Here is a 72,089-nt window from a genome sequence, read left to right as displayed (position 1 = left end):
TGATTGAAGGCTGCAACAACTTGCAGTGAAAGCAATCCCACATTCACAAAAAAGAGAAAAATACAATTAAAAAAACACAGCTAAATACAAAATTTTATCCCAAGTCTCATCCGTCCAGCCGTCTGTATTCACATACATATATACAATAAAAATAAGGCAAGCTAAATATCTGAGTCCAGTTGTGGAGAAACAAACAGGGATGGGTGATGAAGACAGGTCTTTTGTGCCCACACCCTCTTCCTTTCTTTTTCTACTCATGCTTTTGAGGGCCCCAACCAGGACAGTGGACTTTTGCATCCCCCCATTTGCAAATGATGGGGAAGATCACGTGATTCCACACAAAAAATGGTTCGTTACAATCCAGATTGCCTGACAATATATGAGGCCAAGAGTACTACTACCACTATTACCCACTACCCTTAGCCCCCTTTCTCCTTCACTGTATTCACACTCCAGCTCCCCCACCCCAACCCACGGTCTCTTCAAGGCCGGTTACCGCTGCATGACCACGGTTACCGACCCCCCCCAGGAATATTCTTATATTCCTTTGCGTTGGCCTTCGCCGCCTAAGAGGGTTTGAAGCCACCGCGAGCAATACTGAGAGCAATGAGTAGCATTGGTAATGATCGACATGGTAGGGTCCAACGTTGAGCGTGTAGATTGTGTCGCCTACTACGTAAAATGACAAAAGAAGCTTTAAGGCAGTTTGAATGTGTGTTCTCGGCGTTGCCTTATAAGTTTTTGTTTCGTGCAAATACCTGGCGTGTGTTTTTTCCTTCTTCTTCCTCTTTTGGTGGGACCAGGGGCTGTGGACAGCTCAGTTTCAACTTCCTCGCCGAAGTTTGGGGGGATTCTTCTTGAGTAATAAGTTCCGGGTTGTCAACGAACGTCGTGGCGAGACGCTGAAGGTTCCAGGTGCTGTTGGTGACGAGAGACGAGAGGTTCGGAAACCTGTTTTTATTTTTTTTGAGGATTTCGTCGGAGATGTGGTCCTGATCGAATATTAACTTAATGAAGGTTATATCCGCTGTATTCCGACCTTTTCTTCTTCTTCTTCTTCTTCTTCTTCTTCTTTTTTTTAAAAAAAATTTAAGAAAACTTCGTTCCAGTGAAATAAATCAGATATAATATCATCAAGCTTACCAACCCGTTCTATCCGAGAGGCAAGACGCTTGCGAAATTGAATGATGCTCATTTTGCGAATCATGAGGCGAGATTTGAAATGAAGTCTGTTGCGCCGAAGAGCTCGTGCTGTCTATTGTATTCATTTTGCCATCTGCAAAACTGACAACAAGTGTATCGTGTTAACTAAAATAAACAAGCTGCGATCCGTGTAAGAATTAAGAGGCGGAGAGGGTCGTATGGGTGGCAAGGCCGCCTTCACGAAGGGCAAGAAGGCATGTCATCTCGAGTGATGAGGTATGACCTAATTCGAGATCCTCCTTCGTTGCGACGACTGCCCTGCACCACCACCACCACCAATCTCACGAAATCTCACGGAATTCAGAACGAGCACGGAGCACAATCTCACGAGAGAATAGATCTAACAATTCTTAAAGAGTTAAGAAATAATTTGTGCCTGATTGTCAGACACTGCGAGAGCAACGCAAGCGCTAGGGACGTCCAGGGTTCCACATGCAACTTTCTCTCGCATGGACAACAAGACTCAATCAGGTAGACCTTGAAATCATACAGAAGCTTAACATTTAGAAACTGAACATTACCGTCCAGCATGCAAATTTAAAGGCTCAGAAATGAATTTGGATTTTGTGCAATGGTTTCAAGCTACCTATTCCTTGGTGTAGCCGATCGATGGATCGTGGATCTGGTGAGCCGATATCGAGTAAGAGGTTCGCGTGGAGCTTGGTCGGGCTTCATGGGAATTAGGTACTGCTTTGTTCCACCCCGGATGATCCAGCCCCTGAAATTGGCCGAATCCGCCATAGCCTTGTCCGTTGATGCCAAAGGCACGCTGATATATAAAGCTAGCCGATGCAATCGAAAACTCAGCCATGAAGGAAAGTATGACAGAGAGAAGCAGTGGATGGTCAAACTCGAACTCGAGGAATCTGCTCATGTCGATGGCGTCACAGAAGGAGGTTTCGCCATTGCTCTGGGATGTGGTGCATGTCTCTTGTGCTCAGATTGGAGCATTGAATGGGGACGATGGAGTAGAGCGCTCTCTCACGTTTGTCCCTCATGTCGAGCAGTTCTTTCGATGACGCAGTGCCAAATAGTGGGGCCGAGGAAAATAACGGCTGCAATGGACAAATGTGAGGATGTAAGGATTTCTATTCTAGGTTATGAACTAGCCTTTGAAAGAATGTGGACGACTGTGTTTGCACACATGCGAATTGTTATTCAGGCAAAGACCTGGAATGAGAAGAGGTTCAATCGAAGTCCCAAATTGAATCGCAGGTTTACCTTGAGTGTCATTCGCACAGATTGGCTCACTCAAGTTGTGAACCTGCCAATCGGAAACGCATAAATTAACAGTCGAAATTCAATGCTTTACGAGCTGTGGGCCAGTTCCAGACACTACGAAAGATAGGGATAGAATGGATTAAAGTAGTGGTGCGTTAGGATACGCCTGTCACAAAATTGCACAAAAAGGGGAGAAAGTATGGCAATACCAAGTCAAGGTTGAGGTTCTTCATGTCCTCAGCAATGTCGCAATTGAGGATATCTGCATGCAGCTCGCTTGCAGAGTCTTCACTCGGAAGACCCCCCGACAGCGTAGATCTCAAGGTGATATCTGCGACGAAGAGGCAAGGCTTCGCTCGCGCGGTCGCAGGTTGAAGACCGCTGTCACAACTACTCCGAAGGGATTTGATCAAAGCTATTCTCAACGAAACCAAAGTGGCATCAGGAGAATTGCATCCCTCCAAGCTTGCAATTCAAACCCCGCGATACTGAATCTATGTGCTGTCCATAGCAGAAACCATCCTTGCTAGCTCTCGGAACACGAGCCCACTGTACAACCAACCTGCGACCTGTAATTTAAGCCAAGAATCTTAGCGTGCAGCTGCCAGCCGCAAGCTTAACAAAATCAATCCCTCAAGAGACCCATATCCACTGTGAATGGGTGGATCAGCGGAGATGACAGCGAGTAAGCAATGTAAGCACTGCTCTCACAAGTCACACTGTATCTTCTCAATCTTTGTCAGCAATGAATGAATGAATGAATGAATGCTATGCAGAGGGAAGCATTGTGTTCTTCTATTCCCTGGGTTGGGTTGGGTTGTGAGGGGGATATGAGAGCCAGGACGCCATCGTTATCCTGTGTGGGCGTGGGCACGCAAGTCTTGTGTGAGCATGAGGGGTGCGTTGTCAGCCAGTGCACTAGTGTTGTGTTGGGTTGTGCCCACTGGGTTAGGTTTGGTTTGGTTGGCTTGGTCATTGGAACCTTTATTTGTTGCAGGTTGGTTCTCTCTGCACCTGCCTGTGTCATATGGATCACTCCCCTGCCTGCTGCTGTCTCTTTTTTTAGTAAATTGTTTGTGTTTTCTGCCTACTGACTGGTGATCCTTTATGATGATCTTCCAAGTTCTTACATGAAACCGTTTAAAGGGATTCCATGGAACGGTTTTGTGGGAAATTTGCCTGGAGTTTTTCCACCTTGCATGTGATGCTATTATGATTACTTTGATGGAAGCCCTGAGTTGATTTCTTTGCAATTATTGTTAAAGCTATCTGACATTGCTACTGTTACTCATATATTGATTTTATACAGTTAGTGTGTGTAAAATGACAAATACATAACATCAAAAAAATATTTATGCTTTTAATGTAACAAAAAATTATTATTTTTATTTATAAAATCCAAGGAATTTCAAAGTAAGACAAGAAAATAAGAGAGATGTTGACATAATTGAAACAACTTTAGTTGTTCTTACAAATAGTAAATATAAAAAATATCACTTTTTTTATAACAAGAAACCCTAAGAAACAAATATTAAATTATAAGTTTTTTTTATTTTTAAATTTAATATATTTTTTAAAGATATGTATATAGGTGATTGGCATATTGGAGGATTTATTTTTAGGTTAAGGATAGTTATAAAGTTTATTAGTCTATTAATGTTGTCTTATATTTTGATCAATAATCTACTATATCATGTTATTATTCTTGAATATTTTATAAATATCTTAAAATAAAAAAATAAATTTTCTTCAAATATAGTAGTAATTCTAAAAATATCACCAAATACCATAAATTTCTTTTAAGGTTATGTTGTGCACTTACAAATTCAAGAAATATAACATTTTTGTATCTAAAATTAAAACACAAAATGATTGATGCTAGTATAAACAATGTTAAAAGATAAATATAAATTCACATGCATAAATAAACAAATAGAGGACGTAGTTGCTATATAGAAATCTGAAACAACATACACACACAATTGCAATTTTGCTAAGTTAACTATTTGAGTTATTAAAATCTTTAAAAATTGTTTAGAAAATACCATAAAGACCCACCAAATAAGAAAAATATTAAGCTTCAAGAGGCAAGGCCTCTCATTCCTTACTAAGAAAAGATTACAAAGTTATTCTTACCCTCTTCTGTAGAACCTGCATGGGAGCAGCTTTAATTACATGAGAAGTAAGTCCACCACACTACATATTTTAATTTGGGAAAAATCCAATACATTTCTACAACAAGTTAGTAGTTAGAACACATCCACATACATAGCCACATTAGCATTGTGTGCTGAAATATAGAGTCCAAATCATTACTTAAATCATGCATAAAGCTAAAATTATACATAAAAATAAGATAGAACAAACATATATAGATACATCTACTAAAAAACAATTAACAACTTGTGATTGACATAGATACTTAACAAAGTTTTAGCCAATTACACCTCTTTTACTGTAAAATGTGTGCACGAAAACAAATAAAGAGTAAAATCACTCTTAAATTGTGTGTCAAATTTAATCCACAAATAAACCGTTATAAAGCACTTAAATATATAAAAATAATAAATCAATTAAGGTTATTATTTTACATTTAAATATGTCAACTGAGATTTAAATTTTTTAAAATAATAAAAGATTCAAGTGATTTGAAATTTAAAATTAATAATTAAAAAATAATTTAAAGGCTATTTCTTTTCATTGGCAATTGAGTATTTATTTAAACTTCATCTATCTAAACAATCCAAGTTCTAAGTAAAAATGTAGATTTTTTTTAAATAACTATAATAATTTATCTACTATATTGAGTAGTATTAAGAGATAAAATTTAAGTTATATTTTGAATTTATAATTTCAAAAGTACCTTAATATATTTATAATTATATAATTATATTCTAAATTAAATTTTTTATAAATTACCTTCTTAAATTTAAGAGTAGAAACAATGATAAATTATAACTCATAAAAGATAAAATTACTTTTTATAAAAAAAATCCAGATAAATTTTATAAATAAGTGTACTTTACTATCAAATTTTTGAAATTTCCAAAGCTATGGTATTTTTTATTTTTTTAGATTATTAATTTTAATTTAAATAGATAAATTAAAACTTTAAATAAAATTTTGTACTAGATATCATATAATTTACTAAAATTAAAAAATAAAATATATTTATAATTATTTATTTTAAAGCATTTTTATCAATTATAATTTAGAATTTGATTCAATGAAAAGGTTAATTTTAATGAATTCAAGATATCAAGCTTTAAACAAAAAAAAAGATTAATAATTTAAAAAAAATTAATCTTTGAATTACTACTTTATACACATAAATATAATATTTAAAATGATAGCTAAATATTTTTTAATAATATTAAGTTAAAAAAAAATTCAGATAATATTAAAATATTAAACATATATTTTATTTCAATTAAAAATAAAATATCTAAATATTATAATTATATATTTTTTATTTTAAAAAATTATTTAAATTTAAATAAAATTTAATTCTAAAAATAAAATTTTTAAAAAGAAAATAAAGAAAATTTTACTTATTTAAAAAAATATTTAATAAATAAATAAATTTTTATTATTTTTAAAATTATTTTTAAAATAAATAATTTTTATATTAAATAATATTAATTTTAAACTTCTAAAACTATGAGATAATTTTGGTTTAGAATTTTTATACACATCAATAAGATTTTTTTAGATTTATAGTATTAAATATTTTAAATATAGATTTTTTTTATCAAACTATTAAAATTATAAAAAAAATATTATTAAAATATTTTTATAGAATACCTAATTATAATAAGAATATAAATGACCTTTATTTGACATCTATAAATTGAGTAAATTATCTAAGGATGTTTGTATATTATAGGCTCTTGATCATCTCGAAGAAGCTTTATTTTCTATGAATCAATTTGAGAGGAATTTTAAACCCCTTGAACATGAGCCTTTGAAGTTTAACAAAATGTCATAGACATACACATGTAAGCCAATAATTACATATATAAATAAATAGAAGTAAGTAAAAGTAAATAAAAGTAAGTTAATTCTATAGTATTTGATATGGAAGCTTCTTAAAAGCTTCATAGATGTTGCTTTGACTTTGTAGGTGTCTTTAATTGACTTTTTGGATTAGAAACGTGGTCAACAAGTTGGCCATGTGCCACACGTGTTATTAGCTTGAAGACCAAGCTAACTTTGTGGCCCACACGTAAAAAAACTTGCGTTATAAGTCAAGGCATGTATCCTACAAAGTCAACACATATTGAAGGTCCTATAGAACATCGCCACATAGCCCCTAGTAAGATAGTATATATAAAGACAAGAGTGAAGCCTTCTTCAATCTTGTCAACTCCTTTCTTGCTTCTAGTCTAGTTTCAAGGATCTCTAATTTTCTTGTCTTTTGGCAATAGCCATTCCTGTTTCTTTTTTAATATACATATCAAATTATTTCTATTTTGTCATCTTTCTTTGAAAGAAGTGTCACTTGTTTATTTGTCTTTATTATGTTCTTCTCCTTGACAGATTGACAAGTGTACACTTACAATATCAGAGCTTTATCTAATCTTGATTAAGAGTAGATTACTTCTTTTTGTAGATAAGACATGAGCATAATAGAAGTTACGGATTACCCTCTTCTAAACTGATATTGTCGTTAGTATTTTCTTTGTTCTCAAGTCCTCTCTTCTATTTGTCTTAAGCGATATTAGACATCTCTTTTCTAAGTGTTATCATGGCAGAACTTGTTGAAATGAAGAGTGCACTGGCACAAATACAAGAGCAATTAAGGGAGTTAATGCTTGCGATGCATCAACTCATTTTACTACCACAAGGATCAATAAGATTGATAAGAAGTGAAGATATAGAAATGATTGGAGCTGCTTCAACATCTGCACCAAATTATATGCTTTCTCCTATGATAGAACGCCCTACCTGTGCTAAAGAACCAAGAATTGCCCTATCCAAGAGGTTTGATGGCACCATATCAAAGTTGAGAGGATCTATCAATGAAGTACAATTTGTGATTGAACTTCAACTCCAAAGTTATACAACTCTAGGATCGCAAGTTTGATTTATTGGTACGTTTCTTTCAGATTCAGGATTATCATGGTTTTTATCTTTTCTTGAACGACGAGATCTAATATTGGATAATCTAGAGGCTCTTCTAGCAGAGTTTCGATCCATGTATGAGGAACATGATGCAATTCGTGTTGCAACCAATAAGATCCATATTTTACGACAAGTCAATCGATCAGTAAAGTTGTATGCTTCACAATTTCGACAACTTCCAAGTGATATCAAGTGGGATGATGCTGCACTTATTAGCCAATTTTTCTACGGATTACAATATAAGGTAAAAAAATTAATGCTCAACTTATTTCATCCTCAAACATTTAGTCAAGCAATTGACTTTGATGTAAAGTGCAACAATTACCTTTTTGAATTCAGATCTAAGAACCGTACAAGTGGACTTAACGTAACTATAATTCAATAGAAACACCAACATCTCTTCGACACATACATTTGGAAGTAGAGGATATGCAAATTCATGCAGTACGTTTCAAACTTCTTACTCAACAAGAAAAGACTCGTCGACGTCAAGAAGGATTATGTTAATATTATGGAGAACCAAAATACATTGCTCAACATTGTCCAAAGAATAATGCAACCACAAAATAAAGAGTATGACTGTCAAAGAAGACAATATGTTAGAAAACGAGTTTGTCCTGCTATAATAGGGACCGTGAGGCTAGAACCTTACACAACATCTAATAAAGGTCATATTCTCTTCTTAGAACCCTCTCCTTGTTTTATATTAAATATTATTTTAGGACCTAAACATTACAAAGCCTATGCCTTGTTAGATTCAGAAGCCGCAATGTGTTTCTTAGATGAAGAATTTACTAAAAGATATAGCATATTTTTAGTAAAGAAAAATAAACATATTCATGTAGAAGTCATAGATAGTCGTCCATTGTCTTCTTGAGATATTATTCACAAAGCCCTTCGTATAGAAGCCATAATCAATAGTCATAATAGCTTTGTAGTATTTAATATCATTAGATCTCCTTCTAATCCAATTATTTTAGGTTTATCGTGGTTAGAAAAATACAACCCTCAAATAGATTGGATTTTTCGAACTCTTACTTTCTCTAAAAGTATAACTATCAGTGTAGTTAATCAAGTAGAGAGTCATAAGTCCAGTTCAATTAAAGCCATATTTATAGGTGCAAAAGCGTTCTTGCATGCTGCAATAAAAGAATCACCATATATTATTTATGCCACACCTGTTTCTAATGGTGCAAAGACTTCACGTGGCATTCCAAGCCAATATTAAGGATTTCAAGATGTATTTGAAAAAAAGAATGCGGATACACTCTCAAAATATCGTTCCTATGATTGCTCAATTGACCTTCAAGAAGAAGCACAACTGCCATTCGGACCAATCTACAGTTTATCACAAAATGAGTTGACTGAACTCAAGGAGTATATTGAAGAAAATCTAGCCAAGAATTTCATATGCCATTCTAAATCTTTGGCAAGAGCTCCAATTCTATTTGTGAAGAAAAAAGATGGATTATTGCGGATGTGTGTTGATTATCGAGGATTCAACAAGATTACCATCAAGAACGGGTATCCACTACCTTTAATATCTGAACTTTTTGATCAGCTGAATCAAACTAAGATCTATACAAAAATAGATCTACAGAGAGCATACAATCTAGTACGCATCAAAGAAGGAGATGAATGAAAAACTGCGTTTCGAATTAAGTATGGACATGTTGAATACAACATCATGCCTTTTGGACTTACAAATGTACCAACAGCCTTGCAACATCTTATGAATGATATTTTTCGAGAGTTTTTGGACGATTTTATAGTCTGTTATCTAGACTACATCTTGATCTATTCTAAGAATCTAGAAGTACATGAATTTCATGTTCGTCGTGTTACAAAAATTAAGAGATGCGGGACTTTATGCCAAGATAGAAAAGTATGTATTCCAGATTATTCTAGTCAAATTCTTAAGTTACATCATTTCAAATGATGGACTTATGATGGATCCTAAGAATGTTCAAACTATTATAGATTGAAAGATTCTAAAACGGTAAGAGATGTCTAATACTTTTTGGGATTTGCCAACTACTATCGGATCTTTATTAAGGACTTTTCTCGAGTTGCAACTCCATTTACATGTTTGACTTGTAAAGACAAACTCCAATGGAATCAGGAAGCGGAAGTTGCTTTTGAATCTTTAAAGGCAGCGTTTGTTTCTTCATCAAGCTTGTATAGTGTTGATTTTTCCAAAGCGTTCTTTATGGAAACAGATGCATCAAACTTTGCCCTAGTTGCGATTTTGTCACAAATAGGAACAGATGATAAACTTCATCTAGTAGCCTTTCATTTAAGAAAATTCTCAAATCAATTATGAGATCCATCACAAAGAACTTCTTACAATTGTGGATTCTTTTTAAGAATGGCATCATTATCTAGAAGGCACTTCTAGTCTAGTCATCATATATACGGATCACAAGAATCTCGAGTATTTCATGTCAACATGCGAATTAAATCGTCGCCAAGCTTGTTAGAGCATGTATATATCAAGATTCGAGTTCATCATTACTTATCAACCAAGAAAATAACAAGGTTTGTCCAATGCCTTGTCTAGACGTTCTTATCTTGCACCAAAAGAAAGAGATGCAGCTTTTGAGGAACAAAGAACAGTTCTCTTTAAGCCGAAGCAATTTCATCTTCGAGCAATAAAATCAACATTGACTGTTGATTTAACTTTTCTTAAGCAAGTCCAATTAAGTATGTCTTCAAACCCTCTTGTTCACGATATTAAGAATAATTTTTCTAAATCCCCTGATCCCTCTAAATTTGAATTCAAGAAGAACTTATTCTATTTTGAAAGATGCCTTTTTATTCCAGAAAAAGAAGCACGTCTACTTATTCTTCAAGCTCATCACGACTTTCCAGCAGCAGGATATTTTGGATATAATAAGACTTTGCAGCTGATATCTAGGGATTTTTGGTGGCCACAAATGTGGAAGGCAGTCAAAGATTTTGTACAATCTTGTGATATTTGCTCAAGATCAAAAACTCCTCATCATCGATCTTTTGGACTTCTTCAGCCATTATCCATTCCAGAACAACCATGGTCTTCTGTTTCTATGGACTTCATCACAGATCTTCCAATCTCATGTTCTTATGACTCTATATTCATGATAGTAGATCATTTTACCAAGATGGCACATTTTGCACCATGTACAAAATCTATCACAGGTGAAGAAACAGCGAAGCTCTTTCTTGACAATATCTATTGCTATCATGGATAACTGAAGTAAATTATATGAGATAGGAGAACTCAATTTGTATCAAGATTTTGGTGGACTCTTTTCAAGATTTTAAAAGTGGATATAAAACTATCTTCAACATTCCATTCTCAAACTGATGGACAAATAGAGCGTGTGAATCAAGTTTTGGACCAGTATTTAAGATGTATCATTAACTACTAACAAGATGATTGGACAACTCTTTTACCATTGGCAGACTTTGCTTATAATAACACAATACATTCTTCTATAAAATAACACCTTTCTTTGTCAATTATGGTTATCATCTATGACTTGATACTTTTGACTTTTCAAAAGTTGATAATTATGCTGCAAAAGATTTGGCAATTCATTTGTTAAAGCTACATGCAACGATGAAGGTGCAATTAAAAGAAGCTCAAGAACAACAAAAGGTCAATGTGGATGCCTATAAAAAGGAATAACCACCATTTCACTTAGATAATAAGATATGGCTACTTCGTTGCAATATCAAGACTACTCATCTTTGTGACAAGTTGGACTATCGAAGGCTTGGACCATTTTCTATTTCTATACAAATCAATCCAGTTGTATATCGTTTACATCTACCGGAGTCAATGAAAATCCATCTAGTATTCCACGTGTCTCTTCTTGAATCATACAAGATAGTGGACATACCAAGAAGAAGATAAGTTCCACCTCCTCCTGTAGAAGTGGACAATAATGAAGAGTTTGAAGTGGAAGAAGTCTTAGATTTAAGGCAACGCCAAAATAAATTGAAATATCTTGTCTATTGGCACGGATATGATATTAGTGAACGCACATGAAAGCCAGTAAAAAATCTTGCAAATGCATTAAAGGTGGTGGAGGCTTTTCATCGACAATATCTATCAAAATGAAGATGAAAACCTTCTTTATAAAAGAAACAACATCTAGGCAAGATATCATTCTACTTTCAATCCTTGTTTGTAGCTTCTTTGTAGTAATAATGCTCAGGAGATGGAAAACCAATAACCAGTGGATTCCACACAAGAGCCTTCATTTGTTGATCTACTAGACGAGACATTATGATTGTCTTAACCTTCAAGATGACACAATCGAGATGAAGAACTTCAATAACGACATATTCTTCTTTGAATAGATGGAGAAATACAATGCGTTTGGTATCATGACCTTGGAAGGGACTTCTGATGTTTGGTGATTTTACTAGAGATAGGAATAACTCCCGATAGTGTTTCAAATGTTTTACTCGAAGGAAGTTATGAAGGCCTCAACAATAATCAAATAATTGGATGGTCTTTCCCCCATGGTATAGGACACTACTTATGGTTGAGAGGCCCTATCAATCATCTTTGAAGAGAATAAAGATAAGAATATGTGGTGAATATAATTTGTCGCATCATAGATTTCCTCAACATATGATTACAGCTCCTCGTGGAACTCGTCCCTAGAAAGGGGGGTAATGTCACAAACATACACATGTAAGCCAATAATTATATATATAAGTAGGAAGAAGTAAGTAAAAGTAAGTAAAAATAAGTATTTGATATGGAACTTTCTAAAAGCTTCATAGATGTTGCTTTGACTTTGTAGGTGTCTTTAATTGACTTTTTGGATTAGAAACGTGGTCAACAAGTTGGCCATGTGCCACACATGTTATTAGCTTGAAGACCAAGCTGACTATGTAGACCACACGTAAAAAAACTTGTGTTATAAGTCAAGGCATGTGTCCTACAAAGTCAACACATATTGAAGGTCCTATAGAATGTTGCCACGTAGCCCCTAATAAGATAGTATATATAAAGATAAGAGTGAAGCCTTTTTCAATCTTGTCAACTCCTTTCTTGCTTCTAGTCTAGTTTCAAGGGTCTCTAATTTTCTTGTCTTTTGGCAATAGCCATTCCTGTTTCTTTTTTAATATACATATCAAATTATTTCTATTTTGTCATCTTTCTTTGAAAGAAATGTCATTTATTTATTTGTCTTTATTATGTTCTTGTCCTTGACACAAAATGCTAGAGCAAAAAAGCAACAATTGAAAAAAGCTTTGGAAATAGAAGAAATCATGAAGAGAACATAAAATGTGGCAAGAATGAATGTATATAGGAACAAATTTTTAGAATAGTTGAAAGATTGAGCTTCAGAAACTAGTACAACTTGAGACTGATAATGAAGAACTTTGAGTATTCAAAATAGCAATACCAAAGTCAACTCTTAGTAAATTAAAGAGTCTTCAGGCTTGATAAAGTATTAAATTTTTTATTTTATAATTTAATTTAGACTAATCTATCATTTATAATTTAATTTAACTAATCTTCTTAGAAAGAAGACTTAAAGATATATCTATTTTCTAAATTTTTCCTTAAAATTTAGTTGTATGATTCTAATATTGTTCCTTAAAGTTGATGCTTTAATTTGGTAAGGTAGCAGACTTCTTTCTGTTAAATTAAGCATCAAATCTTCATCTTTGATTGTCTTTTATTGACATAAGCTTAATAAAATTCTATCTCTAAAAAGAACATTTTTTCTAAAATTTAAGCCCTTGGGCTTCCTCCATTCTTTTGATGTTATCTTCAAAAATCATGCCTTGGTTACACCTTGACTTCAATATGATTGATTCTTAACTTTTTTAAAACTATACTTCATCAACTATTTTGTATACTAATTCTTGTTGATTTATAGCTTGTGAACAATGATGAAAAGTCTTCTAAAATGAAGCTATCAAATTGTAAAGGCAAAATACCACCTTTTACTAAATTAGAAATTTTTTCATCATAAAAATTTCAAATTCAAAGATTTTTATTTCTATAAAAATTCAAAAATAAGTACTACTTCTTTCTAAAATTTCAATATCTAATTTCTAAAATTAAAAGAAAAAAATTGGAACAACCCAGCCTCTTACAAAATCAAGTAAAAAATTAGCATGGCTTTGTCCATCAACAAAAAGAAGAAGATAGAGGGCTTGGCCGCCTAATTCTTTTATATACATATTTGAGGCCCTAAAAATAGAGGCTACATCTCCACCATTTAGATTTCATGAATCTAAATAAGATCTATAATTTACAAGGCCTTTTAAATCTAAATGTGACTTTAAAGTTAGAAGTTCTTATAATTATCCAATAAATATGTTTTTAGTAAAATCAATACTACTAATATATTCAAAATATATTTTATTCCAAAGTTGCCTCCTTATTTATCGAAATCTATGCTAAAATATAATATTTATTTAGTTTTAAAGAATTATGACCTAAAGCTAATTATTAGTTTAAAATCGGAAGTTAGTCATCAAATGGTATTAAGATTTTATTAAAATACTTATAAAAGTTGTACTACTAGAATAAACTTAAAATTTCCTAAAGAATCATGGATTATAAGAAATTATGATTCTATTGATTTTTAGAGATTTTAGCAATTCTATGAAGTTAAGAAAATGCTAAAAACTAATATTTATCTTTGAAAATATAAGCTTGAATCTATCAAATAGAAGAAGGAAGAAGAAAAAGAATTAATAGAAATATATAAAATAAATAAGAAATAAAAATTAGTACAAATTTAGTCATTCTCCCATGAAAGGAATTTAATTTTATGCCTTTAAGGATTACATATTGTCTATGTTATTATAATTGCCAATTTTTCATACTAATATTAATTTTTCTTCATTTAGAATCCTCTAAACTAACCTTCATCTAATAATTATAATTTGGCACTTTACATACATCAATTTGTTCTTAAAAAAACCAATGAATTAATTTAATGACTCACATTAAGCCTTATTTAGATCTCATTTAGGTAAGTACACATAGTTAGAATTTTGCAAAAAGACATTATTATAGCAAACAACATTATGATATTTTTTTCAATAAAAAACATATATATATGCAATTAAACTCTTAAAATTAATAGATTCTAATATAAAAGATCTAATTCTACTTAAATTTCATAGAGGTAAAAAAAAATACTTTTTCACTTTTATTGATGATTTTTTAAATTTATTTTGTATACTTTAAGAAGAAAAAGTTAGTTTTTTTTAAAAAAATACTTAAGATTTTAAAAGCTTTGGTTGAATAAAAAATATGCTTAGCAATTTAAAAATTACATAGTAAAAATAAAAGTAAATATACATTCAAGGCTTTGAAGTAGTTTTGTGTGGAATATGATATTGAACAAAAAATATCTTCATCTTATACATCTTATTAAAATGGAGTTGATAAATGCAAGAATTAGACATTATTTTAGAATATAAAGTGCATGTTTTAGTATAAGCAAGTTTTTACTGCATTATAGGCGTGTGAATTGGCAAATGAGCAAGAAATTAGTGAATAAAGATTGGATAAGATGCCTTCTAAATCATTCATATCTTAAGCTTGTATGACACATACTTTTCATATAAACAATAAAGAATAAATTACCATGGCTGAAATTATGAAAAGAGATGATACTTAGAAATAATAATATAAAAAATAAAAAAAATAAAAAATGGATTTAGAGTATCAAAGTCTTATTGACAATAAAACGTAGATTTTGATATTTCTATTAATATTTTAAAATCTTTTAGATGTAAATAGCTTCATAAGATTAAATACAATGTAAATAATATAGCAGAGTAGGATAAGGTAAGACTAATTGTCAAAGATTACGTGCAAAAAGAAAGCAATGACTACAATGAGGCTTTTATTCTAATAGAAATAATAATTCTAATATTTATACTTTTTGAACTTTTTGTAGTTCAAAAAGTTCAAAAAGATTTAGAAGTTCATTAAATAAATTTATAGACCACATTCTTAAATGAAAAATCTAAAGATGAGATATACATAGAGCAATCCAAAAGCTATATCTTAGAAAACAAATAGTCTTTAATTTGTGAAATTTTTAAAATTCTATATTTGCTTAAGCAATCTTCAAAAGTGTAAATAAGAAAATAGATGAGTACTTTTTTCTACAAAGTTTAAAGATGAGGCATGTGGGTGTTAGGGACATATTCCTTAGAACTTTCTAGAGAGAAGTTTCTAGAACCTTCTAGAAAACAAGCCTTTGGAACCTTCTAGAAAAGAAGCCTCTGGAACCTTTTAGAGAGAAGTTTCTAGAAGCTTCTAGAAAAGAAGTCTCTGGAACCTTCTAGAAGAGAAGTTTCTAGAAGCTTCTAGAAAGAAATCCCCTGGAACTTTTTAGAAGCTTCCTAGTTAATAGAAGTAGCTCGAGAAGTTTCTAGAACCTTCTAGAAAAGAAGCCTCTGGAACCTTCTAGAAGCTTCCTAGTTAATAGAAGTAGCTCGAGAAGCTTCCTAAGTAGGAGTATATATAGGGATCGAGGCTGAAGAGTTCCTCAGTCTCGGCAACACATCTCTTGGAGTTCTAGCTCATCTTTCTGGTGTTGTTCTTATACTCATCTGTTTAATCTAGTTCTGCCACTTCTTCTTGAACTTCTTGTTAGATTTCAAGTCTATATTTTGTGTCCGTGACAGTTTGTCGAGACTACACTAACTTGAGATATCAGAGCTAGTTCTTTCTTAGTAGAGTGTGGATTACTCCTCTACTTGAAGGTATACTAGCATTTTTTAGAGGTTGCGGATTACCCTCCTCTAAACTGATACTTCTTCTGTTACAATATTGGAGTCTTATTCTTCTTGGAGAGAGTGGATTACCCCTCTTCTTGAAATTCTTAAGGCATTTTATAGGTTGTGGATTACCCTCCTATAAACCAATATTGCCTCTTGTAGAGTCATTTTTGTCCTTCTTTTAGAATGGTCGGAGGTCAAGACATTAGTATGACAGAAAGTTCGGAGTCTAAGTTAGATGCTATTATGAATGCCCTCGCTACGTTATCACAAAGAACTGCAGAGATTGAAGGAGTGGTGGCAAGGCTTCATAATGATGGAGTATCTGGGATAGCACAATCTAAACTACACCAGCCTCAAATTTCGGTACTTGGAGAAACAACTTTACCTCAGGTTCGACAAGAACCACTAGTTCTACAACATAACGAGCCTCAAGTTAGCCTTCCAGATAAGTTTGATGGAACATGTTCCAAGTTTCGAGGATTCGTCAATCAAATCAGGTTGATAACAGTTTTACAACTCGAACGATATCCAACGGAGGAGTCACGTGTTGGGCTTGTTGGAACCTTACTTACGGGACAAGCTCTATTATGGTTTCCTCCTTTGTTTGAGAAATGATCATCCATATTAAACAACTTCGAAACCTTTTTGGAAGCATTTGGTGAACACGATAAGGTTCGATGGGCTACAACAAAGATCCGGTCGCTACGACAAGGGATGCGTTCTACATCAGTCTATGCTTCGGATTTCAAGCAATTAGTATGCAACATCAATTGGGATGAAGAAGCGTTGATGAGTCAATTCTATTGGGGTTTAAGAGATAATGTGAAGGATTTGCTGTTAACTCTTCCTCATCCACGAACACTCAATGAAGCCATTAGCCAAGCTGTGAAGTGCGATAATCGCCTATTCCAACGTCGCCAAGACCAACGCTTAAGACAACATACAATTCACCATGCTCCAACTATGTCGGCAAGCAGTGTGAATTCGCATTCAGAGGTGGAGGACATGCAAATTGATGCGTTACGTATCAAATCTCTTACTATAGAAGAAAAAAAGCGATGTATGGAGGAAAATTTAAGCTTGTATTGCGGTGGAGAAGGCCACAAAGTCGGAAACTGCCCCAAAAAGAAAAATCGAGGCATAGTCAAGACTAGGGGAGTATTTGTTCAGGAAAACGAGGATGCCCAGCCACAGTAGGAACCGTGCGGCTGGACAATGAAATATCCCAACAACAATCAGGTTCCTTTCTTTCTGCCCAACCTGCCCTTTGTTTTACAATCCCTCTATTTATCGGCCCTCAAAAACTGAGAACCTTAGCACTACTAGACTCAGGAGCATCTGCTTGTTTTTTAGACGAAGAATTTGTTAAGCGTCATAAGATCCCTTTAGTACAAAAATCAAAACTTGTTCATGTTGAGGTCATAGATGGGCGACCTTTATTGTCTGGTAGCATCACCCATGAATCAAAACCTATTGAAGTAACGTTTAAAGACCATAGTAGTCATTTTATTTTTAATATTATTAGAACCCCATTAAATCCTATTATTCTTGGTCTTTCTTGGTTGAAAAAATATAATGCATTGATAGATTAGAGGTTGCGGAAGATGACTTTTCCCACAAAACCACCCAAGAAAAAACCTAGTAAAAAACCTCGAAAAAAGAAATCCTTATTCATTGGAGCAAGAGCATTTATAAGATCATCTAAGGAAGGCACTCCATTTGTCATTTATGCGGCTACAACTACCGAGAAGAAGATCTCAACAGCAAGTATACCGGAGCAATATAAAGATTTTGAAGACGTCTTTCAAAAGAAGAACGCCAACATACTACCAGAACACCGACCATATGATTGTGCCATAGACTTGCAAGAAGGAGCACATCCACCTTTTGGCCCAATCTACAATCTATCCCAAACGGAGTTGGCAGAGTTACGAAAGTACATCGACGAGAATCTAGCCAAGAACTTCATTCGTCATTCAAAATCATCAACTGGAGCACCCATCTTATTTGTGAAGAAGAAAGATGGATCATTACGGTGTCGTATTACGTGCTTTCCTACTCGAAAACGCGCCGAGCATCAGGCAGTAGAAGGAAGTATGGAGATTCACTAATATTCAAGCAGTCTATTGATTTTTGACTATTGGAATATAAACGATTGCAAGAATATACCGTAAATCTATACGAATGTCCTTCAACTACTTGCTGAAATCCTTTTTGCCCAAGCCGGTAGGTCTCTAGACGTTACAGAGAACCCCGTACAACCCAAACTGTTAACCTTCAATACTGCTTTGTACTTACGATCTTGTATCCACTGACTGTCTTGTTAGATTAACCCAATAAATTTCATTCACTCCGCATACTCAATCCTATAGACACCCTTTTAATCCTTCAATCACAGATGTAACTCGATTTCACAAAACAGTCAAGAGTATTCAAACCCACTTCATTTAAAAATCCCGATTCACCATTACAATACTGACTTCAGCAGCGAGTGCCTCAGTCTTCCCAAAACTCCACGAAGAAGAAAAATCCAAATTCTCTGTCTTTCCTTCCCCGACCCGAAGCATGGAGCTCCTCTCTCTAATTCCCTTGATCTTCAAAAACCTCAAATAAAAAAAAACCGAACTGGTAACCTTGCAGAAACTTGAAAACTCGCCCCCCCCCCCCTTCGATTTCCCTCAAAAAAAAACCACCTCCAAAACTATATCCCCCCTAACCTTATCCTCTGAATTTCTTCAATCTTCCGTCTTAGATCCGGAATTGGCTCCCACCTCAAGCTTGGATCCCAAATTGGCTCTCACCTCAACTTGGATTCGAAATTGGCTCTCGCCGCCAAGCTTTCTCCTCCGTTTTTACCTTTAAGAAATCCATTTACCGAAAACAACGTTCCCTGAGACGGCTCAGAGAACAGGACAGCCTGAAACAGAATCGAACCCCGTAATCGGGACCACATTGAGTCGCCCGACCAATTCAGGTCCTATATTGGTAAAGATGCCCGTAGTAACCTGGATGTTCCCGTAATTGGGTCAAATTGGTCCTCGCGTCAGATTGGCTAAGACCCGTAGTAAGACCTAGATTTCCCATAACTAGACTGCACTGGGTTGACCGGCCAATTCAGGTCTCATATTAGGTAAGAGGATCCGGATTGGATTATCGAAATTGGATCCAATTGGCTCCTCGAACCCGTCGTGTGAATTGGTCCTTCTCTTCCTGCTGACTCCCGTTATTGGGATCGAATGGAGCATTTCAGTATGCCTCGGCTGACTGTAACGGAGTGACTGAACCTGACCACTCAGTATTTGTATTGGAGTTGGTCGATGCTCCCAATATTTGAGGTAACTGAATATTAATAAAATTCCTCTTTCTTTTTATTTTCACTGTATACTCGTGTTACAACACGACATCCACCCCCTCTGAACCTGTGCATCCTCCGATATGCACCAATTTACCCAATTGCTGTTTGATTCAAAATATATCCCCTACGTCTTTGTCCAGTTCGTCTTCGTTACCTTCATTATCCATATCACTTTCATCTTCTTGCTGCGGAATCTCTGTACCTTCATTAAGGTCTTCCATATTCATCTCCGCGTATCTTCGTTTAAATATTTTTACTCTCTTCCCTGCAATTGGTATTTTCAATTTTATACCATCTAACTCCCGTAATGAGTAAGTCGCATTATCATGAACAGTTGTTACAACATATGGTCCAAACCAACGTTTTGAAAATTTCCGCAAAGTACTATGTTGATTATCCAGACTATTGTCATAAACAAGTACCCAATCACCTTCCTCGATTGCTTTTGGTCTCAATCGATGTTGCTTATCGAATCGCGCCTTGTTTTGTAACCTTGCTCTTTTTAACCTTTCCAATGCTATCTGGACATCTTCCGTTCTTTGCTCCAATTGTCGAATCCTAATAGCCAGAAGTTCTTCTCTTGTCAATCCATCTTCCCATGGTAGCATACTCCAAGTAAGTACCTTTTCTTCAATCGGCATAATTGGTTTTTGACCTGTCATAAGTTCTACTGGCATATATCCTGTCACCGAACTATGTGTTGTTCGATCAGCCCATAATGCAAATGACAAAAGCCGTGGCCACTCTTTAACCTTTCCATTACAAGCTTTAACCAATGCTTTCACAATCGGCGGGTGACCGCGTTCGCTTTTCGCATTCCCTTCCGGATTATAAGCAGTAGTCAGTGATAGTTTAATTCCACATCTTTCAAAGAACTTACGAGCTTCTTGTGCATTTAATTCTCCAGGATCTTCAGTGATTTTTCCTACGCACCCGTAACGGCAAATAAAATCTTCAAGCAAAAACCTACAAATCCCCTCTGTAGATTTTGTCCTCAATGCTCTTCCTTCTACTTGATTTGATAAATCTTCATGAGCTAAAACCAAATATCTCATCTGCCATAACCCAACTGGCATAATAACCAAATCAACAACCCATTTAAAATGAATAGCCAGAGGATACGTAGGATGAAGACCATCTCGATGTCGGATATTAGAATACGATTGACAGATTTCACATGACTCTACAAATGAGAGCACATCTCGATACATATTTTTCCACCAATATCGTTCCTTGAGTTTAGCAAAAGTAGCCCAGATTCCTCTATGCCTTGTCCATAAACTATCATGAAACTCCTTTAATAATTTTAGTTTTTCTTCCCTTTTGCCTATCACTCGTTGAGACATCTCAATTCCTTTCTTCGGTCTCTTCCATAAGAATCCATCTCGAAGTAAAAATCCATATGCTTTTTTTCTTATTTGTTTGAATTTTTCTGTAGACCAATTCCCCTACTTAGTCAAGGCATTCAAATAATGACCAATATCCAATAATTCTCCTTCATAAGATTCTTCAAGAAATAGCTTGTCTTCTCTGTTGAGATTTGATATTGAATAGAATTTCAATCCGACATCATCAATGTCTTCAACCATTTCGTCCTCCCTCTCGTATCTTGCTCGAGATAGCATGTCTGCTACTAAATTGTCCTTTCCAGTGATATGCTTAAATTCTGGATTTAGTGACTTAATATAAGCAATCCATCTCAACATTGCAATATCTGGCATTGAACAGTTAATAATCATTCCAAGCAATGGCAAGCAATCTATTTCAATTACTACTACTGCCCCAATCAAATAGTCCTTTTTAGCTTTCATAGCCGAAACGACTCCCCAAAGTTCTCTTTTGACTTGCGAATATGCACACTGACGAATACTTAAAACTTTAGCTCCAAATCGAACTGCAAATCTACTCCCATTTGAATCATCTTGACCCACCGCCATCCAACGGTAATTGGACTAGCGTCTACAGTAAGAATCACTGGTCTATTGCACTTATAATCAACCTTCCTCAATATTGGAGGTGACATCAATAATTTCTTCAATCTTTGCATTGCCTGAATATGCCTTTCTTTCCATTCAAATCGGTAACCCTTGCGTAACAGTTCATATAATGGATCCACTATGTAAGCAAAATGAGGGATCCAGATTCGATAAAATACACATGCACCCAAAAATCTGCGAACCTCTGTTAAAGAACCACAATCCTCTTTCATCCTTCCAATTGCATCAACTTTAGTCGGATCTGGTTTTCTTCCGTAAGATCCGCATAAATGTCCAACAATTACAACCTCTCGCACTCCAAATACGGACTTCATACCCGATAATGTAAGATGAACTTATCCAAGCCGAGTTAAAACCTTTCACAATCTTGTATATGATCAACAACATATTTGCGACATCCCCTCGTATCTAAAGTTTCATCCTTGTCTCCTTCTCTGCACCTTTTTATAGGAACATCATCCAGAAAAGGCATAGTCTTTTCCGGAATAAAATCTCTCAATACCTTATTCATCCCATTCATCATATGCGCAACTGAGTTGGTCGCGCCTTGAGGAAGAGTGCACATTCTAACCAATCCAAGCGGTGTTCTCATCGTTGTCATATCTCTACTTCCTTCGGCAAGTTGAAATTGATCATAACCTGAATACAAATCACCTATTGAATAGATCGCCCTTCCTGCAAACGCCTCAGCAAATTCATCCACAATAGGTCCAATTCCTGCATTCCTGACAGTTAAAGCATTCACCGGCTGCATATCTTGAATAAACCGTAGTGACCCATTCTTCTTAGGTACCGTAAACCATCGACTAGAATACGGCGCAAATGAAGGTTCTAATATTTTCATCTTTATCTTTTCTTTCAATAGTTCCACCAATTTAGGTAAATGTGCCCTCGGTACTGGAATTGGTCTTAGATTCCAAGGTACATGCGGTACAATGAAGATAACCATAGGTGTTATAATATTTGGATCCACACACCCAATTTCATGAGATTCGAAGGCAAATGATCTACCTTGTTTAGCCAATATTTTTTTGAAGCAAGTAATTTCCTCCGACAATAAAGAACCATCAGAACCAATCTTCAATTCTTCAAAAGTCTCTTCAGTAAACTGATGTCCAATACTCATTGGATCTCTTAAACCTGCTTCTTTTGATGCTTCTCCCATTTGTTCTTTAGAATCCTCTGGTAATGGTCCGGCAACAGGCTTTACCTTCTTATCTGTCGTTTTATATCTCGTCTCTACTGTGACTTCTGGTGCTTGAAAAGATTCAAGTATGGTATAAACCTCTCTCAAATGAATCTCAACAATCTTATCATTATCCCCTAACCCAATAGATGTAATCAATTCCAATGAATCTTCCAGTCCATTTTCTTCATAAACATCTAAAATCCTCTCATCATCTTGTAATGTACCTAACTTGCGTAATTGTCCTTCAATATTATATAATCTTTTTCTTTCTTTTCTTTTAAAATCATCAACTTTCTTATACATAATATTTCCATTCTCCAATATACCAATAAAACTCGCATCAAAGGCACCTTCATCTCGCGAGAGTACCTCCTCTTTTGTACCTCCATAATCTCGCTTTACAGTGGTACCTCCCCAAAATCCTTAAATCCTTCAACAATCTTTGGCAATGGTTTCTCCCTCAACCTATCTCGATTCCGTTCATGGTTAGGAGGTACTGTTAGAAATTGTACAGCTTTCCTGCCATCTTCGCTCCGTACCCTTGCATAAGCAGAACCATCGTCAAGTACCTTTGTTTCCATCCGTGTTGCCGTGATATAAGGTTGTCCTAAAATCAACGGATAAGACGTTGTATCTTGAACGAAGAAATGTTGCTCCGTCGCAACATCCCTAATCCGAATTTTGACATCTGGACAAGCTCCATATAATTCGCCTCGTGTGTTATTAGCTTCTCGTATTGCCCATCCATGTTCCATATCAATTGGCCATTTTTTCTTCTTATAAAGATCTTTAGACATGAGATTTATTTCAGAACCATGGTCCACCAAAGCAACTATTGGTTCTTCTATATCTCCTACCTTCACCAATACCTCAATAGTTGCCCTTGCCCAATGCTTTCGAGTATAATGGCTCAAAGTTTCCATTCCCTTGTCACTAGAATCTTCGAAACGTACTCGCTGATTATATCCATTCTTTTCATTTGTTGGTTGCTTGTAACCAATATCAACCTTTTCTTCATCTCTACATATTCTTGCATCAATAGCATGACTCATTCCAGTTACGCTCATTAATTGCCTCTTTCGCTTAATGCTGTCAATGATAACATCATGAAACTCCTTCTTTGCAATTCCCAAGACTTCTTTCAATGTGAATTCCACCTTAGCATTTAATATACGTTCTTCCAACACCCCTTTCAAATTTGTTGCCGCTTCAATGTCAAAAAGTAGCTTATAAGCAATTGATTTGCCCTTATCTTTTGTCTTTGTTGTTTTTTCTCCCAATGATGCTGAGGTATCCTTTACAGGCAATTCTTGTGAAGCTGCCTCCCGAGCCTTGTCTCCTCGAGTTTGTCTCTTAAAAGAATTTCCTTCACTAGTATCATCAAAATTTCCTCGTCTTTTTTCTTCCATCAAAGCTTCATGTTGGCTCTTAGCAATATATGCATGAACTGAAAGAGACTCAACAGGATCCTCTCAACCTGTTCTTCCTCGTATTGTAGCTGCAGTTCTCAATAACGCTTCTCGAGATAATTTCCCTTCTTGCATTGTAGAAACGGCAGAAGCCCAAAACTCACTAGTTTCCGTACTTCCACCAATTGCATCATCTACTCTAGCACCATAACTTGCACTTTCTCGTACTATTGTTTCATGCTCTTTTAAGTAATCTTGAAGCAATGCTCTCATTCCTCCCTTGCCAAAATTGGTTTGAAGAAGATCCTCCCCATCTTTCAATGCTATCTTCCCATCTTTCCAGCAAATAATTCCCTGCCGTATCATATTATTAAATTCATTGCAATCTTTTCTAGTGTGTGAAGCATCATCACACCAAATGCATCTTTGTACATATTCTTGTTTTGAAACATTCTTCGAATTGTTTATAGAAGTATTCTCTTCAAGTCTTGCCAATTTGATTTGAAGATCTCGGATTCCTCGTATAATTTCTTCCATACCCATATCTGCTTTCTTTGACAAGGATGTCGAAGGTTGAACTGTAGGCATTGTCGGTGGTGTTGTATGTACTGGAGCTTTGGGTGCTTGTACTGTTTTCGGAATATTGCTCCTATCCTTCCTCCTTTCTTTTTTTGTAAGCAACCCCACCGCATCTTCAACGTTCTTCCACTTCGTTGTCAATCCTTCATCTTCTTCTTTGTCTTCAAGAAGGGGTTCTAATTTCTCTTGCAATTCTCCATCAGCAGCTTGAAGGAATAGATCAACTTTGTTCGGCTCCTATGTCAATTTTTCTACCTTCGATAATTGAGAGTACTGCCTCTCAAATTCCCTTAGTAGCTCTGTTGCTTGCAAATTCTTATTGGGCCGTTCAATCCATCCCAGAAACAGCTTCTTAGTAACGCGATCAGTATCTTCCAAGAAATATTCGTCTTTCAATGCATGTGAAAAATCCTCCCATGAATTCCCACAACGATCCGTAATCGATGTAATGTGGTCTCTTATCTCCGGTATCGTGGCAAGTCCAAACAGTGCAACCATTTTTCTATTAGAAACCCGATTTAATTCCATTTCACGAACATAATATTTTAAATACCTTGAAATATTCCTCCCATCAAATTGATCAATTTTATTGACCACTGCTTGTAATGCTTTGGTTGCCAAAGCTTCTTTTCGATCATTGCTTTGTTATTCCTATATTGATAAGGAGAAGGCTTGAAACATACTAGCAATAGACGGATCCATGTGCATACCTTGTCCTTTAGAAGAACTCCCACCAGAAACTCTTCCCAAAGATCCTTCAAAATTTTTATTTTCGTTTTCCATAAAAATAAAGATAAAATCAACCGAAATCCAATACCTTCCACCTCAAGCTTTCACGTCAGGTTCACCACTTATATCATATTACATGTTTTCCTACTTGAGAACGCATTGGACGTCTGGTTGTATGAGGTAGTGTGGAGATTCACTAATATTCAAGCAGTCTATTGGTTTTTGACTATTGGAATATAAACGATTGCAAGAATATACCATAAATCTATACGAATGTCCTTCAACTGCTTGCTGAAATCCTTTTTGCCCAAGCCGGTAGGTCTCTAGACGTTACAGAGAACCCCGTACAACCCAAACTGTTAACCTTCAATACTGCTTTGTACTTACGATCTTGTATCCACTGACTGTCTTGTTAGATTAACCCAATAAATTTCATTCACTCCGCATACTCAATCCTATAGACACCCTTTTAATCCTTCAATCACAGATGTAACTCGATTTCACAAAACAGTCAAGAGTATTCAAACCCACTTCATTTAAAAATCCCGATTCACCATTACAATACTGACTTCAGCAGCGAGTGCCTCAGTCTTCCCAAAACTCCACGAAGAAGAAAAATCCAAATTCTCTGTCTTTCCTTCCCCGACCCGAAGCATGGAGCTCCTCTCTCTAATTCCCTTGATCTTCAAAAACCTCAAATAAAAAAAAACCGAACTGGTAACCTTGGAGAAACTTGAAAACTCGCCCCCCCCCCCCCCCCCCCCTTCGATTTCCCTCAAAAAAAAACCACCCCCAAAACTATATCCCCCCTAACCTTATCCTCTGAATTTCTTCAATCTTCCGTCTTAGATCCGGAATTGGCTCCCACCTCAAGCTTGGATCCCAAATTGGCTCTCACCTCAACTTGGATTCGAAATTGGCTCTCGCCGCCAAGCTTTCTCCTCCGTTTTTACCTTTAAGAAATCCATTTACCGAAAACAACGTTCCCTGAGACGGCTCAGAGAACAGGACAGCCTGAAACAGAATCGAACCCCGTAATCGGGACCACATTGAGTCGCCCGACCAATTCAGGTCCTATATTGGTAAAGATGCCCGTAGTACCTGGATGTTCCCGTAAATGGGTCAAATTGGTCCTCGCGTCAGATTGGCTAAGACCCGTAGTAAGACCTAGATTTCCCATAACTAGACTGCACTGGGTTGACCGGCCAATTCAGGTCTCATATTAGGTAAGAGGATCCGGATTGGATTATCGAAATTGGATCCAATTGGCTCCTCGAACCCGTCGTGTGAATTGGTCCTTCTCTTCCTGCTGACTCCCGTTATTGGGATCGAATGGAGCATTTCAGTATGCCTCGGCTGACTGTAACGGAGTGACTGAACCTGACCACTCAGTATTTGTATTGGAGTTGGTCGATCCTCCCAATATTTGAGGTAACTGAATATTAATAAAATTCCCCTTTCCTTTTATTTTCACTGTATAATCGTGTTACAACACGACAACGGATGTGTGTGGACTATCGAGGCCTCAACAAGGTAACAAAGAAAAATCGTTACCTATTACCCTTGATTTCTAGTCTCTTAGAACAACTTGGACGTGCAAAGATCTTTACAAAAATTGATCTAAGGGGAGCTTATAATCTTGTACAAATCAAGGAAGGAGATGAGTGGAAGACAGCATTCCGTACAAGGTATGGTCATTTCGAATATAATCTCATGCCTTTTGGTCTTACCAATACTTCAGCGGTTTTCCAACATATGATGAATGACATCTTTCGAGAACACCTCGATGATTTTGTTGTCATCTACTTGGACGATATTCTAATATTCTCTAAAAACAAGGAGGAGCATGTTCGTTTGGTCTTGGAGAAACTACGCAAGCGAGGACTATATGCCAAATTAGAAAAGTGTTTATTTCACCAGACGGAGATGGAATTTTTGGGGTTCATTGTGACTACATAAGGTTTGAAGATGGACCCCAAGAAAGTAGAAGCAATCATGTCTTGGGAGGTTCCGAAGACGGTTAGAGACGTACAATGCTTTCTTGGTTTTGCTAACTTCTATCGGATCTTCATCAAGAATTATTCTCAAGTTGCTGCTCCTCTCACTCGATTGACATGCAAGGATAAGTTGGAATGGGGACCTTTGGCGGAGAAGACGTTTCAAGATTTGAAGACAGCATTTACTACAGCTCCAATTTTGATACATCCAGAATTTACAAAGGCCTTCTATTTAGAAACTGATACTTCAGATTTTACTTTGGGAGCTGTGCTTTCACAAATGAGTGAAGATAAGAAGCTCCATCCAGTTGCATTCTATTCTCGGAAGTTCTCTGCTGCTGAAATCAATTATGAGATCCACGATAAGGAACTTCTTGCTATAGTGGATTCTTTCGAAGAATGGCGTCACTTTCTTGAAGGAGCTGCACATCCAGTAACCGTATATACGGATCACAAGAATTTGGAGTATTTCATGACGGCTCGAGTTTTAAATCGGCGTCAAGCTCGGTGGAATATGTCGCTAACTAGATTCGATTTTGTTATCACTTATCGACTTGGAAGGCAGCAAGGACTAATTGATGCTTTATCAAGGAGATCGTATCTTGCACCAAAGGTTGGAGAAGCAGCGTTTGATCAATAATGTACAACGTTATTGAAGCCAGAGAGATTTCAACTTTGTGCTACTATTGTATCATTTGATGCTGACTTCCTAAACTAGGTACGTGCTATGACCATTAAAGATTTAGTAGCCATTGATATCTAGCAACGTACCAATGACGACAAGTTCAAGGTGGAGGGAGATCTTTTATACTTTGAAGAGCGATTGTACATTCCAAAAGGACTAGCACGACTCCGAGTTCTTCAATCTCGCCATGATTTTCCAGCTGCGAGACATTTTGGATTCAACAAGACCTTGGAGCTTATTTCTCGAGATTTTTGGTGGCCCCAAATGTGGAAGGATGTGAAAGATTTTGTCCTCTCTTGTGACATCTGTTGAAGATCTAAGAATCCTCGGCATTGCCCTTATGGACTTCTACAGCCATTGTCAATTCCACGTCCACCATGGTCTTCAATTTCTATGGACTTCATCATGGACTTGCTATCATCAAACTCATTTGACAACATCTTTGTCGTGGTAGATCGGCTTACGAAGATGGCACACTTTGTTCCTTGTAAGAAGACATCGTCCAGTGAAGTCATAGCAAGACTCTTTCTCGATAATGTGTATCGATATCATGGACTACCAGATGATATCATATCAGATCGAGGTACCCAGTTCGTGTCAAAGTTTTGGAGATCTCTCTTTGGGATATTGAAGGTGGATATCAAGCTTTCTTCAGCTTTTCATCCTCAAACTGATCGCCAAACGGAACGGGTGAACCAAGTCTTGGAGCAGTACTTACGATGCAGTATCAACTATCAGCAAGACGATTGGACTGCATATCTATCGCTAGCCGAGTTTGCATATAACAACACCCTCCATGCGTCGACTCAACAAACACCATTCTTTTTCAACTATGGGTATCATCCGAAGCTTGATTTATTGAGTCCGTCAACAAATAACAATCCAGCAGCTGAAGGATTTGCGAAGCAACTATCAGAGCTTCAAACTATGTTGAAGCTTCAATTACAATCCACTCAAGAATACTATAAGACGTCTGCAGATAGATTTCGAAATCCAGCACCTACTTTCAAAGTTGGAGACAAAGCCTGGCTTCTTCGACGAAATATCAAGACCAAGCGACCATGTGATAAGTTGGACTATCGAAGATTGGGACCATTTATCATCCAGAAGCAAATTAATCCAGTGGCATACCGGCTGGAGTTACCGGCTTCTATGAAGGTACATCCAGTCTTTCATGTTTCTCTGTGGGAACCTTATCGAGAGTCATCTTTTCCTGGAAGAGTGCAATGTCCGCCACCTAGTATTGAAATCGAGAACCATGAAGAATACAAGGTTGAAAAGGTACTGGATTCACGGCGAAGGTGGGAAAAGTTAGAATATCTTGTTCATTGGTGCGGCTATGACATTAATGAGCGAATGTGGGAGCCAGCTGAAAATCTTGCGAATGCGCCACAAAAGATACAAGAGTTTCATCAACGACATCCCAATAAACCTAAATCAATTCAATGATAGCTTCTTTCTGAAGCTTGTTCTCCCAACAATATAAGAAAAGGGGAGAGCACCAGCAAAATTCATAGTTGATGTAGTTATTTTCTCCAAGATAGATCGTAGTTTGGTCTTTTGATATGGATAGCCAAGAGAAAGATACTATGCCAGTCAGAGTATCGCAACTGAGTAGCTCACGAAGGCGACTCCGAGATGAAGAACTACATGTACCACGACAACGACGGAGGATACCAAGTAACCGATCACTGGTGATTGTATTTGAGATCGAGCCTGCTTACGATGGTCAACCAGAAGGCGTGTTTGCAGGACAATTTTACAATGAGGACACGGAAGTTCATGCTTGGTCAGAAGTCGAAGGCGTGGGCCACTACCGTTGGCTTCAAGGGTCGATGAACCACTTGCCTCGTGAATAACAGTTGGAGTTCATAGCAGAAGTTATGCGACAGATCTTCATTTTCTTGCGTTGGTACTGATCAACAACATTGCTTCTCAGAGACCTCGAAGCTAAAGGAGGGGGTGATGTTAGGGACATATTCCTTAGAACTTTCTAGAGAGAAGTTTCTAGGACCTTCTAGAAAACAAGCCTCTGGAACCTTCTAGAAGAGAAGCCTCTGGAACCTTTTAGAGAGAAGTTTCTAGAAGCTTCTAGAAAAGAAGTCTCTGGAACCTTCTAGAAGAGAAGCTTCTAGAAGCTTCTAGAAAGAAATCCCTTGGAACTTTCTAGAAGCTTCCTAGTTAATAGAAGTAGCTCGAGAAGTTTCTAGAACCTTCTAGAAAGGAAGCCTCTGGAACCTTCTAGAAAGGAAGCCTCTGGAACCTTCTAGAAGCTTCCTACTTAATAGAAGTAGCTCGAGAAGCTTCCTAAGTAGGAGTATATATAGGGATCGAGGCTGAAGAGTTCTTCAGTCTCGACAACACATCTCTTGGAGTTCTAGCTCACCTTTCTGGTGTTGTTCTTATACTCATCTATTTAATCTAGTTCTGTCACTTCTTCTTGAACTTCTTGTTAGATTTCAAGTCTGTATTTTGTGTCCGTGACAGTGGGTCCAAACTTTTATATGTTGAGGAATTCTAATAGAAGTATTATTGTTGAATTACATATAGATGATTTAATCATATTTTGCAAAAACAAGGGTCTTCATTTGAAAACAAATAATTACTTAGCCACAAGATTTGAAATAAAAGATGTGAAATAAATCTACTAGAATTAGACATGAAGATTACAAGAGTTTTAGAAAATCATATGATTTTTTTTTTATCAATAGAAATATTTGAATAATATTTTTAAAAAGCTTGATAAGGACAAATATAAATCTTTAGCTACATCTTTAGATTCTCATAAAAAATTATTAAGATGTACATGTGCACATATTTTTAAGATAGTTGAAGTAATAAAAGATTTTTATTAAAGTATAATTCGCAGATTAGTTTATGCAATGATAGTCACTCGAGCTAATATTGTATATGTAATAGAAGTTATTACATGTATTATAATATGGTGAAAGCTCTTCAAATTTGCTAGTGGTTGGTTTTTGCATTGCAGATTATGCAAAAAATATTAAAATTTAAAATTCAAGTATGAACTATACATTTTTGTTGGTTGGTGGTTCTATCAGTTAGATTAGCAAGAAGCAACCAATTATTCCATTATCTATTACCAAAGCAAAGCACACACCAACTACATATATGATAAAAGAAGTAATTTAGCTTCATATATTATTCGAAGATATAAGATATTTATAAGACAATTTTATAACTATTTTTTATTAATAATCAAAGTTACATTTTTTTTAAAGAGTCCTACATTCTACACTTATTCTAATCATGTTAAAAATCAATAGTTTCTCATTTTTATTTTAAAATAGCAAGATATATTTTTATTTTTTATTTTATTTTGTCAAATTCAATACACAATTATGGATTTTTTGACCAAAGATTTAACTTCTAAGAATCATTGTGAATTCAAGAAATTGATAAAAATCATCAAATTACATTTATCTAATATTATATTAAGTAGGAATCTTAAATGACTACTTACACTAAAACTTATGGTGTAAGAGTCCAAAACTTACTTCATATGGTTACTTTATGTGGTTAATTATCTCAAATCTTCCTTACTTAAATAGTGAGTTAAATTTTTATTTGAATTACTAACCTTCTATCTTATCAATATACTTCTTAATATTTTATTACATTTTAAAAAACAAGTTTGTATTAATTTGTATTGATCTCTATTTAATAAGTCTAATGTTAATAATAATAATAATTGAAAATTTTAATATTTATTTAAATAATTAAGTTTTTTTAATCAAAAAATAGACTATAAATTTTTTATAAAAGTGCTAAAACAATATACATATTATACATTGTCTATCTTAGAAGTGGTTTTAATTTATTTTTGCTTCTTATATCTTTCTACTTTTTACTAAAAAACACTCGATGCTTCAGATTTTTAGATCTATAATACTATTAATAAATTTTAAATCTCAAGAACAATGTATATATAATTTAAATGCATCAAAATTTTAATTCTTTCTACAACTAATATCAAAATTAATTAGATAAAAAAAACAAAGAAGTAACAAGAGCATCTTAAAAATTGAATTATTCAAAAATAAAATAATCTTTCATTTATACATACAGATATATATATATATATATATATATATATATATACATACTTCTATGACATTTAAAAAACAAAGAAACATTCTTTGTATAATATTTAATAGTATTATATCCAAGTTTATGAATTTTATGAAAATATTTTTTTACTTGATCTCTAAATATGTAATTTTATAAATTTTAAAAGTATTATGTAGATATTAGAATGATTTCATCTCTAAAGGTAAAAGAACATAGACTTTACGAGAAAACCAAAAACATTTCGTATCAAATTACAGTTTATAGTTTCTATGACCAAAACTTGATATAAAGTGAGCAGGTATTTTTATTTGTAATTAAATAAAATATTATGCCATGATAAACTATCAAGAAAGTATTACTGAATTTTTAAAATATTTTAAAGAAATTATTAAAGTGATTGATTTTTCTAACAAGAATATATATATATATGAAATACATAATTTTATACTGAAATAAGCTTAAATTTTATCAATATATTTTAATAATATATAGTAAATAAGAAAATTTTATTATTAACATAATATGTTTCAATAGTTTTAAATATGTATCTTTTCATTGTTAACCCAACTAATGCTACAGAAGAATTCTACACATAAGTTTGTATGATATATTACAGAGTATTTTTGAAAAATATAATGCAATTCAAATGAATTAATTCTAATCTAATATTACTATCTAAATTATATGAGATTTAAAAAAAATAAAAAAATAAGAACCAAAATATCATTTTTTAAAATATTAAATAAGGGTCCTTATTTAAGACAGTATCATTTAATTTTAAAACATAAACTTGATTTTTTTTAAAGGAATTTTCATTTATCATTGAGTATATTTAGTTGTGAAACCCTAATAACAAAGAAAATATACTATTAAAATTCATTTATTCATTTAACCTATTCAATTTTTTTCAGGATGTCTCATTTTAATGTGCACATATGAATTTTTTATGTTAGAAATATTTGAAATAAATATGATATTATAAATATATTAATTTTTTAAATATTAATGGAAAAAAATTTATAAAAACTAAATAACAGATTGTATTTCAAAAAACAATTTACATAAAATAATGTTTTTCAATCGATTTGTGGCTAAGACTTATTTTATTAGAATAATTCTGACTTTGAATAGGCATGAATCAATTAAAATAGAATATTTTTGAATAAAATATTTTTATTTTTTGCATGTCAAATTAATTATAAAAAAATTAGAATTATTTTTTAAAAAAACATGAAAATGTTAATGTGATTATCAAAGTAAATGTTAATATCTTAAATAAGGACCCCTATTTATATACCTATAAAAGATTCAGAGAATTAGTGGATATTTTGGTTCATGGTAGCCTATATTTAGTATTTTAGATTATTAAAAGATACATTTATTTAAGTTCAAAAGCACCTTCTAATAAAAAATATTTGATTTTTATATGGTTATTTGTTTATATTTTTGAAATTTAACCTAGAAGTATGTAAATTTTATATATATATATATATATATATATATATATATATATATATATATATATATATGATTTTTTATTTTCTGAAGTAAAATCCAGTAGATTAATAAAATATATTTTGATTTTTTATTCATTTAAATTATTAAGATCTTTACAAAACATTTTTTTGAATATTTTTAAGTTACTAAGCATATTATATCATATTTTTAATTTAATTTTAATTTAATTTTTGAAAATCTAGTAATTTAAGGCACATTGATGCATATATTTATTCTATTATCATCTATTCTTATTTAAATATTAATAATTAAGGAAATTTTCAATCGCCATTTTATATAATATGAAATAAATATGTTTTTTTAATATATTGTGAAATTTTAAATCAAGCTCCAACATATTTCTTAATAAATTTTTAGACATATGTATTTTAATATTTAAATTCAAATACCAGCAATATGTGAATAAATTTCGTATAAACACAAACAATGAAGTTTTATACAATATTTTATTAAGATATTTAATACTTTGAAGATCATTCTTGATTCTTTATTATCTTTTTTATATTTTATAAATATCTAAAATTAATTATCACATATTGACACACACTCAAGGTATTAATCTTTGAAAGTAATGTTGTTATTTTATCAAAGGAATCAATATTTTTAAAATATACCTTTGCTTAAATTGAACATATTATGTTTCTACTCAAATCAATTTATTTAGTAATATTAAAATTTTAATTGACATTTTTTTTTGTAGAAGGATATAGTATTTAATAAGAAAAGACATTCAAAACTGCATGAAAGTCTTCAAAGTATTTTGAAATGTATGTATCAAGTTTTCTTCTAATCTATTTTTTTGTGCTTTTATACATATATATAGATATATATATATATTAAAAGGACAATACAACAACAATCAAGTTTTCATAACATTGTTCTTTGAATTTATTTTAATATATGTGATTTTATTTTATAATATTCAGCTTAAGTTATATTCAAAGAAAATGTTTTTGAATATAATATTTACTCTAAATCCTTAAAAAGTTTTCTATTAACTATACTTATTTTTGAATTTTTTGTCTCATCCAAATCAAAATTATTTCAATTTTTATCAAATCATAATTTATTTTAAAAAATCAGAATATATGTATTTATCTTAGAGTACTATATATATATAGATATATATATATATATATATATATATATATATAATATAGAAGTTGATGTAGATTCACTAAAGTTGTTTTTTTAGTCTTTTACAATCTTGAGCATTAGTAATGGTTGCTTTGTTGTAAGAGTAGCATATTTTATTTAGCCATCAAAATGTAATAAAAAACAACACAATATGGATAGACATGTACATGGATATATTAAAATTTGGATGGATAAATGCATTAAACTATACACTTGCTTTCCAAATATTGCAAATGTAGCTTTTTAATTTTACTTCTTTGTGCACATGAAACCATAAGGATAGCATGGAAAGGATAGAAAACGAAAATGGTAATGAAAGAAAATTGAACATTTGCAAAATGGATAAATGGTGAAATAGAGAGATGAATCAATATATGGTCCTTTGGATAGATAAGAAAATTATAAAGATAGACACCACTACCTTTAATATGTAAGGTATTTATAATGGCTTTTTTGTCTTAACTATTTTTATATAATTTTAACTTAATTAAAATATATATATATTAAAAAATATCTATATTATTTTTAATATTATTTTATCATATATAATTATTTTATAATTTATGATTTGTATTGATTGTACACATATAATCAAATTATTTTTATTTATCAATTATTTTTATATACTATAATATCATTTAAATGCAATATAAAACAAAAACTTACATACTAATTATTGTAACTTCAACGGCTTTTTTGAATCTTGACTTTATACATTCTATTTATGTAATAATTTGTATTAATTTTAATTATTTTAAAAATACTTCATATTTTTCAATGCAACATGTTTACAATACAAATAATATAAAAAGATACTATTTTGATGACTTTAAGAATACTAAAAAAATTAATTTTAGTTTTAAAATTTAATTATTTCTTTACATATTGTCAATACTTTGAATGATGTCAACAATCTTTAGTAAAAGTTGCAATATGGAATGATGACAATGTAATAAGAAGATAAGATAAAGAAGCAATTAGTTGTAGCACCATCATGAATTTAAAATAAAAGTCGTAATCAGGAAAAAAAATTAGGCATTATAAAAACCAGTCAAAGAATACATGTGTAATCTCTCTATTTGGATGTTTAGTAGTTATTGTTGTAAATACAACGAGCTTGTTTGTTGTATTTTGGAAGCATTCTATCTCGGCAAAATGGTATAGTATTTTGTACTTCCATGAATAAAAGAGAAAACATTAGTTTATTGAATCTAGGATTTTTGTAAACTTGGTTGTATTGCAAAGAAATACCATAGCAAAGGAAGCGCTTATATCTTGGATGAGTCTTTGATATCTTTGTTACTATTTCTTTGTGTCCCATTGACTACCTTAATCCATAGGCTAACACATATTTATTTGATTATGTTGAATCTTAAGCTTATATATATATATATATATATATAATTAAGCACTATAATTGATAAATTCTTTTAGTGACTAAAATAATAAAATTCATATTTAGACAAAAGAATTAGATATGAACTTCACCATAGGAATATCAATTGACAAACAAATCTAAGTTTACTAATCTTTAGTATCCATAATAAATAAAATAATCTTTTAGAAGTTGTGGAGGGTATTGACTTGGAGTTTGCATCTTATAGAAAAGATTGTGAATTTAGCTCCTCGAATGAGCATCCCATCTATGTCAGTTGCTATGGTAACTCCCACTGCTCTAATGTGAAAATTGTTATAATTTTGGTTGCTTAGTGGCCTCTCTTTTTATAATTAACCCACTTTGTTGAAAATTGACTCCCTTAGAGAGAAGAGAATTGGATACAGTTTCGATACTCAATGTACAACAAAGAAACTCTATATTTTTTTAAAGAAGAGAATATGAGGAAATTCTAATAGTTCAAATGTAACAAGGAATTTTAAAATAGACAAAGGTGATATATATATATATATATATATATATTATAGCCATATGGATGAACACATGGATGTTTGAATGAATACATGAATAGATTATGAGTTCTTTAGGTAGATGGGCATAAACAAACAAACACCATTATTTATAAAAAGAGGTTTACACTTGGGACTTTTGCAAAACCCAATTACTTGGATTTAGCTCTTGATATTTTGAGGATCACTCTAAATACCAAATCTAAAATATCACAATTCAAACTACCTTGATATTATCCCTTGATTCAAATTTTATTACCTCCACATATGGAATCAAAGAAGGAAGAGATTTAAGGCAAGCGAGGTAGTTTTTGATATTTTACATGCCCTTCTTTTGATATTTGGATTTTAAAATTACCCACCTTGTGAGGTAGGTGATTTGATGAAGTATCAAGTGATGTTTCAAAATATCATTGGATACTTTGAGATCTCATCATGGGTGAAATATCACCCAAAAAGGCCATGTTTGAACCCCCTTAATATACAAGACAAATGCCTATATTTTTTTTCTAAAAATGAATAGATTTTAAATATGTTCCCCAATGCTGAAATCTTTGTTGGAATAACCTGTAGGTTGTCTTTATTGGGTCTTGGATTCCATATTTGATTATGATAGACTTTTATTTTGATGTACACAATTACAGTTTCAACGATGTTTTGCCACATGAACGCAATGACAGTTTCACATGAAAATTATTATCTAAATTTTCCCAATGACTATTTTTTTTTTATTCATTAGAATTATTTTTTAATTAATTCTACCATGTTCTCAGTATTGTTCTATATGCTTATGCTATTTTTTGAAAATAAGAAATGTTTTTGTATCCAAATATTACTCAAAAAGTAATTTCTATAGAACAGAAGAGAACAAGCCCTCAAATTTTGAAAATTTTAAAGTGCAGTGGATTTGAAGCATGAGTGAATTTATATTAAATTTAAGATCTAGTTCAAATTTTTATCTAGATAAATATCTTTTATTTTTTGATTTTTGGGATTAATTCTTTTTTTGAAAAAAACCTCATGATCATAAAAGTTTTTTTATATTGAAGTTTCAAATCTCAATTTAATCTCATGACACTATCTTTAATAACTAGAAGTAAAGAAAATAAAGTCAAAATGCTTTTTGTTTTTAATTTGATAATGATATTTTTTGAAGCTGTTTTTTCTTAAGAGTTCTCATTTTGAAATACCTGTTCATACGTATTGTACTTCAACATTTAATTGACTTCAATATACATATATATATATATATATATAGATATAGATATATATACACAAACATGCACATATTACCTCATTTGTACTGTACCTTTTTGAAGTATTTTTAACACAGTCATGTTTTTTCCAACACAATAGAAACCCAAGTGAAACTAATTTTAAAATTGGTTTCACCTGATAAAAAAAATGTAGTGTATGCTCAACATTTACAATACTAAGTAACATTATATATTTCAAATTACTCTTGTTATGTTGTTTTTATTTATTTCTTGTTATACTTCATTCTCATTTTACTACAATTAATATTCAAATGTTTATGTTCTTTTTGATGTTTACACAAATAAAAATTAATTATTTTCTTATATCATGGTAATACACAGTCATAGAAAATTATAATTGCTTAATTTCAGCAAGTATAAACTGCAATAAATTTAAACAACACATAAAAAACAATGTTACAAAACAAAGAAAACAACATTTAAAGTTTGAAAGAGATACTGTCATTCGAAGTGACAATAAATGTGAAGTAATGGGAATATAAACATTCATGAGAAGTTTGAAAGCAACATCCTTTAAAACTTGATGGAATGTTTCAATCAACTATATCTTTGTCTGTGCATTTACCATCAATTGTGTAGACTGATGTCAGTCGATTTGTATTTATTTATTGGATAATATGTATTTGACACTAACTTGCATCCTTATTGTAACATGTGCTTTCATTCCGACACAAGATAAGAACCATCATAAATTTAAAATTATAACAATTTGTTTAGAACATCTGTAAAAAAATCGAGAAACTGAAACATGAGAATGACTTGCAATATATTACCCGTGTATATATATATGTATATATATATGTATATATATATATATTCATATTCATATATCTTCAAAGAATGGACTATTTTTTTGTGAGTGTAATTATATAACAACTGATGCAATATGTTTAGAAAAATAGTGCTTACACAAGAATACTTATAATAATGAAAAAAAAATTGCATCAAAGACTTGAAAATAAAATTAAATATATTAAATTATTTATAAAACAGCTTATTATTATTATTATTATCAAAATACCCTCAAATTAGGATATATTTGTACTGGATTTTTTTCTGCCCAAGCATGCTTTAGTTTTTGTAGTACTTGATATTATTGGAAAAACTAAACAAAAAGGTATACACATAAATAAATTTTCATATTATAAATTTATGAAAACAGTTGTGGAACTAAACAAATGGTTGAAAAACAAAAATAGTTGTGAAACAAAACCTTAGGATGGTTTGAAGCACAGTTCAAAATAAATACAAGAATGTCTTGAAAATCATTTGGATGCATGAATGAATTTAAAGTTCAGTTCATTCAATTTTATTGATATGAAGTAGAAGCAAAATTAATATATTGACTCAATAATGCATATCATTTTGTCCAAGTACATAAAACTATAAAGGGGTTCATTACATTGTTGTTTGAAATGATGTCATTTTGAATGAATGGTGACGCTCTTGTTTCAATCGATATCACACTTATTCTTTGATGCATTATGTTATTGTGTTCATTTCATTGTTAAAATAAGTAAACCTAATATTAAAAAATTCAAATACTTTAAAAACCACAAAAGAAATCTGAAAACATGGATTTCAAAACAAGCTATGAGGAATTTGACTTCTTTTGATTATCTATTATATAAAACAATTTGGATATAAGTTATAAGATATAAAGAAGCCTTCTCATTAGCCAAACATGGATACAGTACCCAAAGACACGAGTTTTTGCTAGTATTACATAATTCACAAATTGAAATCTTTGATTACTTCATCTTTCAACAACAAACATTCTTGCGACACAAAGAAGGCAAAAATCAACAATGCATCACGCACTCTTAACCCAATTTCACCCAATTCAAAACGCTCTTCCCCCAGCTCCATTCCAGGGTTTCCATCTCAATTAGGGTTTCAATTCAAACCCTAACCCTAATTCACACCCTTGAGTTATCTTACTCTCTGGAATGTGCCATGAACACGGTTTGCAATCCACTCGTCTCTGGTCGGAGTGTGTCAATTTTGTTTTCGGCGTCTAGTTGCACTTGCAAGTATTTTGGTTGTGCGGTGAATTGGCTGCAATTGTGAAGATGGGATTGCTAATTCGGTTCATGGGACTGTTTTTTGTGCACGTTGCTGTCTTGCTTTGGTTCGTCGAGCCTTCACGCTGCAGCCAGAGCCATTGTGGGCCTTGAATAAACCCTCACGTTTCGATGAATTCCATGTCGTGGACGTTGTAAGCTTCTCGCGAATCGTTTGGTAATGTTTCGGGTATGCTTCTGCACCACCTTTCTCTTAAACATTTCGGTTTTGTTTAAAAAATTGATTAGACAATATAGAATTGCTGGATGAAGGTGGCCGCGATTCCGATTGCTGCAGCAGAGAGTCAACAAGTCTCCTTCGACCTCGTGTTCGCTGAAGGGCTAACCATTTCATCCTCGGGGATCGGGAGTGTAACGCAATGCTAGCAACCAAAGGATTGAATCGTATGCACTTGACAGTTCCAGAAATCATGACTCTGCTCTCTCTCCGAAAATGTTCCCCAGATGATATGGCTAACGGCGACCTCAAGTCATGGAACTTCAATCTTTCTGTCACCGGAAATCAGAATTTGGAACACCTGCAGGAAAAGTGGAAATTTATACACCGATCGGAGGATTTCGCTGCCCAATTCCCCACCCCAACCTCATGTGTGCCAAAACCCGATGAGCCTCCAAGTTTGGCCTTCGCCCACGAAGCAGGAAAGGAATGAGGAATCTCAGTATTCACCGTGCTGCGATGGAATGCTGGAAACTTCGAAATATTGGTCAATATTGCTTTACATTTCTGGTATGCACATTCTATGGAAGATGCCTCAAAGTGGCATAAAGTGATGCGATTTTCAAATATTACTTCCAACTGTTAAAATCATGAAATAATAACAAAAGTATTAAAAAGCCCAGAGATCTAGTATTTCGAACCGTGCGTCTAGGTTGTTGCCATGACATGGCCTTGCGGAGGTACACGAATTAAGTCAGCCGAGACGTAGGAATGGAGAATGGTCATGTAGATGATGGAAGCGCCATGGTCACGCATTTTGTCAACACCATCGAGGATGTCAGTAGCAATACGACAGGGTTTGAAAATTGACCAAAATTTCACACTTCAAACGAAAAGGTTTAAACATCCCGAAAGATCCTTTTGACCTCAGCCACTTTCCAGGACTTTTGTCCGCTTGGTGGCTGCAATGACTCCATTCCATTGCCATCTTTGGTTTAGTTTGTGGCACTCCGACAACCCATTTCGAAAACCAAGCAGTCGTCGTGACTGTTTGAAAGACTCGTTGGGATAGATTTCGTTTTTTACTCGAATTGCGATGGGATTTCAAAGTCTGTTCCCCTCGATATCGTGCAGTGTTTTCCTGCTGCAAAAGGTTTCGCCGCTGGAATATCCGCCAACGTTGTTTTGTCAACCTTGTGATTCTCTAGTATTCGTTGATTTGAAGATCCTTGATTCTAGATTTCCTATTATTCAATCACTAGATCTTGGGAGAATGGGAAAATCTGCTCAACAGTGTGAAATCAAACCCTACATGTGTTCAGACTTGTTGACTCGAAATCGTTTTGCCCACGTTGCAATCCTGTTCGAAGAGTATTTTTTTTTAAAGAACTGAGGATCACTGGATCTAGCTTGTTTTGCATTGACACGATTATTTTACTTCGTTTTTACTGTAGTTACTTGAAATGATCATGTCATTCCATGTCATTAAAACCAAGTGGTCACGTGGACCGAAATGAATTGACCCAGCTTGGCCAGATTTACCTGAACTTATGCAACCCCACTCGCATGCCTTTCATGTCCTCCAAAGGACCATTTACTTATGACAAATCTAAAACATATTCATGTGCGTATTACGCCAGTGTTCAAGAGAAAGGCAAAGGTAAAGAAAAAGAATCACAGGAAAAGAATGTAAATAAATGACGATATCGAGTAAAGGAAAACGATAGAAAATAATAGAGAACAATTTATAGTGAGGATAGGCTCCCAACTGGGTTTGCACTGTCACCTAATAATTCTTGGTGTTCTCACACAAAAGTCACTACAGTACCATCATCACATAAACTGAAGCGATGGTCACAACAGCAATGCCTCCCTGCAATCCACCAAATAATAAAAGCAGGGATAATTACAGTGCTGTGTAGACAAGTAAAGGACACAGTCTCCAAGGCAAATAGTTTCGTCATGTCATCTTCGTGACGTTCGTGACATTCTTCTAGTTCTGGATGTTCGTTCTGCTTGATTTAGCGAAACAGGTTAACAGTGAGAAACTTCGGAGTCAATGGCGAATAAGGACCTCCTCCTGCTCTCCTCCTTCCGCACCCACCACCACCACCAACAACAACAGATCGTCTCGATCTGAAAACGCGTCTCCTTCGCCGCAAACTTCGACTGGTCCTCAAGGCACGACCAATTTCCACAACAACCCAGTAAAGAGTGCCCAGATTTGCTTAAAGAAGAAAATTCATCTGAAACGGAGTGGAAAATTTTCCAGTAATGGCGACGAAACAAAGGTAAATCAAGTCAAACTTCAACACAGAGCACCCAATCTTTCCGAAACCTCCACGGACAAAAGAAGCGGCGAAGAATTGACCCTCGGTTTTACAGTCCAGTGGGCCGGGCCGGACCGCGTTGCCCCCCCTCGCCCTGCCCTGACCCCGACCCCGACCCGACCCGGCCCGACCCAGCCGTCCCACCAGAAGAGGACCACTACACTAATGGCTTTCGAAACTTTATAATTCTGAAGGCGCGTCGAGGTTTGGCTGCATTCCTGTTGCGGGACTTGACTAGATTGCATTCCTCTGTGCAGCTTCCCGCACCGTCTCGCGTCGTAGCTTGCAGATCCGGGTGAGTCTCCTCTCAAGGTTTCGAATGAGGTGCGCCATGCCATGTTTCGTGACCATTTCGGGAGAATAAGGAACGGGTGGAAGGTGTGGCTGGGAATGTAGAAAAAGCGTCTTGTTTAGGCGCTCTGGAGCGCAGGAGAAGCATCGATCAATGCAGATTAGCGCCGGTGTGGGGATCCGTTTGTTGATTTTAGAGGTTTTCTGGTTTTGGTGAACAATGCTGGGAAGTTTCGGTTCTTAGTGACCGGCGAGCGTCGAGATGTGTGCGAGGGGGTTGGGGTTGTTGTGATTGGATGTGAGGTATAGGATTCTCGAGCTGCATCGTGTGAGTCCGAAATGGCAGCAGAATTTTTTGTGGCAGTTATTGTGGTGCGATGCGCGAGCATTGTTAATCGACATTTTTGAAGGTGTTGAGTATGTGCCTTGTGGCTGACGGAGGTTAATGTGTGTTGCTGTTGTAGATCTCCTTGAGGCGTGGTATTTGAAGTGGCGGTATCGCTTAGGCGGTTTTGTTGAGGAGTTTGAAGAGTTCGAACCGCGTTGGTTCCTCAGCCCCGCGGGGGTTACGTACTTTAAGTGCCATGGCAACGGGGCAGTTGTTCTCGCGTACAACGCAGGCCCTGTTCTATAACTACAAGCCCAGTCCTGTGCAGCGCATGCTCGATTTCGACTTCCTGTGTGGTATGTTGTCTCTTCGTTGATCTTACATCCTGGTTATACTTCTTTATTCTAGTTTAGGTCCCTTGCGTCGACAGATCATATTTTCAATGGTAATAAACGTGACTGTCAACCTTTGTTAAACTTCCTCTTTAACACGTAGACGCCCCCTTAAGAAACAGAAATTACATGCTTTAGTTCTTAATAATCTTAACGCATCTAAAAGTCTTGAGGAGGGCTCGATTGTCCCCACCTCCCTTGATAGTACTGGATATTGACAACCGTGCTTACGACATCACTTTGCGAGGATTCTCTATAACAAGTTCAGTTCCCTGATCCATACGATGTCAAACCGAATGCCATCGTCTAAATATGACTCAGTCGATCATCGATTGAATCTTCTCAGTTCTATGTTGGTTTAATACTGCTATTGTCTGCCCTTTTTTCGCTCACTTGAACAGGAGCCCACACAAGTTAAGCTGTTTCCGTACTTTTTTATTTTAATGTGTGCCAAATAGCTGGCATCAGAAACTCTTGTTCTTGACGCCATCTTGACCGTAATTGGTCTGCAGGAAGAGAGACTCCTTCTGTGGCTGGTGTAATCAACCCAGGATCTGATGGTTTCCAAAAGCTCTTTTTTGGGCAAGAGGAAATTGCAGTCCCCGTGCATGGCAGGTGGGTACAACATCCGGTGAACATTGACCTAAGACAGCTCTAGCAAGTTCGCATTTGTGTACTGTAGTACTTAGCCACCATTTGGTCCAGCTAGTGCTTTCCGTTTCATCGCCTTACAGTGGTTTCAGAAATGATTATACCCGGATAGTGATAATATAGTATCTACCTGGAAAATAGTTGTTGCATGCTGTTAACGTTATGTATATTGTCCTGGTTGAATTCACTTCATGAGACTCAGTTCATTTTTTTATCTGAATTCATTCTAAATCATAAGAATTCTGAATAGCCACAAATGTAGAGGAAACGAATAACCACATTAACTTGTTCTTGTGTGTTCCTTTCGCAGCATTCCCAGTGCTTGCAAAATTCACCCGACAGCAGATGTTTTTATCAACTTCGCATCTTTTCGCAGGTGTGAATGCTCGGTGATTCTGGAATAGTTTGTATTGTGTTATTGCCTTGAATACCCATAATTTACAGTTTTCTTGGTAAACGGGTTTTGGACAAGTTCTCTACCCACCCGTAGTTCGTCTAAGAACTAATGTGCTCCTACATTTCACTATATCCAGGAATTAATTCTTCAATCCAACATCCATGTTTGGATTCCTGTTTCTCATGAATTGATTATTAAACTGCCCTTTATTTTCCACGCGTGTGCAGTGCTTATGCATCATCCATGGAAGCTCTGAAGCAACCAACTATCAGGGTGGTTGCAATCATTGCCGAAGGAGTTCCTGAAGCGGACGCCAAGAGACTTATAGCTTTTGCCCGTGCGAACAATAAGGTACGTGAGATCTTTTCTAATATTAAGTAACATTTCATATTCTTGATGAACTGGGTCCCACGCATAATTTCTATCCAGATAGAACCATTAGTACCGGATACGCAGCGATATTGGTGTGGATCCATTGTGTGCTCATGCCAAGCAGGAGACAGTGTTAGTGGTTGAACAGTTTCAGCAGAGAGTACACTCAGTCTTGCAACTAACGATGATTTTCTTTGCCGGCAATCAGTGCGGCATTTAGTGTAATGTCAGCAGAATATATACATTTTTTTTATTCAGTTGTCTTCACTTTCACGTTGTGGCAGGTCGTAATTGGCCCTGCCACAGTAGGTGGCATTCAGGCTGGTGCATTCAAAATTGGTGATACAGCCGGCACATTGGACAACATCATCCACTGCAAACTTTACAGACCTGGATCCGTTGGATTTGTATCTAAATCAGTACGATCACCTACCTTACTATACGACTTTTCGATCATGGGTGTTGATTGGTGTCAATTGAGTAGTTGCAAAAGGAAAGGACCTGCATTTGGCGAGCAAAAATCTTCAACTCATTCTAGGAGCTGTTTATATTGGAGTGTATCTGTGCACAAGGGTTTTCACTAATTAGACTTCGTGTATTGTTGAACAGGGAGGTATGTCAAATGAGATGTACAATGTCCTTGCTCGTGTTACAGATGGTCTATATGAAGGCATCGCCATTGGTGGAGATGTCTACCCTGGGTCCACGCTTTCAGATCATGTGTTGCGGTTTAACAACATTCCACAGGTAGAATCTGCTTTTTTAAGTGTAGTTCTGCTGAATCATGCATGAGTGAAATACTCTCCACATCAATTCAACTTTGGCATGTAATGCAATATGATATTTTGGGTGTGCAGATCAAGATGATTGTTGTTTTAGGAGAGTTAGGAGGGAGGGACGAATATTCCCTAGTCGATGCTCTGAAAGAGGGCAAGGTTGGTAAGCCAGTAGTGGCTTGGGTCAGTGGCACATGTGCCCGACTCTTCAAGTCCGAGGTTCAGTTTGGCCATGCTGTAAGTTCCTTCACATTCCTTCGTGTGTCTTAAGCAGTTGTGAAAGTGGAAAGTTGTTGGAGCTTTAGCCCTCTCCTTCTACCTGGATATTTACGTCTTCGGGCTTGTCTGCAGGGTGCCAAGAGTGGCGGTGATGAAGAGTCTGCACAAGCTAAGAATAAAGCTTTGGCTGATGCTGGAGCCATTGTACCAACTTCTTTCGAAGGTTTAGAGGCCACTGTCAAAGCTACGTATGACTCACTGGTATTCGCCCTGAACCCTCTCTGAAGCTTTCTTCTGCCATTTAAGATTTGATCTGGATCTAAATTACGTTCAAGTGCATTTATATCACAGTCAAGAGGTATTTGCCAACCAATTGGATTGTGTTTGCAGGTGGACAAGAAGGTGATTATCCCAGTCAAGGATTTCGTTCCACCTACAGTCCCAGAAGACCTCAACTCAGCAATTAAGAGTGGAAAAGTACGGGCGCCCACTCACATTGTGTCCACCATTTGTGATGACAGAGGTACCTGAAAGCTGTATTTCGTCTTTGTTGTGCTTTGGGAACTGCTAAAGTTTCTATTATGAACGATATCAATTAGTTTCTTTTCTGCTATATCTTTGTTGTTTCATCTGCTTCAAATGTCCTTGTTCATTCTCTTTGTTCTTTTTTGTCTGTTGTTTTTTTTTTCCCGAGTTTGTAACGTTGTACTTTTTTTCAGGTGAAGAGCCTACATATGCGGGTGTGCCAATGTCAACAATCATTGAAAAGGATTATGGTGTTGGTGATGTCATTTCACTCCTTTGGTTTAAGCGCAGTTTGCCTCGATACTGCACCAAGTTCATCGAGGTATTCTCACTACTTTTTTGCTATTATAGGTTTCTCAATATGAGTCTTGGCATTAATGTGGGGTTCTAGCGTTTGCCCTCTCACTGATGACATGGCTTGTTTGCAGATGTGCGTCATGCTCTGTGCTGACCATGGTCCCGCTGTGTCTGGAGCTCACAACACCATTGTCACTGCTCGTGCAGGAAAAGACTTGGTTTCGAGTCTTGTATCTGGTACGAACTTTCTTTGGTCCGTTAAATCAACTTTCTGAATGTCACGATCTAAGAATGTCGAAAATGGCACTGTGTTCTGATGCTGCTGGAGATAACCTTCTAAATGATGTTACTGATTGTCTTCCACTATATCTTAAATATCAGGACTGCTCACAATTGGCCCCCGATTTGGTGGAGCTATCGATGATGCTGCTCGTTACTTTAAGGAAGCTCATGACAAGGGCTTGACACCTTATGACTTTGTGGAGAGCATGAAAAAGAAAGGAATCCGAGTTCCTGGAATTGGCCACAGGTTCGGATCACTCCTTATCGCTGCTCCATTTTCATTCTCGTGCTAATTAATTTGGGCAACCATTGACTGTGGTCTCGTGCTCACTCGCTCGTCGGTTCCTTCAGACAACAGGGTGGAGATTCCAAACAGTCGTCAGTACAAGCTCACGAAATGCTGTTCTATGTGCAGAATCAAGAGCCGTGATAACAGGGACAAGAGAGTGGAGCTTTTGCAGAAGTATGCACGCACGCAATTCCCCAATGTTAAGTACATGGAATACGCTGTAACAGTAGAGACGTACACACTGAGCAAAGCGAACAACCTCGTGCTAAATGTCGATGGGTGTATCGGGTCTCTCTTCCTGGATCTGCTATCAAGTTGCGCAATGTTCACTCCCCAGGAAATTGATGAAATCATCGAGATTGGGTACCTTAATGGACTTTTTGTCCTGGCAAGGAGCATCGGTCTGATTGGGTATGTATTCACATTCGTACTCATGATCGATTTCTTTCTTATTTATTTTGTATTAGCCATTGCTTGTTACGGTTCTCCTTAGTGAACTTTAATCAAAGATGCTTATATTTCGTCCTGATGGTCTGCAGTCACACATTCGATCAGAAGCGTCTGAAGCAGCCTCTGTACCGTCACCCGTGGGAGGATGTTCTGTACACTAAGTACACGTAAATTTATATCAAGCTCAAAGCATGGTAAGGATTCATTTGTGCCTGTAGTGCTTACCGATCAGCAAAATTTCTTATCCAAGCAGCTCTTTTCACCATTTAATAGTAGCCCTTAGAATGGGATACGTATTGCAAGACGTTAATTCTTTCAGGGCTTCAATAGGTAAGCCCTGACCAAGTCCAGAGTCGAGAGAATTCGGATTTTTAGAGGATTTGTGGTTCCGTCGCCACTCATTCATTTGCCAGGGGCTTGATCAGTACTTTCAAATGACCCTCCATTTGCTCTCATATTCTAATTTATAAAGAGGCAACCTTCATAGTGTTAATTGTATCGTTTTTCTCTAAGATCTTGTTAGCCGTGGATCATGTTCTTGCCGATTTCCTATTACTTCTTTTCATCCATAAGTGTTGCAGTATGGAGAAGGATTTAAAAAAGCGAAAAGCGAAAGCAACAAACAAATATTTTCAGTTGTAATAATGAATCATAACCTATCTCAAATTTGTAATTAAGAAATGTTTGCATAGATGCACCCTTGAAGGAGCCAATCGACAGGGTCTTTCATACTAATTAGTTTATCAGTGCTGGAGGTCAAGTAGTTTTAAATATTTGTTGAGATGTGAAAACAGCGATTGTCTATTTACGAAGTAAAGGTATATTGTAATCTTCTTCACAAGATATGGTAAACTGAGGATCATTCTTTCAGAAGGAACATACAGTTGCATCAAAAAGGTTGGCAATCCTTAAGCTATTCAAATATCACCTGTAACATCCCAATCTTCACTACAACGATACATTTTTCGAGTAGAAAATAGTAAGTAGTGAGGCGCAGATGTTTCAAAATTCATCAAACCAACAACATGAAGTAGGAATATTCAGAATTTTGTAAAATACAAGAATTTGCTTACTCAGCAAGTTCATACTTTCCAAGCTTGAATACCATTATGTTCGACCTTTGTTAAATATGATATTTTAAAGCATCTTACATTTTGCACCATTTGATTTCATTCAAATTACTTTGAGTAAAATCAGTTATTTGACTTTCGAATAAATACTTGTTGTGAATCTAGAACTAATACAGTTACCAAAAAAAAACCTTGTATTTTATAGTAATATTAAAATTCATTAAGGCATATTAATTCATCGTTTTGAAAAATGGGTCTTAACCACATTTTTTATGAATATCTTACAATTATCACCACATTCAAGTTTTTACAAATTTATCAAATTTATTTGATTTTTTTTTTTATTTCTTAAAAAATTTTTAAAAGAAAAAAAATATCAAACCACGTGTTGAATTTATTTTCGAAACAATATATAGTAATTGATTGAAAACATACATATTTATAAAAATAGAATATTTGTGTGTAAACAATTATAGTCTTGACTACTTGATATTAATAAAATTTATTTCCAAACTACCATTATTGCAATTTAAGGTATTGATATATGAAAATTGCTGTTTCAATGTGTAATAATGACTTTTTCAAACTTACAACAGTTGAAACTATAACTCACAAATTGTATGTAACCATTCAATATCCACAATTATGATGTTTTCAATACAACAATTTTGCAAAGTATAACATGATTATTTTTATTTATTTATTTATTTGTTTTTTTTCATCACTTGATTTGTTGAATGATAAGCATAAGTAGGCCCTTCTTATGAAGAACATTGTTCTATTTATTTTAGATTAATTAAAATAGGATAGAAAACTTCCACAAACAAAGAACATGTAAGATATTAGTAGATATCATTGTTAAGTCAAAATAGAGCATACTGAAGTTTATTTTTTCTTCTTGTAAAGCAAATGGTATAATTTATCATGCAACACTCTTTCTAATGAAAAATCTGTCAAATTACATTAAATATTGCAATCTCATAACTTTTGTCATAAAAAATGACACAATTTTTGATTATTTCATGGAAAGTACATTGTCATCCATTAGAAGAACTTGGGTATAAGTTATGCATTTTATTATTTTTTCAGAAATGCATTAATAAATTTTTAATACAAATAATTTTTTTTAAATTATAAAAAAATAAATTAAAAGAAATTGTATTAATTTAAAAGAGATATATATATTTTTATATGATAATAATTATTGTTATCTTTAATTATAAGTTGATAGTTTTATTTTATTCTTAATAAATTTTAATATATTTTTAGTCATAAATTCTTGTTATATTATATAATTTATTATAAAAGTAGAAAATAGAAAATAAATAAAATTTTAAAATTTTTTTAATTTTAATTTTGAAATTAATCACTAGTTTACAAATTTAAGTTCCACCAATGCATCTTAATTAATAGAATTGTTAAAAACATGGTTTTAAGCCATTTAGATATAAAAATATTAAGCTTAGAGATTTTGTTTGATTATTAAAGCATTTTTTAGGATTTAGAAAGGTTTATAAATTACAAGAGCTTTATCAAGAAAAAATCATAATTTTTTTTTGGAGTGTATAATTATTTATTTATATTTTTTTTTACTTATTTTGTTCTTGTTTTTTTGTTTTGTTTTGTTTTGTTTTTGTTTTTGTTTTTTTTTTCTTGTGAATTATATCTTTTACTTTACACCACTGATGACAAGGAACTTTTAATTGATGCCATCTTATAGTTTGGATTGAAGGGTGAATTTCATTCATCATCTTATATATATATATATATATATATATATAAGATTTAAAAAATTCTTGGACTTTTTGTTGATGTGGTCTTTTTTTTAATAATAGATTAGATCTTATTTTGTTTAATAAGTATCAATTGGCCATTCATAATGTGGTACATGAAATCTTACTAAATTAAAGTACACATTAAGTAAAACTAGGTACAAGATTCTAAGTGCTACTTTAATAGTAGAGAAGTGCTAGTATAACCTTGGTTCTATTGCAAAGTAATAATTTACTTGTATGTTAAGTAAAGTATAAGAATTTTTTTCTAAAGTAAAAAGTATAAACAAAATACCATATTTATTACTAATTCATTTGTTTATTAGTGTTTTTTGCGTGCATACAATATTGTATCTAACAATTTTGACATATGCAAAATATGTCAAGAGATGGTTTTGTACCACAAATATAATTCACACAAGTATAGTTGTAGCTTCACAATTCTTAGTTGTAAACTTATGCAAGGACCTCAAGAAGAAACAAAACATGATTGTGTCATATGAATTACATCACCATAACAATCAACCACATCCAGTTAAATATATATATCGTGTGAGTCTTTTTATTTGGGATTTTTTAGAAGCTATGGATGTTTATTCTTATGTACACAACCATAGAAAATTGCTGTAAACTTGGACCTTGTGAAAAAAGAAGCTGAGAAATTATGTCTCAATACTATAAATGCTTGCTTTGTGATTGGTAAACTAGAGTCTATCAATATTTTCACTCTAGTGATCAAGGTTGAGCAGTGGAGAGGACTTGTATGAATCGGGAGATTTTAATATATCCGTCATTTTTCACTTGGAGGCTCCTTAATGAATCTGGGTTCACTTGGCAGGACGTCCCGTGCATTGAAAATCTTCTAAAGTTACAGCAGATATCGCCTTCTTTTTGTTTTGTTCTTGTTTGTTCTTTTTCTCGCTGATCCTTGCATGAGTTTCAACTTGCAGCATGCTGTGACGCTTTATTTTGCACCATATATGAAACAGTGGCAGAAGCAGCTCAATATCGACATCTCTGAGGTTGTTCCTGAGATCACTGACATCATTGAACAATAGAAGAATCGCAAATGGAAGGTGTGAACATCCGCTCCTGTGTTTTTGTATCCCCCCCCCCCCCCCCTCTTTCTTTGAGCTGAGATTTGTCTTGTATTTATGCTAGAGTATCAAATGACAGTTGATGAGTAATGATTGATATATGAATGAGCTTATCTAGAGTTGGGTGATACTTCGCTTATTCTAAGTTACGTTGTGCTTTGCGGGGACTTGACTTGATACCGTCAGAGAATTTTATGTCCGTATCAGTTATGCAGGCAGTGGGTTCAGTCATGACCAATAAGTACAATGAAGGTTACCCGGTGGTCGCTATTACGGTGGCAACGAGTGCATAGTTTCTCATTTTCCTCTCTCTCTCTCTCTCTCTCTCTCTCTCTCTAAAATGTAACTCGTCTGTATTCTTCTTCATAAATGTTTATTGATTGACATCTTGGCTCCATTCATGAATAGTTAGGTTTATTGACACCTCTACACAACTGCAGGTTCATTGACATGGCAGAAAGATTGTGTCAAAAAAGAGCTTTTGCAGCTTTCCGCTCCGATCCAGAGAAATGGGGAGGTTGGTATCGCCATCTTGGCGTACACAATCTAGCTTACGTCTATTCTGCACATGGCCTCTTCTCCTGGCTGTTATCTGCCCTAGTCCTCGAAGTTGTTCGTGCGACTATTAGGGAAGCATACAGCGCTGGCATGCAACACCGGTTGGTCAGTGAATGTGCAGTCTCTCTCTTGGTCCCCAGCCAATTTTCAGGTCTACCCATCTCTCTTGAAGCCAAACGAGCGCATAATGGCCTTAGATCTTCCTCATGGTGGCATTTGTCTTAAGGATATTAGGTGTGATCCTTGATAAACTCTACCTATACCATCTTTCGCCACTCGCCTCAGAGCGTCAATAATTATGTACCGCTGCTAAAGATAGCTTATATGTTAATGACTAGCTGCGGTTTTCTCCAATTGCCTTACATCCTCTAGCTCTGTTGTCAAACATTACAAATAATAAGAATAAAAACCTTTCAAAAGCTAATTGCAATCTTCTTTTTAAAAGAGATGGTCATGAAAGGATTGTCTTTTAAATAAGAAGCATTCTTTGCAGGATGCAAAGACAAAAAAAAGTGGCAACAATAATGAGTTTTGAAGCATCCCACAAAAGACTAAAGAATCCAAAAATTAGATCCAAACCAACTATCTTATACACTCATTGCAAGAAAATAAAACATTAAGATTTGGATTATTATAAAAACAAGTTTAAAGGTGCTACTAATATCACAACAACTTTTAGTAATAACAAGAAGTCAAAATTTATTTAAAAACCAAAAAATATAGAAAAAATATCTCCTATATTCTATGTTCATGTACATCTTAGACAAACATATTATTCCAAGAAGTTATTTTACTCAAGAATAACATAAGATAAATATTAATTCATTAATATAGAGGCTATCTACAACTTAACACACAATCAATAATAATTCATTAATATTAAATTATTTTTACTTGGTAAAAGTAAAGTATATCTTAGTGATGATACTATGCTATCATAAAGATTTTTTTTGCTATTGCAAAAATTTCAATGCAATATTATTATTTAGAATTATCAACCAAAAAAATAACTAGAATTGACTCCTATTGCTTATTAATTCTATAAGTACTTGTCATTCAAGCTTCTATTACTACTCAAAAAAATTGTATCTACTTATGCCATTATTAATTAAGGCATATTAGTACTAATTGATTTATATAATTTATACAAAGCAATAGAATCAATGGCATTTCAATCAAAAAGATGCTGTGCAATTTATACTTTTTATGTTTTTATAAGAAACAGTTGGCTAAAATTCTTCCAAAATTTGTTATGTTTGAAGCTACATATCTACTTTAGGTGATGCACTTGGATCTTAGGGACTAGATTGCAATTCTCATATTTTTTGATTTCAAATATTATTTAACCTTCATTGACAATTATTCTTATTATATAGTCATTTTCTTACTTCAATGAAAAAGCAAGTGCTTTTAAGTCTTCAAAATAATCAATGTTTGAAATAAAAATAAAATTGGCTATAAATTAAAAAGCTTCTAATCTTATCAAATAAGAAAGTATTTATTATTTGATTTTAATTATTACCTCATTACAAAAAAATAATATATATATATATATATATATATATATATATGAATGTAAAATAAAGTGATAAGAAAAAAAAACCCTTTTTTAATGCCATCTGATGTAAATTTCATAAATCTATGCTTACTATAATATAATAGGAGGAAGCTATCACATGTGCCATCTACCTCCAAAACCAATGCCTCATTAAGACCATTTTTTACAATAGTCTTTAGTTTTAATTTTGGCATTAAAAAATCTAATATTTTCTATTATCAACTGTTTAGCAGCAAAGCTTATACTAAGATTGTTAACAAACTTTGGATAAAACTTGATGATCAACCTTAAAAATGTATCTTGCTTAGTTATAGCTCCATTAGGAAGAGTTACAAGCTTTAAAAAGTAAACACTGAAGAAAAGCTTATTTTCTATAATATAAGTTTTTATAAAGATATTCTTGTTGCTGCCATAGCCATTGCCACTCCTACTTCTACCATCTATAAACCAACTAACGAAGAACTTTAGTAAGACTTTCTATTTTATCACACTTTAATCTACAATAATTTTACCAACCTTGTTTGCTAATATTTTACTCACATTCAAGCTCACACTACTAATTATATTACCTCTTTGGCCATTATAGTCAAATGATCTTAGCAACTGTGCTTGATTATAAGTCATTTTTCTTCTTACAATTCTATCTATTTCAATTTTTTTTTAATACAACACACTATAATAATAGTGTAAAAATTTATAGTGTATTGTTACTTGTACTAATAATAACAATGTCATAAGATGTAGGCATATATATAAGAAATAAGGTACAAATCTTTCAACAATTATTAGATATGATAAGCAATTAAGATTAAGGCTAGACAAGACTTTATTTTCTTAGATTTAATCATGCTCAATATGAAAATGAAAATGATTTATGGCCATTGATTGTGAAACAAATAAGATTTTGATAAATGCATCCATTGCATTAGTATAGAAATGTGTGGCTATCATAAGTAGTAGCCATCATGCTAGAATCTTAATGCTTGTTGTATGTATGGAATTATTGAATGATATCAACTCTTGAAGTAGCAACATATATCATGTTGTAAACAATCTCTTGATTACATCTAACCAAGAAAGTCTTGTTAAAGAACAAATCTAAATTCAATCTATACAAAAATCAATACTAATAGTATTCTTTGTATCACAACTTCAAAATTTGGACTTGATTTGAAATGTTTAAATATCATTGATAAGTAGTTGCTTTCCAAAGTAATATTTTTAGAGCACCTTTTTATCAAAGAAATGGTAAGTACATCAAGTTTTGAAGTTATATGTAAAAAGCTAATCAATCAATAAGCTATTTGGAACTTGAATTATAATCAATCACAAGTTAGAAGAAAAAGAAAAGAAATTACAAATAATTTTCAAATTAAAAAGAATTTTAAAAAATAAAAAATTAAGAAGAATAATTTTAAAAAATAGAAAATTTCAAAATTATTTGAAAGTCCTATTATAAATAAAATATATTATTTAATATATTGAGCAATTTTAAGTAATTTTTTTCCAAATGATTAAAAAATTATGTGAATCTTTATTTATTATATTATATTACATTATATTATTAATTCGATATATAAAATCTATTAATCTTTGTATATAAAATTAATAATAAAATATCACCATATTTAATAATGTCTAAATAAGATTTTGAATCTTAAAGATTTTTTTTATTATTATGACTTAGTAATTTTTTATTTTTTGATTTACTCATTAGATAAAAAAATAAATTTAAAATAATATATTTAAGAAAGATTTTTTTTTAAAATAAAAAAATAAAAAAATAAAAAAATAATTTTCATCAATCTATCTTTTAAAAAAATATAATGATTAAGAAATATATTTAATTATACCAAACATAACATAAAACCATTAGTTTTTTTGTCAACATATTATTTAGAATTCTAAGATTATAAAATTTTAATTAGGCTTCATGAGTGGATTTGTAAAACTTTTGAAATTTTAGATCATGCCATACCTTGAATTATTCCATCCAATTAGTTCTTATACTTTAATAATGAATATTTTATAAATTTTTGGATTTATATTTTTAATGATAATTAATCAGGCTTTATTTAAAAGAAATTTTTAGTTTTACATAGCCATAAATAAATGATCTTTTTAATTTAATTCTTTATGTAAGAATTTCTTTACTTTATTTGATTTAATAATAAAATTTATAATTTAAAATTTTCTAAATTAATACATTATTTATTAGTAAAACTAATAGTTTTTTTTAATGGTTTTTATATTAAAATATAATAATTAGAGTTTTATTATATATTTATTAAAATATTTTTATTAGATATATTTTTATTAATTAGAAAAAAATTGATATCAATTTAAATTGATTTATAATTTTAATTATTTTAGAAATATTTACCGATTTTGTTTTTTATATATTTTTTTCTTAAATTTAAAAATAAAAAACATCATTTTTATAAAATTTATGTATTTTATTATCTTTCATTTTAAAATTTTACATTTTTAATATCAATAAGAATATAATTGACATACTTTTGATTTCTTTATGTCATTATTAGCCTTAGCAAACTTATCAAAATATTAGATTATGTTTTATCTTGGATCAAAACATCTATCTAATGATATATTTTGAATATTTTAATTAATTTTTTAAAAAATAATAAAAAATAATATTAAATTTAATCAAAATAATATTCTAAATTAGTAATATTCTTCAGATATTTTAATGATATTTTCTATTTTCTATTTTCTATATATTTTTTATAAATAATCGTATGATATTTATATATTTTATGTTTTATATTTTTTTATAAAATTTATTCTAAAGATATAATAAATTTAATAAGAAATTTATTCCAGTATTTATAGCATTATTTTTTATGTTCTTATTCCAATTTTAAAGTATTTTATTTTATTTATGAGTTTTTTTTGAAGTATCTTAAGATATTTGATAGATATAGTATTTTTGTTTTAACTTTTAATTTTTTTACTCTATTATTCTAGGTATTTATATTGTGGTTATAAATATTTTTGTATATAAAATATTATAATTTAGAATATATACATATATAAAAATATGTATTAGAATAATTATGGATGTTATATGTAAGATTAGTAATAATTAGGATTATTTTATTTAAAAAAATAGACTTTAATTATCATTAATGAATAGATCTATTATTTAAAAAAAATTATAAGATGTACAAAAAAAAAAAAAAAAATTCTAAGATATAGTCATCATAGTAATAAATTTAAATTCTTATCAATTATTATATAATAATGGATTTTTTTATTAATAATGTATTATAATAGATATTTTATTAATAATTATAAAAAATTATAATGTACAAAAAATAATAATAATTCAAGTTTATAGTAATTCAACTACTAAATAATTTGACTCGCTTTCCTACTATAGAATTTAGAAGATAAGTATCACAATAGATGATATGTAGTTTAGAAGCTCAAGAAAAGATTATAAAAGAATTCCATGAAATTTTATGAATAAGACATAGAAAGATTTGGGCAACTTTTACTAAATTTAAGGAGGAGTATTGGTAGAAAGGCATGTATAAAGATGTGCTGATTTTATAGGATTATATGAGATTTGTCAACTTTATTCTAATATTTGGCATTGAGATGGATTATATCCAACTTATCTTCTAGCACTATTTTATAAGTGAGTAGTCAATTTAGTAGCAATGTCTATGAGACTTGGACAAATGAAGTATTTGATATTTACATATGAATATTTATTAAATGTGGTTGAATGACAAGCATTAAAAACAAAAAATACTCAAAGTGTATGTTGATTTCTTTTAGAAGACATTGTTTGTTGTTATGGTTGTATTGAAAAAAACACTTTAGATAGAGGTGAATTGGAAGCAAAAGAAGTAAAAAAACTCTTAAGTAAGATGAGAATTAAACTTTCTTTGACAATAACATATAATCTAGAAGATAATGGAAAGTATGAGTGTGGTCATTCACTTATTATTAAGGCATTAATAAAGACATGTAATAGCATGCAATAGCAAAGTATATTAGTGGCTAAGACTACTATCATTTGTATTATGGGCAGATTGTACAATTTATAGTATGATAATTGGTTAAATACATTTGATTTAATGTATGGATAAAAGCCAGTTATACCAATAGAAAAAACAATGCCTATATAGAGAGTGTTGTCTTAAAAGAATGATTTTAATAGAGAGGAGCTTTTAGTATTATGGATTTAACAATTGGAAAGAAGACTTCAAAGTATTGAAGTAGCAATAAAAAGGTTGAAAGAAGCAAGAAAAAAGAATAAAGAAAGATTTGGTGAAATGTATCAACTATAGGCTAAAATAATTGAAGAAGGTAATTGGGTCTTAGTATATGAGAATAGTTTGAATAACCAACATAGTACATTATGAAAGTTTTTTAAGCATTGATTTGGACCAAATGTGATAGAAATCTATGAAAATGGTACATATTTGTTATAGGAGCTTGATGGAACAAGTTTGAAGATACCTATAGCAAGAAAGCAAGTCAAATTATTTAAAAAAAGATGTGTATGTACATATTTTGATGGAAAAAAAAATCTATTAAGTGATATTGAAATATGAATAGATGAGCAAATTAAAGACCAAGAGTTTGATCGAGATGAAGAATGTCCTATATCAACATATTCAAGAATCATTGATACATGCTTGAGGATGCACAAGTTTAGGGAGGGAGGAATGTCTTGTAGGAACATGACTATTAGGTGAAAGAAGAAAGAAAGTATTTTATTATAAAAGAACCTAAATCTTCTTGTTTGAAGATGCTTTGAATTGTAATTGTTCAATGCTTGTAGTAGTTAAGGCGAATTAATATCATTTCTTTAGAGCAGACAAACTCAAGTGATCATTGTGCTTAATCAATTTGTAAAATCAATATATCAAGTGATTAATTTCTATAATTAGATTAATAATTCACAGTAAGAAGAGAAGGAAAGAAAAGGAACAATGGTCTACTAAGTAACTGACTTAAACATTGTGCAAATCAACAACCAAAGTTTGCACAAAAATCCTCCACTCTAATACCATGAAGAAGTATTTCAATCAAAAGGATCATAATACAAAACTTGTAATTTTTTGAAATACATAATATAATATGAGCATTGAACAGTGCTCATATAAGTATAGAGAAACACAGGACGAGATCCACTTCTCTCTGAGATAAGTAGATATGAAATAAAGTATTTGTGGATCTAGATAATAACGAAAGTAGGAGGATGATAGAGTAGGGATAAATGTCTCAACAGATGATCCACTTTTTTTTCCTGTGATGCATCAATTAACACTTATAGGACATTTTGAATTTTTTTCAGGTGGAAAATCTTTTCGACACCCGATTTGCCTTTTGTTGGTAATAGTTAGCAGACTGTGGTTCTGAGGCATGACAGTATCTTGCTATGTGCCCTGGTTTGCCACACTGGTGATACGTCAATACTCCATGCTGATCTCTTTGTTCCCTAGTAACTATGCTATTCGGCCACGATTGTAATATTGGCATGCGATAATGCTTGTTATTAGAAAAATTTGAGGATTTATGTCCTAGAGACTATCTCTGTTTCTCTTGCAGATTGTTGCGTAGTTTAAACATCAAAGCTTCCTCATTCGGTTTTGATCTAAGGTGCATCTCCATTTCCTCCATATATAACGTGCTTCCTAGACTTGCAAGTGATGGTGATACTTTTTTTGCCAGTAACATCTTCACAAATGTTTCATATTTCATTGGAAGATTTTTGAGAATCTTGTCCGCAATTACTATATCCGTTGGTAATTTATTGATTTCTCTCAAATCATCCAACAAATCATATACCTGCTGCATAAAAGTATATACTGACATATCTTCTGTCATCCTGAGGTTCTTTCATTTATTTAAAGTTTTCATTACATCTACAATTATTTTTGTAGAATACACATTGATGAGGATTTTCCAAGCAACTGGTGGATCAGAGATATTCAGGATGTAAGGTTTTACCATTTTTGTTAGTGAGAGGCAGAGGAACTCCATCGCCCACGTTTGTACGATTGTAGGCTTAGTATAGGATTTTCATTATATACTAGGATTTGGAGATTTTTCTCACTGATGAGTTGTAGGCTACATGTACTGATACATGCATACATAATTATAAATCTTTATCAGCTCAAGTGGGTATGATAATGATCAAGGGTTTGAGCCTCACCAAGGCTCACATGTAGTGTATAAAGGTGTTTTAGAGAGGCCACGAAGCCTTAGTCTTATCCTCCTAACTACCTTCAAAGTGCTACAATCCACATGGGACTTGTGCATTCCTCTTCCTACAAGGATAATACTAGCTGCTGGTCCTCCTATTTTCTATTAGAAGTACCAATATTTTTACAATTTTGACCTCACTACAGTATTCAAAAATACCCAATTAGCCTAGGAATCTTGTGCGGCCTTCAAATCTTGATCCATTTCTTCATAAAGGCTCCCAAGGTGGTAAAATTCATTTTTACCAAGATCTTAAAAATTGCTCTAAAAATTCCTAAAAAATTCTAAATAATTTCTAAATAAATTCTGAAAAATTCTATAATATTTCTATAATGCATATATACATCTAAGTTTACTTTTTTCTACCTTGGTGATTTTTGATAATAATAAAAATCAATTTAAATCCACTATAAATCTTTTTTTTTTTTTTTTTTTTTTTTTTTATACCAATAACTAAAATGACATAAGGTTCTTTCTCATGCTTCTTCTAACTACTAATATTTATAGTTTTTATAATAGTACATATAGATAGAAGACCAATATAAATATTGGTCTTAATAAATAATTATTACTATTCAAAAATGAATAAAAATACTAAACTAACATAGATAATTACCTCTAAGACTTAGTAAGATTCTATTTCTACCATTAATATTCTAGTTTTCTATTTTTCTAAGGATTTCTATACTACTTATTATATATTATGATTTAAATCATTATAAATATATATTTTTATCCTAAAATAATAATTGAGTCAATTTGATGACTCATATATGGCAATCATTAGAGACGACTTGTAAAAAAAAAGAACCTAGAACTGACTTTCCAAAATGCTATCGAATAAAAAAAAGAATTATCTACAAAAGTGTTTAACAACTATTCAAAATAAGAATGAGGGCTTTATTTCTAATTTGAAAGAACTAAAGTAGTTTTTGTTCTTTAGATCTAAACAAGGAAGATAAAAAAAAATTAAATCTAATCTAAGACTTAATGATTATATATAAAAAAGAAATCAAAGCTAAGAAATAAAAAATGATCTTTTCAAATTCTTCTTTAATATGAGAGGATTTTTCTATCAACCTTCTAAGATCTATATATCCATTGGATGTCAAGGTTGGTCTTTTCTAGCACTAATACTAGCTCATTAGGATAGTCCATTTTTTTCAAGTGGATTTGAATCCAAGACAATCACTTAACAACCTCTCACTTGACTAATCCCTCTATGTCCTTTGGATGTTTATTAAGACACATTCTTTTAATTTTTAATAATATATATATTTATGAAAGTTTTATCAAGTACTTATCTCTTTTAGTTAGAATATCTCTAATTTTTTGGTGAAGAATCTAAATTGAAAAGGAGACAAAACAAATGAATATGACTATTTCTTATCTTGATCTCCAATGATTTAGCATCTAAATTCCATCCAATTTTGATAATTTTCCACTTAAAAGATTAGATAAGGGTGAATTTGAGGATGAGCCATTTAACTTTGTGTATGATAAAAATAACACCCTATATTCTTTTGTCAAAGATAAGAACTCGATGAAAAAGTAATTCAGACAAGTAAGCCTTCACTCAAAGAAAGATAACAAAATATAAATAAACAAGTATGTATATTGAAAGAGAAACTAGAATAGCTATTGTCAAAGACTAGAAAACATGGAGACTCTTGAAACTAGACTAGAAACAAGAAAAGAGTTGATAAGAGTGAAGAAGGCTTCATTCTTGTCTCTATATATACTCTCTAACTAGAGGCTACGTGGTCACGTTCTATAAGACCTGTAATATGTGTTGACTTTGTAAGACACATGCTTTGACTTACAAGGCAAGTTTTTCTACGTGTGGGCTATATTATTAGCTTGGTCTTTAAGCTAACAACATGTGTGGCACATGGCCAACTTGTTGACCATGTTTCTAATCCAAAAAGTCAATTAAAGACACCTATGAAGTCAAAGCAGCATCTATGAAGCTTCTAAGAAGCTTTGATATTAATTACTATAGAATTAACTTACTTTTATCTACTTTTACTTACTTCTATTTATTTATATATGTAAAAACCACCTTACATGAGTATGTCCATGACATTACCCCTCCTTCTAGGGACGAGTTCCACAAGGAGTGGTCATCATATGTTGAAGAAATCTATGATACGATGAATTATATTCGCCACATATTCTAATCTTTATTCTCTTCAAAGATGATTGATAGGGCCTCTCAACCATTGATAGTATTCCATACTAGGATGGGAAGACCATCCAGTTATTTGAACATTGTTGAGGCTTTCATAACTTCCTTTGAATAGAACATTTGGAATACCATCAGGAGTTGTTCCTACCTCTAATAAAATCACCAAACATCGGGAGTCCCTTCCGAAGTCGTGATACCAAACGCATTGTATCTCGCCATCTATTCGAGAAAAAACATGTCATTCTTGAAGATCTTCATCTCGATTGCGTCGTCTTGAAGGTTGTAACAATCGTAATGTCTCGTCCAACAGGTCAGCAAATGAAGGTTCTTGAGTTGAATCCGCTCGTTGTTGGTTTTCCATCTCTTGAGTGTCACAATTACAAAGAAGTTACAAACAAGGATTGAAAGTAGAATGATATCTTGTCTAGATGTTGTTTCGTTTAGAATAAAAGTTTTCATCTTAATTTTGATAGATTTCATCGATAAAAAGCCTCCACCGTCTTTATTGTATTTACAAGATTCTTTATTGGCTCTCATGTGCGTTCACTAATATCATATCCACGCCAATGGACAAGATATTCTAATTTATTTTGGCGCCGTCTTGAATCTAAGACTTCTTCTACTTCAAACTCTTCATTATTATCCACTTGTATAGGAGGAAGTGGAGCTTGTCATCTTCTTGGTATGTCCATTGTCTTGTATGGTTCAAAAAGAGACACATTGTCGTATGGCGTGATTTGCTACTTGGGAATACACTGGGTATCTAGCTATAGAGAGTGTACCTTAAACCTTTATATGATTCTTTTCTTGGCTTCCAAAACTCCTTTATTTTTGTATAAAACTCCAAATATAACAAAATCCCTTCAAAACATATTTTTCCCGCGAAGGGGTTTTTCACTCCGAACTTTAAAAAATCATAACTATTGATCTAACCGTTCAGTTTGTTTCAAGTTTACAAGATAGGTAGAATTTACCCTTAACTTGCACTACAAAAAAAAACAACCGCAAATTCACTCCCGATCTTTTGGCATCTAAGAAACCCTAGCAGACACTCCAAACCCTAATTTACAAGCACTCGAAAACTATTTTCCTTATATCTCAAAAAACCAAACTCCAAATGTCATAAAACTTATACAAAAAGTTTAATAACATGAAATTACACATTCCTTGAAATTTTGAGCCAAAACCTTGTCAAATTGCTCAAGATATAGCTCAAGAGACAAACACTAGTAAATCGGTTTACTTACTACCCTTAGATTGCATGTGCTGACTTCAAAATCCAATAACTCCTTTATTTCAACTTAGAATCCAGTAAGCAGTATGTGAAAAGTATAGCCGCAAAAGTTTTCTCTTCAGTCGAGATTGCCGATCCTCAATTGCCGTCCGTACGCGTGCGTTATGCTCAAAAGAGTGACAGTAGGTCCAAAACTAACACCTTAACTTTGAGCGCCTATAACTTCTTCATAAAAACCCCAAAATGACACAAAACTTGCACCAAAACCTTAACCAAAAACCTAAACCTTTTGACCCTAGCCTTCAAAGTTCGAATGGCCTCGAGAAACTAACCCTAATCCCTAATATGGCCTCGGGCAGCCTCCTCAAAGCCCATTGGTCATGATTTTTGACCAATAGGAATGGAGATTTTTATTTTTCATCTCCATTCATCTATATTGGTGCCCTAATTACTCCCTTTGCTACCAAAATCCTTCTTCAATCCTTTTTTATTATAAGATTTACATAATGTATGCTCTAAACACCAAATAAAAGAATCAAAATAAGTTTTCAAATGTCACCAATGTCTAACAAAGGTGACTCTAAATATTTAGAAGTTACTATCAACCAAAACCAATCTTAAAAGCCACTATCAAAAAGAAATTAAAGTTATACAAATTCTATAGTAATCTTTTTAAACAACCTCTTCTCAAAGTAATAATCAAATTATATTCTACAACCAACTAAAATCTACTAACATGGCTCTCACCATGTTACTTAATAAATTATATATTAAGTACATAATTACATTATTTTCATATAGTAGCCGAACCACAATACGACATCCACCCCTTCTAAACCTGTGCATTCTCTGATATGCACCAAGGAGAACAGAAGTTGTGGTCGGCATCATATTACCTCCTCAGCAATGTCTTCTTCAAAATCCAATTCTTCTTCCTCATAACTAGATGGATCAAATTCTTCTTCAACATCTTCGGAGATTAGTTCTTGATTCTGTTGTTTGAAAATTTTTATACGTTTTCCTGCAATTGGAATTTTGAGTCTTGTTCCATCTAATTCCTTTAATACATATGTAGCATTATCTAAAACATGTACAACCACATAAGGCCCAAATCAATGTTTAGAGAACTTTTTAAGAGCACTATGTTGATTATCCAAGCTGTTGTCATATACCAGAACCCAATCACCTTCTTGAATATCTTTATTCTTCAAGCGTGACTCTCTTAGCCTTATAATTACTTTTTTCACATCTTCAGGTCTTCTTTCTAATTGACGAATTTGAAGTACAAGAAGTTCTTCTTTAGATATATTGTCTTGCCAAGGCAAGATACTCCAAGTAGGTACTTGCTCTTCAATGGGCATAATGGGCTTCTGTCTTTGCATTAACTCTGCTAGCATATATCCTGTCACTGAACTGTGAGTAGTACGATCAGCTCAATGAGCAAATAGTAATAATCTTGGCCATTCTCTTATTCTTCTTTTGTAAGCTTTAACAATGGCCTTTACAATAGGAGGATGATCTCTCTCACTCTTAGCATTGCCTTCTCGATTATAAGATGTAGTAAGTTCTAGCTTGACTCCACATCTTTCAAAGAATTGTCTAGCCTCATGTGCATCCAATTCTCTACGATCAGCAGTAATTTTTCTAATACATCCATATCTACAAATCACATCTTCCAATAAAAATCTACAAACTCCTTCAGTGGATTTTGTTCGTAGAGCTCTTCCTTCTACTTGGTTAGATAAATCTTCTTGTGCTAGAGCCAAGTATCGCACTTGCCATATCTCCATAGGCATAGTAATTAGGTCTACAACTCATTTATAATGTATTACAAGTGGATATGTAGGATGCAATCCATCTCTATGTCGAATCTCCGAGTATATCTGAAAAGTTTGGCATGATTCTACAAACTTCACCACATCTCTATACATATTACACCACTAATATTTTTCTTTGAGCTTATTAAAGGTGGCATAAATACCTCTATGTCCAGTCCACAAACTATCATGAAATTCATGGATTAGTTGTTCTTGCATCTCTTTCTTGTAAACTACTATTTGTGGCATTTCACTATCCCATTTGCATCGCTTCCATAGGTAACCACCTTGTAAGAGGTAGTTATAAGCCTTCCGTCTAATCTGTTTGAAATGAATATCACTCCATCCTGATTGTCTTGATAATGTGCTTAAATAGCATCCAGTATCAATCCATTCTTCTTCATACAATTCTTCTATAAATGGTCTTGGAAATTCATCTTCTCTTTGTTGTGCCCTAGAATAAAAGGTAGTATCTATATCTTCAGTATCTTCAATCAAGTCTTCTTCTTATTCATATCTGGCTCGGAATAGCATATCTGCTACAAGATTATCTTTGCGTGCTATATGCCTAAATTCAGGATTCAAAGATTTAATATATGCAATCCATCTTAGCATAGCAATATCAGGGGTGTTACAGTTGGTAATCATTCCCAATAGTGGCAAGCAATCTGTTTCAACTATCACTGGTGCTCCAATTAAATAATCTCTTTCACTTTTCATAGCTGTAACTATTCTCCATAGCTCCCATTTCACCTGTGGATAGTTTCTTTGTCGTTCATTTAATACTTTAGTTCCAAATCTAATAGCAAACCTGTTCCCTTCTTCATCATTTTGTCCTAAAGTCCAACCAACAGCTATTGGACTAGTATCAACTGTAAGTATCACCGATTTGCCATCCTCATAACTTATCCTTCGCAATACAAGTGGAGAAGATAATAATTGCTTTAGCTTTTGAATTGTTTTTGTATGTTTTTTCTTCCATTTAAATCTCTTTCCTTTTCATAGCAAACTATAAAGAGGATCAGCTATATGTGCATAATGAGGAATCCATACACAATAAAATATGCAAGCTCCTAAAATCCTTCGTACCTCTGTTTGTGAGCTACAAATATCTTTCATTCGTTGTATGGCATCCACTTTATTAGGATCAGGTTTGCGACCAAACCATCCACACAAATGCCCTACAATAACAACTTCTCGAACTCCAAAGGTAGATTTAGCTCCTGATAGTGTCAAGTGAACCTCCTGAAGTCGAGATAAAATTTTGTCACAGTCTAAAGTATGATTAGATACAAATTTACGGCACCCCTTCTGATCCATTGTTTCATTTTTTTCTTCTTCCATACACCTTTTTATTGGAATATCATCTAAGAAGGGCATAGACTTTTTTGGAATGAAATCACGAAGAACCTTATTCATCCCATTCATCATGTGAGCTACTGAGTTTGTTGCTCCTTGTGGCAATGTACACATCTTAACCAACCCTAAAGGTGTCCTCATAGTAGTAACATCTTTGCTTCCTTCAGCTAGTTGAAATTGATCATATCCAGAATAAAGATCTCCAATAGAATAAATAGCTCTACTAGCAAATGCCTCAGCAAATTCTCCAAAAATTGGTCTAACTCCAACATTTCTAATAATTACTTGATTTACTGGTTGCATATCTTGAATAAATCGTAGTGTTCCATTTTTCTTTGGTACTATAAACCAACAGCTGGAATATGGTGCAAATGATGGCTTGAGGATCTTCATTTGCATCTTTTCTTTTAAAAGCTCCATAAGTTTAGGTAGATGTGCTTTAGGTACTGAAATTGGTCTTAAATCCCAAAGAACATGTGGGATTGTAAATATAATCATTGGTGCCACAACACTTGGATCAACACATCCAATTTTTGAAGGTTCAAAAGCAAAGGCCTTTCCATGCATACTTAACATTTTTCTAAATTCCATTTCTTCAACAGGCAATAGAAAATTTACAGATCCTATTTTTAACTCATTGAGTGTGTTTTTAGTAAACTTATGGCCAATTTGTTTAGGATCCTGTAAGACCTTCTCTTTCAAAGCTTGTTGAACTTGATGATTGGAATCACTAGGTATTGATATAGCTACTGGTTTTATTTTTCTCTCCATAGTCTTGTACTTAGTTTCAACTTCGACTTCATAATCTTGAAATGCTTGTATAGCTGAATAGAGCTCTCTTGAATGTACTTGCATCACTTCATCTTCATTTCCTTATTCAACCTCTAAAAGTTCTTCCATAAAATTTTCTAAACCAGTCTCCATATATACACCTATTATCTTATCATCTCCATCAAGCACACCCATGCTTTTTAGGTCTTTTTCAGATTTTTGCACAACTTTTTTCTCCCACTTTAGTAGATCATTAAGTTGTGTATAGATAGCAAATCCATTCTTAGATAATTCTACAATACCTGTACAAAAGGTACTTTCTTTCTTTTTCATGCTAGAGTACCTTCTTTGATGTACCACTACATTCCCGCTCTATAGTGGTACCCTGCAAAAATCCGTAAACTCTTCACTAATCCTTGGTAATAATTCACTTCGTAAATAATCTTGATTGCGCTCATAGTTTGCAGGTACTGTTAGAAATTACACTGCCTTTTTTCCATCTTGACTTCTAATATGGGCACATGCTGATCCATCATCCAAAACTTTGGTCTCCATCCTCACAGCTGTAATATATGGTTGACCAAGAATCACCGGGTATGAAGTAGTGTCTTGAACAAAAAAATTTTGTTCTGTGGTCACATCTCCAACCTTTACCTTCACATTAGGGCAAGCACCATAAAGATCTCCTCGTATATTATTTGCTGCCCAAATCACCTATCCATGGTTAATATCAATGGGCCACCTTCCACGTTTATAGACCTCTTTTGACATAATATTAATTTCAGATCCATGGTCAATGAGAGCAATTACTGGTTCTTCCAAGTCTTCCATTTTTACTAAAGTCTCTATGGTGGCTCTTGCCCAATGTCCCTTGGTATAGTATCCAGGGCCCTTGTCATCATCCTTGTATTCATCCAAATCAAATTGTCCTTTTTTATTGATACAACATTCTTCCAATTTATGCTCCTCTTCTTCAGTCAAGATTGTATCCAAAGCATTAGATACAACAGATTCTCCTGTCAACTACCTCTTTCGCTTAATAGTGTCTATGATGACTTCATGAAACTCTCTCTTTGCAATGCCTAAAATTTCTCGTAGAGTAAATTCAATTTTGGCATTCAATACTCTTTCTTCTAAGACTCCTTTCAAATCTGTGGCTGCCTCAATATCAGATTGAAGCTTATAAGTAACATGCTTACTCTTCCCTTTGTTTTTATCAACCTCTATCATTTCTTCCCATTTTTCTTTTGGTAGTGAAGCATTTCTAGGATGCAATATTGATGGCCCAGCCTTGGATGGTCTATTAGCATGTGGTATAGGTATTTCTTTATTTTGTATTGTTTTTGCATGCCTTTGAGATCTCCTCTTGTTTGTTGGCTCTTCAAGATTTTCTTCTATTTCATTTCTTCCCCTTTTCACCTCCATTAGGGCTTCATGTTGAGACTTTGCCAAATAAGCATGTACAGACATAGTATCTACAAGGTCATCCCATCCTGTAGCATTTCTAATTATTATGGCTGTATTAAGTAATTCTTGCCTTGTTGTTTTCTCTTTATTCATGCTAGTAATAGCATGATTCTATAGATCTCCTGTGTTTATATGCTTATTAAATACATCCTCCTTCTCCCTTACAGCCTCAATGCCATAAGTAATAGCTTCTCTTGATGCTATAGCCTGTTGAGATAAATGCTCTTCCAAAACTTTTCTCATCCCTCCTTTTCCAAAATTGGTTTTGAAAAACTCACTTGTATTTCGCAATGCAATTTTTCCATCTTTCCATAAAATTACTCCATGTCACAAAATATCAATAAAATCTCCACACTTCCTTCAAGGATGCTCCATACTATCGCACCAAATACATCGTTGTATATATCTTAGCTTTGATACAGATTTGCTTTCAGGTAATCTTTCTTTCTCCTCTAGCTTTGCTAGTTTGATTTGTAAGTCTTTCATTCTTTTTACCAACTCATCAATTGCATCTTTCTGTAGTGCAACTGTAGACATAGGAATTGGAATAGTATTTATCGGTATAGCAGGTTTTGGTTGTTGCCTACGAGATGTTGTAGTTGGTAGAGGTCTAATCTCTTGCCTTATTACCACCTTACCCCTCCGATACTCTCTTTTAGCAAGTATGCCCACAGCTTCAGAGACTTTCTTCCAATCAGTAGTAAGTCCATTGTCCTCTGTATTACCCTCCAATAATAATTCCAACTCTCTTTGTAAATCATTGCTAGCTGATTGAAGAAATAACTCCACCTTATTATTTTCAAGTATAAGCTTTTCCACTCGAGACAATTGAAGAAACTGTCTTTCAAACTCTCGAAATAACTCTATTGCAACCAACTCCTTGTTGGATTTATTGACCCATTCCATAAACGATTTTCTTGTCACCCTTTCTGCATCTTCCAAAGAAGACTCTTCTTTTAGCTGAAGGGTAAAAACCTCCCATTTTTCTCCATGAGTTTTAATAATCCCCTTTATATGCTCATGAAGCTCTGGTACAATTGCAAGCTCAAATGTTAGGATCATATCTTTCTCCGGCACTTTATTCAGCTCTATCTCTCGAGAATAATACTTAAGATACTTGGAAATATTTCTTCCATCAAATTGATCCAATAAACCAACAACAGATTGCAAGGCTTTAGTAGCCATTGCCTCCTTGTGTTCCACAGCTTGCTGTTGTTGCATAACAAGTGTAAATGCTTGAAACATTTGAGTTGTAGCAGGATCAAGTTGCAATGGAGATTCCCCAATGCAATTCCTACTACCACTTCCTTGCCTCCCTTCCATAATAAAAGCCAAAATATTTCTTCAAAACTCTCTATCCCAGAAATTTTCACGCCGGGTTCACCAGGTCTGTCATATAGTATGATTTGCTATCTGGGAATACACTGGGTATCTAGTTGTAGAGAATGTACCTTAAACCTTTATATGATTCTTTTCTTGGCTTCCAAAACTCCTTTATTTTTGTATAAAACTCCAAATATAACAAAATCCCTTCAAAACATATTTTTCCCTCGAAGGGTTTTTTCACTCCGAACTTTAAAAAATCATAACTATTGATCTAACCGTTCAGTTTGTTTCAAGTTTACAAGATAGGTAGAATTTACCCTTAACTTGCACTACAAAAAAGAAACAACCGCAAATTCACTCCCGATCTTCTGGCATCTAAGAAACCCTAGCAGACACTCCAAACCCTAATTTACAAGCACCCGAAAACTATTTTCCTTATATCTCAAAAAACCAAACTCCAAATGTCATAAAACTTATGCAAAAAGTTTAATAACATGAAATTACACATTTCTTGAAATTTTGAGCCAAAACCTTGTCAAATTGCTCAAGATATAGCTCAAGAGACAAACACTAGTAAATCGGTTTACTTACTACCCTTAGATTGCATGTGCTGACTTCAAAATCCAATAACTCCTTTATTTCAACTTAGAATCCAGTAAGCAGTATGTGAAAAGTATAGCCGCAAAAGTTTTCTCTTCAGTCGAGATTGCCGATCCTCAATTGCCATCCGTACGCGTGCGTTATGCTCAAAAGAGTGACAGTAGGTCCAAAACTAACACCTTAACTTTGAGCGCCTATAACTTCTTCATAAAAACCCCAAAATGACACAAAACTTGCACCAAAACCTTAACCAAAAACCTAAACCTTTTGACCCTAGCCTTCAAAGTTCGAATGGCCTCGAGAAACTAACCCTAATCCCTAATATGGCCTCGGGCAGCCTCCTCAAAGCCCATTGGTCATGATTTTTGACCAATAGGAATGGATATTTTTATTTTTCATCTCCATTCATCTATATTGGTGCCCTAATTACTCCCTTTGCTACCAAAATCCTTCTTCAATCCTTTTTTATTATAAGGTTTACATAATGTATGCTCTAAACACCAAATAAAAGAATCAAAATAAGTTTTCAAATGTCACCAATGTCTAACAAAGGTGACTCTAAATATTTAGAAGTTACTATCAACCAAAACCAATCTTAAAAGCCACTATCAAAAAGAAATTAAAGTTATACAAATTCTATAGTAATCTTTTTAAACAACCTCTTCTCAAAGTAATAATCAAATTATATTCTACAACCAACTAAAATCTACTAACATGGCTCTCACCATGTTACTTAATAAATTATATATTAAGTACATAATTACATTATTTTCATATAGTAGCCGAACCACAATACGACAACATGGAATAATGGATGGATTTTCATTGACTCCGATGTTGGAGTGGAGAGAGTTTGCCTCAAGAAAATGCTGGGCTTTTGGCTGTCACTAATTATTCAATCAAGCTTGAAAATAAGAGAAGCCCTAAGTTTATATATAGTTTTTTCCTTTTGAGTAGTTACACCAAATACACAATCCTCAAGTAACCCACAACTTCCAAATTATGA

The 72,089-nt window shown here is 33.3% G+C and overlaps 1 protein-coding gene and 2 long non-coding RNA genes across 13 annotated transcripts; 2 read left to right on the top strand and 1 right to left on the bottom strand.

The window, feature by feature from the left end:
* Positions 1 to 92: 92 nt before the first annotated feature.
* Positions 93 to 3,295, bottom strand: LOC141045713 (uncharacterized). 4 transcript variants are annotated; one of them, XR_016504393.1, is made up of 5 exons: positions 2,634 to 3,295; positions 2,425 to 2,467; positions 1,790 to 2,258; positions 1,427 to 1,461; positions 93 to 1,284 (listed from the first exon to the last, which is right to left on the bottom strand). It is a non-coding gene; the product is annotated as an uncharacterized LOC141045713 (long non-coding RNA). The 4 variants fall into 3 exon arrangements; XR_012218086.2 differs by lacking the exon at positions 1,427 to 1,461; XR_012218084.2 differs by having other exon boundaries at positions 93 to 1,461.
* Positions 3,296 to 37,667: 34,372 nt separating this feature from the next.
* On the top strand, positions 37,668 to 41,101 carry LOC149988426 (uncharacterized). Of its 5 annotated transcripts, none has more exons than XR_016504391.1 (3): positions 37,668 to 40,073; positions 40,336 to 40,433; positions 40,517 to 41,101. It is a non-coding gene; the product is annotated as an uncharacterized LOC149988426 (long non-coding RNA). The 5 variants fall into 5 exon arrangements; XR_016504389.1 differs by having other exon boundaries at positions 40,322 to 40,433; XR_016504390.1 differs by having other exon boundaries at positions 37,668 to 40,145.
* Positions 41,102 to 42,976: 1,875 nt separating this feature from the next.
* On the top strand, positions 42,977 to 48,513 carry LOC112286010 (ATP-citrate synthase beta chain protein 2). 4 transcript variants are annotated; one of them, XM_024527494.3, is made up of 15 exons: positions 42,977 to 43,046; positions 43,507 to 43,726; positions 44,275 to 44,377; positions 44,724 to 44,789; positions 45,038 to 45,161; positions 45,467 to 45,601; positions 45,792 to 45,929; positions 46,040 to 46,195; positions 46,310 to 46,438; positions 46,568 to 46,700; positions 46,897 to 47,024; positions 47,131 to 47,236; positions 47,381 to 47,528; positions 47,697 to 47,981; positions 48,110 to 48,513. In XM_024527494.3, the coding sequence occupies exons 2-15, from the start codon at positions 43,627 to 43,629 to the stop codon at positions 48,189 to 48,191; spliced, it is 1,833 nt and encodes a 610-aa protein (XP_024383262.1). In that variant the 5' UTR covers positions 42,977 to 43,046; positions 43,507 to 43,626; the 3' UTR covers positions 48,192 to 48,513. The 4 variants fall into 4 exon arrangements, with proteins under 4 accessions (XP_024383262.1, XP_024383263.1, XP_024383265.1 ...); XM_024527495.3 differs by having other exon boundaries at positions 42,977 to 43,075; XM_024527497.3 differs by having other exon boundaries at positions 42,977 to 43,212.
* Positions 48,514 to 72,089: the final 23,576 nt, after the last annotated feature.

The sequence above is a fragment of the Physcomitrium patens genome, chromosome 8 (genome assembly GCF_059467195.1).
Source record: "Physcomitrium patens ecotype Gransden chromosome 8, ASM5946719v1, whole genome shotgun sequence".
NCBI classification, from domain to species: Eukaryota; Viridiplantae; Streptophyta; class Bryopsida; order Funariales; family Funariaceae; genus Physcomitrium; species Physcomitrium patens.
Note: the sequence above shows the minus strand (reverse complement) of the source record. Positions and strands in the feature narration are given on the sequence as shown.

Bases quoted from the DNA above. Each gene is read 5' to 3' on its own strand.
- LOC112286010 (XM_024527494.3), top strand. From the start codon at position 43,627: ATGGCAACGGGGCAGTTGTTCTCGCGTACAACGCAGGCCCTGTTCTAT. The intron at 46,196-46,309 runs GTAAGTTCCTTC...GCTTGTCTGCAG, and splicing joins AGGTTCAGTTTGGCCATGCT to GGTGCCAAGAGTGGCGGTGA. The intron at 47,237-47,380 runs GTACGAACTTTC...CTTAAATATCAG, and splicing joins GGTTTCGAGTCTTGTATCTG to GACTGCTCACAATTGGCCCC.